The sequence below is a fragment of the Arachis hypogaea genome, chromosome 12 (genome assembly GCF_003086295.3).
Source record: "Arachis hypogaea cultivar Tifrunner chromosome 12, arahy.Tifrunner.gnm2.J5K5, whole genome shotgun sequence".
NCBI classification, from domain to species: Eukaryota; Viridiplantae; Streptophyta; class Magnoliopsida; order Fabales; family Fabaceae; genus Arachis; species Arachis hypogaea.
The window spans coordinates 6,259,318-6,331,406 of NC_092047.1; the positions used below are offsets into that span (position 1 = coordinate 6,259,318).

At 33.5% G+C, this 72,089-nt stretch overlaps 2 protein-coding genes, 1 long non-coding RNA gene and 1 pseudogene across 14 annotated transcripts; 2 read left to right on the top strand and 2 right to left on the bottom strand.

The window, feature by feature from the left end:
- Window positions 1-2,616: 2,616 nt before the first annotated feature.
- LOC112726586 (uncharacterized) lies at window positions 2,617-10,228 on the bottom strand (annotated as a pseudogene).
- A 20,159-nt stretch (window positions 10,229-30,387) lies between these two features.
- LOC140176588 (uncharacterized) lies at window positions 30,388-31,163 on the top strand. The gene is made up of 2 exons (XM_072208114.1): window positions 30,388-30,486; window positions 30,612-31,163. The coding sequence occupies exons 1-2, from the start codon at window positions 30,388-30,390 to the stop codon at window positions 31,161-31,163; spliced, it is 651 nt and encodes a 216-aa protein (XP_072064215.1).
- A 20,032-nt stretch (window positions 31,164-51,195) lies between these two features.
- Window positions 51,196-59,901, bottom strand: LOC112726587 (uncharacterized). Of its 7 annotated transcripts, none has more exons than XM_072210124.1 (9): window positions 59,582-59,899; window positions 57,227-57,484; window positions 56,354-57,133; window positions 55,278-55,466; window positions 54,678-54,773; window positions 54,428-54,590; window positions 54,174-54,303; window positions 52,327-54,093; window positions 51,196-52,213 (listed from the first exon to the last, which is right to left on the bottom strand). In XM_072210124.1, the coding sequence occupies exons 2-9, from the start codon at window positions 57,405-57,407 to the stop codon at window positions 51,785-51,787; spliced, it is 3,735 nt and encodes a 1,244-aa protein (XP_072066225.1). In that variant the 5' UTR covers window positions 57,408-57,484; window positions 59,582-59,899; the 3' UTR covers window positions 51,196-51,784. The 7 variants fall into 7 exon arrangements, with proteins under 7 accessions (XP_072066225.1, XP_029146362.1, XP_072066224.1 ...); XM_029290529.2 differs by having other exon boundaries at window positions 57,227-57,857; XM_072210123.1 differs by having other exon boundaries at window positions 57,227-59,378.
- Window positions 59,902-61,606: 1,705 nt separating this feature from the next.
- On the top strand, window positions 61,607-67,176 carry LOC112726588 (uncharacterized). 6 transcript variants are annotated; one of them, XR_011868217.1, is made up of 6 exons: window positions 61,607-61,863; window positions 62,437-62,557; window positions 65,084-65,178; window positions 65,364-65,462; window positions 66,194-67,036; window positions 67,125-67,176. It is a non-coding gene; the product is annotated as an uncharacterized lncRNA (long non-coding RNA). The 6 variants fall into 6 exon arrangements; XR_011868215.1 differs by adding an exon at window positions 62,169-62,212 and having other exon boundaries at window positions 61,614-61,863; window positions 66,194-67,176; XR_011868214.1 differs by adding an exon at window positions 62,174-62,212 and having other exon boundaries at window positions 61,614-61,863; window positions 66,194-67,176.
- Window positions 67,177-72,089: the final 4,913 nt, after the last annotated feature.

Genomic DNA, 72,089 nt, shown 5'->3' on the forward strand with positions numbered 1-72,089 from the left:
AAATAAAATTGATTTTCAGTTCATTATATATATATATATATATATACTTGTTACTGTTGTTAGTTGTGAGTTTACACCGCCCAAAATAAATGAAAGTTTATTTTATTAGACATATAATTATTTGTTATTTTTTGAAAAAGTCTAGGGAACCAGCAGTTTTATTGAAATCTGTCCAGCACTTAACTAGCAAAAGTAAAGTGAGTAATCTCACACCCTTCGATGAAATCTCACACCATTAAAATCACCAATAATAACTAATTGATGGTTACAAATCACAAAACTTGCTAACCTCTAGCACTTCTCTTTTATAATTTACGTTTAAAATGTTCAAAATTTAATTTTGATAAATTTTTAAAAAAAAAATATAAGATAAATAAAAGAATTATACAAATATCAAATAAATTCAAAAAAACTTTTATTCGAAGAGACTTAAATTTTTTTAAAAAAATTCCATCATGATAGATTCTTTAATTTTAAGATTATGCTAAACTATGATATCATTTGCTTTTGAAATAAAACAACATAAAATAATAAATATATTTTTTATTATCTATGTATGTATCTATAGCCATTAATATTATTGATAGAAATTTAATTTGTTCATAAAACAGATCCAACGACCAACATTCCAATTTTCAAGTAGATTCCAAATGTATGTAGCTCATTCTGCTTATGTAAATTGCAAAACTTTTTTTTTATATATCCAGTGGTAGGAACTGAGTAGCACGCAAACTACTTATGATTATGACAATTAAAGTGTTATATTTTAGTTCTGCATGCATGCAGAATCCTTGGATGCATCTAATTAAAGATTGGTTCTTCTATAATTAATTTTTTAAAGTTGACACTGTCTTCTTGCTACCTCTATACTAAACCGAGTCATTTGCAAGAAATTGATTAAAAAATATAAGGGAAAAAAAAAAAAAGCAAAATGAGACACCTATAAGTTGGAATAATTTGTCGCTGATATAGTAAAGAAATCAAGGGTTGAGATATGGAAATAAAGCGACAAACTTTTGTTAATAAAATTAAATATGCATGGTACTGTTAATTAATAATATAACAAATAAGCTTTATTTTCTTTGTTAATCATTATGGATCCTTTCCTCAAAACAACATTCACTTTGTCACGGCAATTATCATCACGAGTCATCACTATATTCTTAAAAAAAGGTTTGTCACTTAAGAAATTTTATTTCTAAGATGGATAAAGTTATGAGAACATTTAATTTTAAAATAAAAAACCTTAATTAAGAGACTTTTTAACCAGAGATTTTATTATCATCATCACAAAAAGACAGATAGCGACGGTTTAAAAAACCGCCGTTAAATGAATAATGGCGGCGATTGATGCGACAAAAAAGAGAAATACTGCTAAATTTAAGGATTTTACGGTGATGAATTAAGTACCTATAAAGACAAATATCCTTTTTCTTCTACCTTCATTTTCATTTAAGAAAATACCTCACGTCTCCACCTCATTTTTGTCATGAGTCTCCGTTTAATTCAATAAAAAATTAAAAAATTCATGAATATTATTTTTAAAAATTAAAAAAATCAATACAAAATCATAATATAATTCAATACAATTCAATAAAATGTAACACAAGAGACGTGATGAGTATAATTTTTTTGATATTTTCAATTCATGAAGGTATATATATATCAAGTGAAAAAAAATGATTCAATCATGCATTAAAAAATGAGGCTGCTGTCCAAAAAAAAAGTTCCTAAAAGGCTGGACATAGAAGAAAAATAAAACCTATAAGATATGGTTTTGAATAAACAGCAATGCACCTTTAAATAATAAAAAAAAAAAAGCCATCGTGATGGTGCTTCTCACTGAACCCTTGTTTTTTTCTTAATTGTTGTCTGTTCGCTATGTCACCATCATTGTGGAGTGAAAATTAAATGCAAAAATCAGAATAAAAAGGAATAAAAGAAGAAAGCAACTATTTGTGGTCGATGATTATTAAGTAAAGTATAAAAATGTCTCAAAAGATTTATGTGCTAAGAAATTATTTTTGAAAATTAAAACAATAAAAGTATACTTAAAATTTTAAAATTAAGATCAAATAAATAAAAAAAAAAATTTTAAGAGCCAATCGATTTGTATATTTGATTCGAAGTTTTGTGAATATATTTAGACCAGGGATGACAAGAAACCTCATAATGCAAGGGCAAAAATTGAAATTCACCAAATTCTTCGGGGAATAGGAATCCATTTTTGTAAATAAATAGAGATAGATGCATGAAAAAAGTGTCATAGAGACTCGCTAAATCTTCATGAGATGAAATTACAATATAATTCTCGATTCTATTTATGTAAAAATTTAAAGTTAGAATTTTATTTAATTATTGGTTTTGTTTATATGAAATCTAAACAATATTTTTATAGAAGATGATAGAGACAATACATGAATAATCCTATATAATAGTATGTAATAAATAAATAATTGAATCTATCTTAAAAACCATTAAAATGGTTGTAGCTTCATTTTATAAAATATTTAGTAATATTCATTAAAATAAATTATACCTTTGAATTAGTATGTGATTTGAACTCCAGCATTCAATTCTCCCGAACATTAAACTAGTATATATCCAAACCTAATATCCCAGCCATTTAAAAAAATTAATTAAATAATGAAAATGTCATACAAGCAAACCTTTTGGGTATTGAGGTAACAAGAAAAGAAGGGTAAACTTTTCTTCCTCCTTTGGAAGTGAAACACTTCCGTTTAACATAAATGAAACACAAAACAATTTGTCAAAAACAATGTTGTGAATCCATGTTATGTACAGAGTCAGTTGACAGCAAACTACTACCTTAGATCCCTAAAATTCCCTGTAGCAGTTTTCCTTTAATATTTGGCACTGACACAAAAATGAGTACTCCGCCTCCAACCAGCTTGGTCTCCGTTCACGTTCATACATTGTTGGCGGACTAAAGTCTGCAGTCTTCGGCACAGCACGTCAATCTGCTGCACAAAATTGCATGAACCAACGCGTGTCTGACGTAACAATGTAGGCCTTATCCGCACTGGATGCTGGTCTGTCCTCCAAGGCTGTGCATATCTTTGTCTCGGGCTCATACAGCTCCGGCCGATCCAGTCTGCGAGCTTTCCATGGTGAGAGATCACAGAATTAGGAAGTCAGATAGCCCCATAAATCCCCCCAAGATGGACAATAATGTGCATATAAGCCATGGTTACACATCTCTCTTTCCCCCATTTCCAGCAGAGTTCTGCTTCTTCTGTGCACCATACTGCCAGGAATCTCTGGATTTATCGCCCATATGGTCAAAATCGTCTAAAGAATTCTCCATTGGATATCTTGATGATCGATGATTCCCATTTCTGAAGCTTGCTGGTGCACCCATCTTTTCATCATCTTCACATGGTGCGCCCATCCTGGGATCCCCATACGCCTCCATTCCTCTAAACCTTTGTCCACCTGATCTCATGCCCCTCATATTTGAGGAAGCCTTACCAGGCAGTGGCGTGTAAGTAGGTCCCTTCGATACCATAAAGTCCTTCGGAAGGGAGTCCATCTCCATATAGCAATTTCGGGATTTTGCATCAGCAATCAACGCAGCCCAATCATCAGATTGTACCAGAGCATTTGCATTTCCCATGACCTGTCAATGATAACAAACACTTTTAATACCAACCAAAAAGTGTGCCAGTCATTAGGTAAACAAACATGAATTCATCATAAAAGATTAAGGACGCATTAGAAAGAGATACATACCCAAAGGGCCCTCCTTGCACGTGTAAGTGCAACATTCATCCGTCTAATATCTGCAACAAAGCCAACACCATGACTAGAAGCACGCACACACGACATTATAATGACATCTCGTTCTTGACCTTGGAAAGCATCTACAGTATTAATATATAGGTCCTTCCCTTCTTCTGAATTTAAGACTTCCTCAAATTCACGCTGGAGGCATTTCAGCTGCAGCTTGTAAGGAGTAATTATGCCAACACTAATCTTTCCCATACCCAAAGATTTCAAAGTTTTCTGAAGATGCTCATACAATCGGAGACAAAATTGTGCTTCATGTATGTTTTGATAAGAGACTGATCCACCCCTGTGAGACTCCCGTCCATGTTTGATATCATAGAATATATAAGGTCTAAGTAAAGGGTCCTTGTGGTATACCTCATCAGGCAATTTAACCACGCTTTCACTATCAGTAAGGCGCCCCTGATAGAAGTATCTAGAAGGGAAATCTCGAATTTGGGGATGCATTCTATACTGCACAGACAACAACATTGTCGGGCAACCGGCTTGTTGGAATCTCTCAAAAAGACTCCTACTGTACATCAATGTTCCAGCAGCCTTGCTAATAACTGTAGCAGGAAGCTGCTGAGGATCTCCGACCAGAACACATCGAGCTGCACCAAGAGAGAGGGGAGGCAGAACTCCCACCTCACTGGCTTGAGCTGCCTCGTCAATGACCACCATATCAAAGCCATGGGAAAGACGAGAGAACAACTTGCGACCACTGCTGGAAACTGTAGTGAAAACTATCTCTGCTTCATTGGCAAAACTGGCCTCCAAACTGGCACGGGCCTCATCCAAATTGAAAGCACTACCATGTCGGTACCTACTTTCCAAAAGCGCAAGGCGAGACATCTCAACTAAAACCTTGTCCCTTCCTTCAACTACAGCTGCAAGATTTTGCAGTAGAGCATCCCGACTCTGATCCCTGGCCATGAGAACATCAGGGTCTACACCAACAGATCCTTGGGAACGAACTGCAGCGGCAGTAGCATTAAGTTCTCTATGAAGACAATGTAACTGCTGAGTCAACTGAGCCTCGCGATTCTTTAACTGATGCATCCATCCAAGAACTTCATCCTCACTCTTGAGCAAAAGCTGTTCAGTTCTACGCTCAACAGAAACTGCTTGGGCAGCACGTGTCTGAGAATCAACCCCAACTCGAGCCACATCGGGTCGATATACTTTCATCTCACCATCAATAAATCCACGATCAAGGACACGAGCAAGAAGCTCATCAGTGGCAGCATTAGATGGAGCACAAACCAACATTCTAGGTTTGGGGACCAACTTGGGCAAAGTTCGCAAGAGATTCTGGTTCATGTTTTGAAGAACTTCATCAATAGATCCCATGGGTGCATTATCTGAACTGATCTCATTAGCTTGCTTGTAGCTTTCCGGGGCTACATGCTTAAGCAAGGAGGTGTAGTAATGCTGATACTGCACAAGGTGAATGACATTCAACATTCCCCATACAGTATGCGTCTTCCCTGTTCCTGGAGGTCCCTGAACAAGGGTAAAGGGCCACGGTTCTTGCCTTTTTGTTGTTCCACTACTTGTACCAGCAGCTGTATGCGTGGCAGCCCATTGGATTGCTGCCAACTGGGGTTCATTAAAGGTCCTACGAAGATGATCAACAAAGTTTGGTGTAAAGCATTCAGGCATGGCTGGGGTCTGCTGCTCATATTTAGGGAAGTGTTCAGGACTAGGCTGAAGGATAGCAGTTTGCATCTGTATAGTGAGAGAGAGAAATCATCAGTTAGAACTGTAATACCACAACACAATTAGAAACTGTGTGTTTCATCATATACCTGTGAATTTAAGCGACGAAATGCATGTAGGGCAACATACTCCCTCTGTGTGGTAGCAAGAGAGCCAAGTATTGTGAGGTACCAAATGCTTCCAATTTGAAGTTTTCTTATGATATGATCATCATCAACCCTACAAGAATGAACCATCTTTTATAAGTAATATTATGGAAATATTGAAGTACATAAATAAAATAAAATAAAATAAAATAAATGAAAACTCAATATTAGAATCTTTAATGGCAAGTTTAGAGTAACCAATTGCCTGATAGGATCATAAGAGTCCCCAACATAATAATGGAGAATCGCAACACGAGGATCACGGGTATCAATAGGTATGTGTCGCCTAACTGTTCCAACCACTCGTCCAGTGATTTCCGCTTCCCCATCATCCTGAGCTAAAGATGCACTGCTCTGCTTGGACCTGACTGCTTGACATGAAACTGTCAATTGAAGAACATTAAAGAATTATCGGAACAAAACAATCTTATATTAGATATTCCACAACAAACCTGATCCAGGCCTAGGAGATGATAGGACTGCAACATCTCCCTCCTTAAATGACCATTTGAAATCAGGTAATGGAAGTAGTTTCACATCATACCATCCTAAATAGAAGACAAAAAATAACAAAAGCGAAGTTAAGTAGTTAACCCATAGAGAACCAACCTATAGGATTCAATGCTTTAAGTTTCAGCAACAAAGCAAAAATCACACTCGTTATAAGGCTAAATATAAAAAATTACAAGCAATCAAGCACAAGAGGATATTAAATTTATTGAACATGAGACCATAGTCACACAGAACGCAACATGTTCCAGTCTAGGAACATGTATATGGTCCGCCACATATAAAATACGTTATGTGGGAAGTATACCCATGACGTTCTGGTACGGAGATGAATTGGGAATTAGTATGGGCAAACTAGTATGCGGTATGTCACCTAATTGGTGAATTCATTTAACTACGGCTGAGACAACGAAACTCTCAGCACACAGTAGGAAAATTTAAGTTTATATAAAGAAAGAGCTGTCTATACAGCATAACCAAATTGTTCACTAAAAGAAATAAAACATCAACATGAAACAAAACAAGCAAAGAATGGTATGAGTACCTCTTTCTCTTGATTCATTTGCTTTTACTCTCACCATAAAATGAGTATCCCTTGATACTGTCTCCATTGATTCTTCCCATGTACTGTATAATTGAGCCCGACATTCCTCAAAGAGTAAAGGTTCAAATACTCTGACATACTCTTCAACCGACTCAAACCGTCCAGGAACACATTGTAGCTCAGTTTCCTCTGGACCACAGGAACTTGAATCAGTTACCAATAAATGAATAATAAGAAAAATTTCTAAAGGAAATAAAGGATATCATACCAACTAATTATTTAGAGAGACAGAAAGACAGAAAGAGGAGGAGAGGGGGGGGGGGGGATTAACCAAAGAAGAAATCACAGAGCAATTTACCAGCAACAAGTCCATTCAAGTTTTACATTTGTCAGTAATAGTATATACTACACCATAAAAGCCTTAGCAAAAAATTATTAGGAGCCGGCTACATGAAATCAGGATTTTAACACAAATGGATATGTTTAACCAAGCAATCCAATCAACAGCTGCATTATACTCTATTCTATCCATTTCTATCATCATTATTCTATCCATCTTATTTGCTCATGCTCTGATACCCACACCTTCAACATGATGATTCTCAACCTATCTTGCACGTCCATTTATAAGACACAAATAACACTCTGGAATCTTCACTAAGCTACTAAATGATTATTATAATAATAAATAATCATAAATAACAGACAGAATTAACGTTAAATTCCAAGTCGCCCTTCCACCTGTTATCTTCTCTTCTTTATAAAAGAAACAAGCCAACTTGAGAATCATAACGCAAAAGAGGCATATGATGGTGACTGGATTACACAAATAATTCATGTAAACCAGTGGAAGCTATCAAATCAATATCAAATTTCATTCCAAAAACAACTGTCATCACCTTTGCATATGTCTCCAGTGTTATGACTCTCACAGTGTGACAACTGGAGGAAGGGAGCAACAATACGAGAAAATCAGAAACAACATAAGGGCAAAACACAAAAGAAAATTTCTAATAGAAAGCAAAAAAGCTAATCAATCACTGTAAAGATTTGCAGTAGTAGTGACAATAAAACTATTTGATACCTGGGTGGTGCCAAAATTTTTCACTGGTAACCTCCCGTATAAGGCGTTCAACAGATGTGTCTTGGGGCTGGATGCTGACAGGAGTCTGCTTCTTCATAGGAGCATGTTTTTTGTTTCCCACCTTGACATCATTGGAGTTGGAGCTTTGACCAGTCTGTCCCAACTTCCTACTTGAACCAAGTACATTCTTCTGCTGTCTTGAATCTGTTGGTTGTTTCCATGAACCCTTTCTTGGAATGGGTGGTAAATTAACCTCTGCCGGAGGTTCCGTCTCACTGTTTAGCCTCCTAGACCTACCAAGTGGTCCAGAATTATCACCATTAGAATCAGATTTAGGTTCATGTAAGTCAGCATGGATGCCACCTTCAGCAAAAGATGTCTCAACCTGTTTCTGATCCTTAGCTGCTCCAACACGCTCAACCTGTGCAGGAACATTACCACCTCCTTTATGGTACGAGTTATAATAGGCGATGAAAAATTCTGCCTTCTTGGTGTTGAAGATTTCATAGGACCTGCCTGCTTGACATCTTCCAAGTTAAGAAACATAGTCTGTCTATTTCGTTTCTTTCCCAACATTTCCTCTTTGCGCTGGTCAATCTTTCTCTTCCCAGGATTATTTGCACACCTAAGAGCATGACTAGCTTCAATACCTTTCACTTCTTTTTGCTTAGGAATCAAACTGGGCTCCTCTGGAGCATCATTAGAAGCTTCACTTTTTATACTGCCTTCTGAATTTGGGACAATGTTGCTCTTCTGTTCAGTAGAATTTGACTCTAGACCTACAGAGGCACGGCTACTCTTTTCATCAATTGTACTATCAGGACCTTTAGTATTACCAGACTTGCTTTCAGAAGTAATATTGCTAGACTTCCATTCAGAAGCCACTCCACCCCCATCCACCATTCCAGATGTTGTTTGCTCTTGTGACACTTGAATTTGTTGGAACAAATTATGAGATCCATTTACATCGGCAGAGACCTCGTCATCAGACCATTCCCCTTCTTCCCTCTCTGTGGATTGAGCAGCTGCTGAACTTAGTATCCGTGAATCCATAACTTTCAAATCGTCCTCTTTGCCAGACTTAGAACTAGCATTTGTATCTTGTTCTTCTGCTCCCTTCGATACAGCATCTACATCAGGGATACAAGAGGAGGATTTAGGCCGAACAAAAGGTTGAAATCCAGAGACAGATGATGCGTGTGAAAAAGCATGATTATTTATTATTCCTTGGGCAGCAGATGATGCTGCAAATAAATCAGAAGAGTTAGGATTTGTTGATGGCTGAGTCTTTTGGGGCTGGAGACAAATAATACCATCCCTCTCATCATTATCTTCTGCAGGTGGCTCATTGAGATCAAATAATGGCCTTCCTCTAGAACCCATCTCCTATGCATATGGATACAAACTAAATTCGGATTATATTCAAGTTGAACGGGCACTATACTTCTATTCTTTTTAACAGACAATGTCCATGACATACCCACAATGAGGAAATAAATGGATCTGCAAATCAAGCACAAAAAAAAATACTAGTCTATAAATGCCTTAATCAGACCAAACACATGATCATCAATTATAATCATCTCACAGTTAAGTACCATGTAGCAACATATACAAATGCATAGAACATTTAGAACACTTTAAGCACATATTATTTGGATGAAATACATAGAGGTCTCGCACCCTGCCTAAATGCAACTACACCATTATAACAACAAACACAATAACACCATAATTTACCAACCCAAACCGCTATAAGATACAATCAAATGTCAACCATTATCCAGTTATCCACCACACGCAAATTCCTGATTAAGATTTAAACAAATCAGAATATCAAGACACAAAACAAGCAAGAGGATAGAAATCCTAAACAGCACATCAAAAAACTATTAAGAAAAACAACTTTCAGCACTACTAAATCCTAACTGCATCGTAAAGCTAAACTTAACTCAATTTTCCAATCCCACTCTTCTCCAACAACAAATAACTCCCTTCAACTGCCAGAGAACATGAGACATAGCCCCAATCGAACGTAGCTGAATCAAATACAGATACTCCAAGAGCTCAATAGCAATCCTCAACTCCTATAATCCCGGATCAAAAAATCCTCTAAATTTATCTGGAAGCCATCAAAACACTGAGAGTGGCCTAACTTATACATCTAGGGTTTCAATACCAACCAACTCATCGAAAACCCTTCTATCAGAACCATTCCCTTACAAGTAGGATCTTATCCTCAAACTCACCCTCCATAACAAAGATCAAACCAGTTTGTTCATTCCCCCAATCAAAAACCACATCAGAAATAATGGCACAAATAAAAGTGGTCAACCCTCTCTATTCATTCACTTCTTACCAAGGTTGCGAGAGGAAGGGGCAGAGAGAAAGGGGCGAGGGTGGGTAACTCCGTACTGGGCAGATCTGATTCTCTCTTTTTTTTTTTTTTCCTTAAATATATACCACTGAACCAAAAAAATCCGTCCGGTTCTGACGGTTCACCAATTAATCGACGGTTCGGACGGTTTATAAGTTGTTTTTTTGTAGAACGGTTCTCTTTATTAACCGAACTAGACATGTGACCGATTTTTAATTAAGCCGGTTAAACTGATTGGTCCGATTCGATTTTTAGATCATTGTTTTTTTTTTTTTTAGTTTGTCTAAAATTGTATGTACTTTACTTCTTATATCTATATTATGCTAATACAAAAATCCATTTATTCTTGATAAAGATTGAGATTATTGTATCTAAATTATTACAATTTTTCCTCCATCACTCTTAATTTTTTTAGTGAAACCTCATTTCGACCCATAATAATTTCACGAAATTTCTATCCTCCCTTTAACGAAAGCATAATCACATCATGATTCCTGACGATTAACTCTGTGAGACCTTCTGCCTTCTCCATTAATGTCTCTATTTAGAGTTAACGGATCTTGCCTATATGGACCGTTAAGTCAACAATTTAATGGACAAATTGCCCCCTCTTCTTCTTTTCTTTTCTCTTCTCCTCCTCAATGCGAACCAAAACACCACCAGGCCAACTCTCCTCTCTCCTTCTCCTCAACATCATTTTCGGCTACCATCATTACCATCCACTATCATTCTCTGTTCTCGCTATACCAACCCACTATTGTAACACCCCGTTACCCTAAGCCTTATCTCTAGCCGTAAAACGAAGGATACCAAAGTGTCACGACAGTTCTAAAGCTCATACAATAGTAAATATGAAAGGAAATACTAATACTAGAAGCTTGATGAAGAAATATAGCCCAAAGACATAGAACAAAGATACAATGCGTGAAACGTTCCTCACGATGACAAAACGCATAAAGGCACAAGATACATCATAGAACATAATACCATAAAGATCAATAAATATATATATATATATATATATATATATATATATATATATATATATATATATATATATAAGTATGATAGTCAAAAGAACTCTAGTCGTAGACCGTGGAGTTTAGGCCGATTAGTTACAAATTGACAATACAGAGTTTTTAAGTTAAAATAATTTATACAACTTATCTCTTAAGTAAGCCTCTAAGGCAATAAAGTATAAAATATAAAAGATGAGAGAAAACTACAATAAAGGTAAACCAGAATAGAACAAAAGAGAAACCATTCTCCGCTCTGTCACCATGTCTGCAAACTCACCGAGGTGGGTTGCGACCTGTATCTGAAAAACAACAACAATATATGGTATGAGAACCGGAGGTTCTCAATATGGTAACAATGCCCAATATGTAAGATATAAGGTTTCGGGACGCCAAAGGCAATCCTAGAACTTCACATCGATACAGAATATTCAAGCTTAATGAAATAAATAACTTAAACCATAAACCATAAACAAGGTAATCTAAACTTAGGGGATTTTAACTAATACCAAATCACACCGCTGTCCCACAGCCTTCGCCAACTTACCCTCCACGCGATCCCATCGCCACCGCCTACCTAACCTCCTTAGCACCAAACAATCACAGATAATGCAAGCAAGTAGAACACAAGTAATATACATGTATAGCAAGTAGAACAACTAGCAAATAAGCAAAGCAATCAAAACACTTAGAAGATGCACATGATGAATGTCGGTCCTATTGGTTCGTGATATCACTTGTCAGTTCAAAATGCTAACCCGACACATCCCTGGGATGCCGCCTTTCTACCACGACCAGGGTTATAGTGCCATGCTCACTCTTTCTAGTGTCCAGCATTTTATCTTGTGCCTCGTGAGTTATAGTGCCCGGCACACTCTTTCGGGTTATAGTGCCTGAATTCACTCTGGCGGCAGAAAGATTATGTGAGCGGGAGACTGCTTCAGTCCTCACATCTCAACGTAGGCAAGAGACTACCTTGATCCCTACGCTGGCACCACTACCTCGACAAGCGGGAGACTGCCACAGACCTTGTTCGAGGTGCATAGCGACTTACCAAATCAATGCATGTCATGTGAGCGGGAGACTGCCACAGCCCTCACATCCGAATATAGACGGGAGACTGCCACAGTCCCTACGATGGAGAAGAATACATATCATAATCACATACTCAATCTCATCATCCAACCTCAATATCACAAATTCATCATCAACCCGGCTCTCCATCAGTTCACATGATAACTCCATCCAACTGACATACCAGACCTAAGTCATCGTCTACTAAACTCATGCATAATTTACCAATTTAAGTCACCAACCCATCTCTATTAGTCTTAGGGTCTAATTACTAGGTAGTAATCTCAAACAGTAGTTTAAAGAAGTTTAGAAAAATAGTGAACCCTTGAAAAATGAAGAAAAAATATTTTTTAACAAAATAGGGGCTGTGCGTACGCACACCCCTGCCGTGTGTACGCACGCATTGAAAAAGTGAGGGTCGCGTACGTGACTCCTCTCTCGCGTACGCGAGACTCCTAACCTGAGAGGAATCCTCACGTCGCGTGTTAAAACTCGCGTACGCATAGCCAAAATTCACAGGCTCGCATACGCAACACAGTGCCCACGTAGGCAAGATCCCCAGGCAGTGGAGAATGCCCGCGTTGCGTGCACATGTTCGCGTACGCATGCTGCATCAGACTCAGAAAAATTTTAATGCTGCAGAATTTCAGTTTTAAACACCATACTTTAAACGCTCATAACTTTCTCTACAAAACTCCATTTTTCTCAAACTTTATATCATTTTAAAGCTATTTAAACCATCTTCAATTTAAAATAAAATCCAACCAATTTCAAAAATCGAGGCTCAAGTTATGATCCGCCAAATTTCACTAAAAATATGTTTTTACCAAAAGAGACAATTCTCTAGTTTTCCAAAACTTCAACACCAAACCAACTCAAAACTTACTCCTCAATTATTTATCATTTACCTAACTATCAAAACCATTTAATACTCACCTCATCCAACTTCAAGTTCAACCTAAATTCACACCAAAGTTCCTCAATACCACCATTCAATATTTCCAACAATCATCAATGTTACATAGATAAAATCTTTCATCCAATTAGTCCCATTATCATCAATCAATTCATTTAATTCATCAAATCTCTTAAATCATTTGTTTTTAACATGAACCACAATAACCAATAATCAATATCATCATCAACATTCGTCTTCAACATCAACACCCACCACCATAACTCATCAAAGTCATCATACTCATCAATAATAATAATATCATTATTATTCTATTTCTGATTTTATTATTCATCATTTAATGAATCGATTCAATACATTTCTTATGTACCCATAGGTGCTATATTGGATTTGAATCATCCTACTGAGAGGTCTACTAGAGATCAGAAATTGCTGAAGAAAGAACAAGATGTTTCTTTTGTTCTTTCCGGGCGATCGGAAAGTAAAGAAATGGTTAATATATTCAAGATAATTATGTATTTACAAAATACTGTCTCAATTCATCCTATTTCATCATGTAGTGGTTCAGGTAAATCCATTATATGTAACAAAGAGAAGATGTGTACGAACGAGATATAAGTGAAAAGTTAGAAGAAAAAATGGAATAATATCTACAAATACTAATATATAATAAACAAATTACTAAAAATATAATCAAATTCGATTTATATTAATATTTCATTTTTTTTTTCGAATTTGAATTCATTTGTTTTTCGCGATTCTATGTTTTCAACCGCTAGAACTACTACTACCGGCTAAAAAAAAACTTTTTTTTTCTTCTTCTAGAAATTATTACAGGTCTCAGTTTATTCAACAACTCGATCAAATCAGATGGTTCTATTTCTCAATCTTTTCGACCTCGGTTCCGTAGGAGCAAGTCATAAAGATTGAGAAAAATCGGTCATTCACAACCACTGATGAAGGATTCCTCGAAAAGTTAAGGATTAGTATAGTAATCCTTTTGAAAATTCTAAATCGAATGGATTCGGTCTTATACATACGCGAGGAAGGTAATCAAAAAAGAAAGAAGATGAGTATATATATATATATATATCTTCACATGCAAACTCATTCAACCTCCATCCAAACCATCATCAAGCATAAAATGTACATACAAATAATCATACAACCACATCATTCAAACCTATCTTAAAGGCCACTAGCCTAAGTGTCCAGAAATATTACATATTATATAAAGGAAACCGAAATCATATCTTGGCCGATTATCCTACACGCACAAAATCACTTCACCACAAGCTTTCAAGCCTTCACTCAACACCAAACAACACCAAGAACACTCTATATCATGAAAAACAACAAGAATCAAAGCTATGAATTATGACATACAACTAAACACAAGGATTTAGTGATATCTTATCTTGTCCAATGAGTTTTGGGTTAAAACCCACTACTCACCCAAGCTAGATTACACTTAAACAATAAGAACACAAAGAAACTCAACAACCCAAAAGCCATTTTCAAAAATGACATAGGGCGGAGAAATGGAGCTTGAAAAAAGAGTTTTTTACCAACTTTGATCTGTTAGAAAGGAAGAGCTCGGCGAGAGCTTTGCGTGACCGCAAACCGTTCGTCAATCCGAGCACCGTATGTAGCTTAAGATATGGCCAAGAGAAGGAGATGATAAATAGTGTCAATGGTGGACACTTTTCTCTCTCAATCTCACGTTCTTCTCTCCCTCTTATGCTGAAAATGAGCTTTCTTGGCTCATTTATGACTTTATATATGTTGGGCTTGGGCCCGTTTCAATCGCGTAGCGTTTTTGGTCCGTTTGGCCTAACTTTGGACTAAAACTTTTAGAATTAGCGTCTGGTTTGCTATTCCAAATATTTTTCCTAAGATTTCTACTATTTTATTCTCTCTCACGCAGTACCAGATAGACTTAAGCCGGTACTGTCGGCTAATCTACTGGTACACATTTTTTATGCAAAATTTTTCTCAAAAGATACATTTTTCTACTCAAAAAAATCTATTGAATCCAAATCTCACCTTTATATTAAAAAAATATTTTTATATTTTCGAACCTATTCTGGACAATTAAATTATTATTTTATTCTAATTAACCGGTTTATTATTTTATTCTAAAATCCGATTCTTACAACTGTCACCTTCTTCTTCTTCTTCTTCGCTACACCAACCCACTGACACCTCTTTCAATTGAGTAATTTTTTCTATTTAAATATTTGAATTTGGTTTGGGATATGGTCTTATGAGTTGTCCTTTTCTGGATTTTGATGATTGAGTATAGATATTTACTTAAAGTATCGATTTTTATTTGAAAGAGTGATTTGGTGATTATGGGGTGCGTCGGTGTTTTAATTTGTTCAAGGTAAAGTTCTTTACTTGGAATGCAGACTTGGAATTTAGTGTGAAACCAAATAGAGACAAAGTTATCTACTTGGAATGTGGACATGGAATTTAGTATAAAACCAAATAGAGACCGAGACAAGCTAGTGAGAGAGGGATTGTGAGGATAAGGAGAAGAAAAAGGGAAGGGATATGACTTCGTGGTTTTGGTTCGATCAAAAAGAAGAAGAATGATGGCAGTTAAGTGGTACAGCAAAAATAGAAAATAGTGACGATGGTGGCAAAAAATGGTGGAGAGGAGAAAGAAAGAATGCAGAGAATGGTGGTAGATGCTGGTGATGATTAGAGGCTGGGTTGGAGTTATACTCCTCTTATTGACGGAGACTTTGATGGAAGGGTCAGAATGTCTAACGGAAGTAATGGATAAGGTTCGCGATGGAATTATGCTTTTGTTAAGGGGGGAAAGAGATTTTGTGAAATTGTTAGGGGTTGAGGTAAGATTTCACTCTAATTTTTTAGAATATTAAAATCCTAAATAGCTAATGGTTTATCACTCAAATGTATACCCATTTATCTCACCTGTTAGTTCAATGCAACAAAAATGTAAATTAGATCCACACTTCTCTTTTCATTTATTATCTCTCTAAAATCCAGAATTGTAGAGTTGTTGTTATGTTGTTAGTTGGTTGTGCATGGTGAATGATTTGCGTCTCTCGGTTTTTTCTCTGTTCAATCTACTCATCATACCCATTTTTTTTCCTTGCATCTTCCGCGATGCCTATATTTTCTTCGCAACCGCCCCTTATTCACCTTTTTACTCCGTGTCTCTTGGTATGTGCCATGATATGTTTGGTAATTTTGCTGTTTGTTGCAAATTATCATTGATTAATTTTTTCCTTTTCTTTATTTGGAGATTTTTTTGTCTGCATCATTTTCTATTATTAGACTCTTAGTTTTATGTCCTTTGTTTTAGGACTTTTCATGGCAAATTTACTTTGTGCATTCTTTTTCAACGGTTTAAATTTTAACATTTTATTTTTTATTGATAATTTTTTTCAACCTTGCCTCCTTTTCCTCTTTCTCTCACCAACAGTAGCCTTATTTTTTCCTCAAATGATAGCTTTTATTTTTGTCCTCAAGGAGCAATTAATTTAAAATAGAGTCCTATATTTTGCTAAAATTATGGTAATTTATTTTCATTTGTTAAGTCTTTACATTTTTTACCAGTGTTTATGTACATGTATTCTTATTAAACTGTGTATATATGTTCTTATTAATCTTCATATTTTATTGTTCATAGCAGCGAACAAAGCATAGAGCATCGTTGAAAGAAATTGCTTTCATGGACTTCTATATTTGTCATTATTTGATATTTTTTACAAAGCTAAATAATTTTTGTCCTTTTTTAGAGTAAATAAAAAGGAAATATGTTTTAATAGCTATGTTGAGTTCAGCTGTTTCTTAAACTTCATGTCTTCTTGCAGAAAGAAAAAATAGTCGGCCAAGGCAGAAGAATAATGAATCCTTGGTAGGTATATTTTTCCTTGGATCACAATTAGATTGGAGGAGACAGAAAGTGAATTGTAGAATTAGAGTTAAATTGAGACTTGGATACCTTAGAGAGTTTTACCAAATTTATGGTTTAGTTTATTCCTTTAAGTTTATATATGAGTGTTGGAGTTCTAGGATTGCCTCTGACTTTTTCGGGACCTTATATCTTATATATGTAGGCACCGTTACCATGTTGAGAACTTCTGGTTCTCACCCCATATATATGTTATTTTTTTAGATGTAGGTCAAGAGGCACCTCGCTGGGCGTCTGGAGTTCTTGTCACAGCGGAGTTGGGACTTTGTATTTTGGATTATTTTGATGTATATGTATATATATATATGTATTGTGTAGACTTCTCCCTTATTTTGTTTAGCTTTTGTGCCTCATAGAAGTCTTATGGAGAACTAGGTTTTCCTTTTGAGTATTTTGGGACTTGGATTGTATATGTATGTATATATATATATATATATATATATATATATACTCTGACCGGCCTTTACTTCACAGGTCGAGTTCAGAGCTTGATATCTGTATTTTGGAACTCCGATCTGTATATTATGTTTTTAGCCTTCTTTGATCTTACCTATCCATTTTACGATTATCCATGCCAGTGTGATACGATTTTCTGTTTTTTGCTTTTGTTTAACTTATTCTCCAAGGCTTCTAGATATGAGTTCTTTCAATTATATTTATGTACGAATTTTACTTTTAGATGTCGTAATACCTTGCCATCTCTGCTTTACGACTTAAGCGTAAGGCTCTGTGTGGTAGGATGTTACATTATGGTATCAGAATAGTTCGTTCTCGTAGAGCCTGAAGAATGGTCTGACTATACTTTTGAGCATACTCTGGGTGTGTGTACATGCTATTTAGGATGTTTGCTTGACATATATAGCATGAATATTTATGAGCATACTTTTGGAGATTCGAAGCACTAGACTTGAGATATTAAGACTGATCACCTTAATATCAATTATTCAGTGTGGACAAGACCCAAAGGGCGTCTCGTGGATGCGAGCGAGGTGTTATGGAAATAACGAGGAGCTGTTCTTGCTTACTTTTCGTAAAGTGAATCGAAATTTTCGAGGGCGAGAATTTTTATTAGGGGGTAGGATGTAAACCCCGGATAATTAGTAACTAATTAACCAATAAATTAATTATTATTTAAAGAAATTAAAAATTATATTTTATAGTTTAATGAAGTAAAAGTAATTAGAAATGAGTTTTGACACTAATTTTAAATATTTTAGCCCAAAAACAGATCAATGAGCCGAACCGGTTGGACCAGGCCAAGGCCTAACCTATATAAACTCCCAAATGAAGCTTTCTTCCCCATTTTTCACCCTGGATACGCTGAAGAAGAGAAAAATCACGTTAAAAACCCCAACCTCACCTCCGAAAATTCAATTATCCATAACTTTCAATCCGGAGCTCCGATTGACGAGCCGTCAATGGCCACGCGTTCGTCTCGGAATTTTCTAGAAAACTCACCCAATAATTTGGTAAGAAATTTTATATTTCATTGTCAGTTCTTCCCTTTTATTTTTGTTATTTAGTTTTTAGAAATTGAGAGATTTTGTGATTTTGATGGTTTAGGGGTACTCTAGCGGTGGATAATCACTGGGTTCTCTCTAATTGATCCGTGGATAAGGTAAGAAACTATTTGACCCTTGTGAATCATTGAATTAGTGAATCCTATGATGATTATAGTGATATTGTGTGAATTTGATTGTGTTCTTGTTGATTTGGAATTCAATTAGGCGGTTTGGAACGAAATCTGGATGATTAAGCTTGAGAAATTGATGTTTGGAAGCTTGGAGCTTGTGAAAGGAGAGGTTTTTGAGGTGTTTCAAGCTTAAGAAGGAATCGACCAAGGTATGATTTTGGTTTCTCGTAGTTAATGTTTAATGTCACGTGAAAACTTAGGTTAGATGACCTTAAGATAGGAATGAATTGAATGAATTATTGATGGATTGTGAATATGGTTTATGATGTGTGTATAAAGGATCAATGAATTTGTATGTGTTGGATTATGACTTTGATGGGTATAAAATAATGACGATGGTTGATGTGTTGAGGATTGATGGTGAGTATGTAAAATTGAATTGAATAGATTGATTGAGAGATGTGAGTGTCAATTTTATAAGCGATTTGCTGTTGAAGTTGGTTAGGTTTTTTGAAAAAGATTTAATATTGGAATTGGTTTGATTTTGAAATAATTTGATACTATGAATGATTTGAATGACTGAGAGGTATTTGGTTTGGTGGTTAGGACCCTTGAAGGGTGGCAAAAGTCCACGTTTTAGAGAAGATGCAGCCAAAATTTTTATGAAAATAGGAGGTTTTTGTTTGAAGTGGTTGTTTAGAAAAATTTATATTTTTAAGGATTTTATAATTTGATTTTGAGTTATTAAGAAAAGAATTACGTTTTGAGTTTTCTTTATTTAGAAAAAAATGAATTGTGTTTTGAGTATGAATTGTTGATGAATGAAATGGGAGGTGTGATAATAAGGAATGAAGGATGATGAGAATTGATTTTTAAGTCTAATTTTAAATGAATATGAATGAGAATTATAATAATAATGAGATATGTGTGACCGGGTAACAGGCAGTGGCGTTGTCCACTTGCTCCGGGAAAGGGATGAGGAAGAAGAATGATGAGAACTGAGGTTGATCATGAAATTAAATGAATATGAATGAATTATAATGATAATGAGAATGAATTTCTGAATGTGACTTCGGGTAAGATGCAATGGTATTATCCACTTATTTCGGATAAGTCAATAAGTCGGGTAAGATGCAGAGGTGTTATCCACTTGCTCCGGAGAAGAGTTTGAGACTTCGGGTAAGATGCAAGGGTTGAGTTATGTTGCTGCTTGCTGCGGGTTGAGAACTGTAACACCACCTGGGTAAGAGGTAAGGATGAAGTTGTCTGCTGCTCCGGATACGTGGGTAAGATGCAAGGGTTGCAGCGTTGTCCCACTTGCTCCGTGTTGGGTGTTCTGTCCAGGGTTAGCTACCGAACATGTCGGGTTTGGCTTTATAACCGACAGATGAGACTCATCGGCCATAGGATAGGCATACATCATATGCATATGTGTGTTTTGGTTGATTGGCATTAATTGGGCTTGCCAATGTGATTATTATACTTACCTGCTATATTTGCTACCTGCTGTATCTGTATCCTACTTGTATTTGTTTTGTCTGTATTGTTTATTTGTGCACCGAAGATTTGGAGGAATGGAAGAGACGTAAAGTGAAGGATTGGATCACAATTAGATTGGAGGAGACAAAAAGTGAATTGTAAAATTAGAGTTAGATTGAGACTTGGAAACCTTAAAGAGTTTTACCAAATTTATGGTTAGTTTATTCCTTTAAGTTTATATATGAGTGTCGGAGTTCTAGGATTGCCTCTGGTTTTTCCGAGATCTTATATCTTATATATGTAGGCACTGTTACCATGTTGAGAACCTCTGGTTCTCACCCCATACATATGTTGTTGTTTTCAGATGCAGGTCAAGAGGCATCTCGCTAGGCGTCTGGAGTTCCTGTCACAACAGAGTTGAGACTTTGTATTTTTGATTATTTTGATATATATGTACATATATACGTATTGTGTAGACTTCTCCCTTATTTTGTTTAGCTTTTGTGCCTCATAGAGGTCTTATGGAGAACTAGGTTTCCCTTTTGAGTATTTTGGGACTTGGATTGTATATGTATGTTTATATATATATATACTCTGGTCGGCCTTTACTTCGCAGGTCGAGTTCGGAGCTTGATATCTATATTTTGGAACTCCAATCTGTATATTATGTTTTTAGCAATGTTATGAAAACCAGACCGGATCGACCGGTCTAACTGGTTCAACCACGAACCGGAGACATAAACGGTTTGGTCTGATGCCTAAAACCGGAAATTATAAAACCGGATGTAAACTGTTAAATCGGTCGAAAATTGGCCGGTCAAACCGGAATCAGAACCGCCCGATTTGAATAAAACGGCGCAGTTTTGCGCTTAAGGGGAGAAACAAAACGCGCTTCACCATCTCCTTCCTTATTCCTTCGAGCAGAACATGCTCGGCCTCAACCAGGGAAAAACCCTAGCCGCCACCACCGCCGCAGGGAGGAGCCGTGTTTGTGATGCGTGAGCATCTTTCCTATTTTTCCTAGTAAATTTGCATGTAATTTGTTGAGTTTAATTAAGAATTAATTATATTTTAGCCACTATGGATGCTATTTTGAGTTTTGTGCAATACTGTTTATTTTAGGTAGCATTCGGTTGGATTTGATGGAGTTTCTGCAGCACAAGAATCAAAGGAGATGGTAGCGAGGAGCGACGCGTACGTGTGACTGACGCGTACGCGTGATTTGAAGATTTGCAAAGCGACGTGTCCGTGTGACCGACGCGTCCGCGTGACTCGCGAAAAAGACCATCGATGCGTGCGCGTGACCGACGCGTACGCGTGACATGCGCAACGTGCAAAAAACGCAGAAAGACGCTGGGGCGATTTCTGGACTGTTTTGACCCAGTTTTCAGCCCAGAAAACACAGATTAGAAGCTGCAGAATGGACAAATCAAGTGGTCCCCACCCATCAGCTGAAGACTTGTTAATTAATTTGAATTTAAATTCAAATTTGATTTTTAAATAGGAAAAGATATTATTTTAATTTTAATTTTAATAAATTGATTTTTAAATTATTAGGATTAGTTATAAAAGGGGATTCAGATCCATCAGATTAAAAAGGCAGTACATTTTACCTGAAACCTTATTTTTCTCTTTACCATGAGCAACTAAACCTCCATTGTTAAGGTTAGGAGCTCTGTCTATTTGTATGGATTGATTTTATTATTTTTCTATTTTAATTTATGTATGGATTTATATTTAAGAATTGTTTTCGTTCTTTATTTTATGAATTTGGGTGGAACGGAAGTATGACCATCTTTCTAAATGCGTTCTTGTATAACTTGAAAAAGCTCTTTACTTGAACAACAGCTTAAAAACATATTCTCCTAAATTTCTAATTTATCTGGATTTAATAGGATGCGTGACATATAATCCTTTTATGTTTGGATAATTAGGATTTCTGTGGCATATAAACTAGAATTGATCATCACCCTCTAATTGGAGTTAATTGACCAAGGAATTGGCAGTTGATAAATTTTAGAGGAGACTAGGAAGGTCTAAGGAATTAGGGTCTAGTCACAAATAGTTTGCCATGAATTAGATCTTACATGATTAAAAGTAGTTAATAAGAAAAGTTAATCCAAAAAATAGATAACTCTGAAACCTTAACTGTTTTTCCATATATATTTCACAACTCATTTGCTGCTTGCTTTCTGAAATTCTTAATTTACTGTTTAATGCTTTTTGAACTTCCAAACACTATTTTCTGTTTGTCTAACTAATCCTATCAAACACTATTGTTACTTAATCCATCAATCCTCGTGGGATCGACCCTTACTCACGTAAGGTATTACTTAGTACGACCCGGTGTACTTGCCGGTAAGTTTGTGGGTTATAAATTCCGCATCAGTTTGCCGCCGTCCATCGCAGTCAGGGGCTTGTCTCCTCGAGTCTTCGTGCGTCACAGTCAGGGGAGTTCTCCAAGTCTTCGATCTTTTCACCGTTGTTTGTCGCTGTTGTTTGTCGCCATCTGTAGCAGTCAGGGGTTTGTCACCAAGGAGTCTCTCTTCGTACTGTTGGCGTTATAACCCCCTGTTTGCTGTCTTCTTCCTCGCTCGGCACCCATCCTCCATCGGATTCTTCCTGCTCGCTGTCGTCTTGTCGCCGTCACCCTCTCGAAGGTCAGTGGCTTTGGTGTGCCTTTGTTCTTCGTTTTTCGGTTTATTATGTGACTCTCTGTTCTAGAATCAACAAATCATTCAATGATGATAGGTTTTTGTGTTTTTGTTGAAATCATTGATTTTCTCTGGCTTTGGCTTTCTGTTGTGGCTTCTGGCTTCTAGCTTTTGGTGTGCTGTTGTGTGTTTTGTGGCTCCACTGTGCTACTGCTGCTGCGTTGTGTTTTTGTTGAAATCATAAACAATTAATAGCAAAATTTCCAATATACAATAGAAACCATAAACGATTTTCTATTCTGTTTTTGTTGCTGTAACTTGAATTTGTTGCTTTCCAGTCACATAATCATAACAGAATGCTCATTCAGTGCTTGGTTGATTGGCTTTGCTTTCTGATTATATTTGATGATAAATTTTAAATTGATAGGTTTAAATTTTAAATTTGCACTGCCTATATTACTGATTCATTGTCCCTTCAATGCTTTTATTGTTGTTAATGATTGTGATGAGCTTTGTTAAAATTGGGTTGAAAACTGTTGAATCTTTCTCCATTTTTCATTGTTCTTAACTTCTGTTCTTATTAAAAAATTTGTAATTGGTGATCTTTTGATTTATTATATGCTTCATGTTTTTAATTTCACTCTGCTTCTAGGCTTTGAAATCAGTTTATGATAACTGTGATGCAATTATTTAGTTGGATAACTAAAGTAATTATTGAGTTCAAGAGATTGAGTTTTTCTGTTCTCATTATTAGTAAGACATGGATAGTTTTTTCACTACTTTTACACATTTATTTGTGGGTTTGGTGTGGGATTTGGTACTGTGTGGCAATTAGCACTGGTCACTCTTGTTGTAGTTCCTTTGATAGCTGTCATTGGAGCCATTCACACAACCACTTTGGCCAAGCTCTCTGCTAAAAGCCAAGCAGCTTTTTCTCTGCTAGAAAACTATTTTTGTTTAGTATGTAGTTTACTTGCTTGTTAAAAAATCTAAAACTGAAGTTATGCATATTAATTAAAGACCATATGATATGGTATGGTATGTTATGTGACATTAATTAATTGAAGAAATTTTGTGTAGGACAAGTTTTGCTAGATAGGAATGATAAGAGTTTGAGTCTAAAATGGTTAAGGCAGCAAATAGGACTAGTGAGCCAAAAACTGGCTTTGTTTACGACAACAATTAGAGAAAACATACTTTTAGAAAGATCTGATGCTGACCAAGTTGAGATTGAATAAGCTGCAAGAGTAGCCAATGCTCATTCTTTCATTATGAAACTTCTAGAGGGTTATGAGACATAGTTTAGCCAATATAGAGTTTCAATTTCTATTCCGATTCATTGGAATTAGAATTGTTTAATATTTTGTATTATTGAAAATCTAGATGATGACTTGTAATCCTATGCTTAATTTTAGTTTTATTAGTATATTTTGATAAGATCATATTGCTTTGGTTGATGATATTTTTAGATTTGGAAGATATTTTAAAATTTATGTTAAACTATAATTATATTTTAAGATGTTTATTTATAATTTATTTATTATTTTATTTTGAAACGGTTTTTCCGGTTGAACCACGGTTGGACCGATTGGATCAGTAAACCAGTGAACCAGTGACTAGAGTGGTTCAATGACCGGTCCGATTCTCAGAACCTTGGTTTTTAGCATTCTTTTATCTTACCTATCCATTTTACGATTATCCATGCGAGTGTAATACGATTTTCTGTTTTTGCTTTTATTTAGCTTATTCTCCAAGACTCCTAGATATGAGTTCTTTCAATTATATTTATGTACATATTTTATTTATAGAGGTCGTAATACCTCGCCACTTTTAATTTACGACTTAAGCATAAGGTTCTGTATAGTAGGGTATTACAATAAAAATGTGTGTGTGGTGCGAATTATTTGTATATAATCTAATAATTTTGTCTTTGAATGAATAAATGTTAGCTTCTTGGTTTGATGTAATGATTTTATTGAAGAGTTTAAGACACATCCAATTCTAGTTATGTCTCTAACTTGAGTCATTCTCTAATTTCTTCTTATAACCACCTTCATCTCTTTAAATTTAAATTGTAGACAAAAAAAACATATATAACTGCAAAGCAGATAGAAAGATGGACATATGAGGAGTACATTCTGTTTCTAGGAGCCCTAATGCTATATGGGCAAGAATGGCAATACATGGAAGGTAATATTTTACTCTTTATCAACACTTATTTTTTAAAATTTTTATTCTTATGACATTTTATCTATTGCATATTCAGTTTAGATTGTCAATTAATCTAGAAATGTATTCAGATACAATTTTAAAATTGATGTCACTGTTTTTTTATCTATTGATATTTGATATGGTAAAAATATTTTACTTCAATTATTATTTGTCTTTTGAAATTGAGTGGTTCAGACATTTATAAGTTTGGCAATTTGAATATTAACTATTTATGAAAGTGTACAAAGTTATGTTGTAATATCTATTATGTTATATACTCTTCCATATCTTTCATTAGCATCAATTTTCACAAATTTAGCGTACTCTACCTCAGCACTTGCACTATCATCTATCCTAATTCTACTCGCGAGTTGAAAATTTTTTTAAAATTCTATCATATTTTATTCGTAGGTTAAGAATCTCTCAATCCTAACCCTATCCGCATCCTAAAGTTCTAAATCCTACCCTATCTGACCCTACCCGTAGAAAAATAAAAAATTTTCAAGCAAATATAAAATTCAACCATTCCAAATTTCATACATATTAATAAAATAAAAAATAAAAAACTAAGTTCAAATTAAAAATAATAAAATCTTAAAGAAATCCAACATAAAATTACAAATAATTTGACCATCAACTAGCTTAGTGATTATTTCAAATTTTTCTAAGAGAAAGATTGTGAGTTCAACACTCACTTTTTTTTTTATTACATACATAACTTTTACATATATATTATATAATATATTAGGGGTGCAGATAGGATAGAGTAGGGTAAATCTTGAACCCGTACCCTACCCTGCCCGTAGACAAATTCACACCATACTCTACCTTATCCACAGCTAATCGATTAAACAACTCTACTCAAACAGATTGATTCGAGTTGAATATCCGCGGATAGAGTATATATTGCCAGCCCTAACCATTCATACTTTGCTTCTTTTGTTTTTTATTGCTTTTTCCTTTAGAAGGCCTTTTATTTGCTATTATGAGAGCAACAATGAGAAAGAATAACAAAAGTAAATAAATAAATAAATGAATTTAACTATATAAATATTGTTATAGTAGTCATGTAATTTAAGAATACGTGAAGATTTTGTCAAAGGTAGTAATGTTATTTTGGTTGTATATAATCATCTTTCATCTCTGAGGACATACACTTCCGAGGTTAGGTTTGTTTGTTTTTTTTTTTTCAATACATCACATTTGTTTTGTCAAGGTTAATATTTATATAGTCTGAATTAATGAAAACTCATGAAGGAATGATTGTACTTTTTGGATTTTAATTTTTATTCCTACAACTTATAAGAGTAAGCATATGCTTTAGTAATTAGTACTATTGCATATAAGTTTAGAATCACAGTATCCATTTAGTAGTTACTATGCCAATACTTAATAGTGATCTTGATCTCTCATCTTAAAAAAAGGGTCCCACATTTTGCCGAAAACATAGTAATTAGTTTTTTTATTTTTTGAATCTTTATGTTTTTTTTTTTGTTTTAACAATATTTATTACTGTACATGTATAATTGCTTAAATAATTGAACTCTATCAATCGTTATACAGATCTATCAATTCTATATATTACTAAGTTACGGCTCTGTGTTTTGTATTGCAACTTATTAGAAGCAACTGAAGGCTTACAGAATTCGGATTCGATTTCTAATTAAAATATTTTCTCATCTGATATTTTTTCTGTTTTTTGGTTGTTTAGTCTTTTTTTTTTTTTAAGTTAACCTGGTACGTATGATCCACAAAAGTTGTTAATTTTTTTGGATTATAGATATAATTAAATTTTTTTATCATTTTAAAAACTATTTATATCGAATATACATACGTTAGTTTACTAATTAAATTTGACAACACAATTACAAATTTGTTTCATTTAATAATTGTCAAAAAATTTTGCGCATCCATGTGAATACATTATTATAATAATTTAATAATTCAATTTATATCTATAATATCTTAATATTAGTTTTCAGATAGGTAACAGTTAATAGAGTTTGTAATTTTAGCCAATGAGTAATAGCTCAAATGGCATAGACTCTCAATACTCAATTAAGAGGTTGCGGATTCGAGTCTCCTATCTTTCTAAATTTGCCAATGAGTAATAGCTCAAATGGCATAGACTCCTCATACTCAATTAAGAGGTTGCGGGTTCGAGTCTCCTATCTTCCAAATTTTTAGCCAATGAGTAATAGCTCAAATGGCATAGACTCCCCATACTCAATTAAGAGGTTGCGGGTTCGAGTCTCCTATCTTTCTAAATTTTTGCCAATGAGTAATAGCTCAAATGGCATAGACTCCCCATACTCAATTAAGAGGTTGCGGGTTCGAGTCTCCTATCTTTCCAAATTTTTTGCCAATGAGTAATAGCTCAAATGGCATAGTCTCCCCATACTCAATTAAGAGGTTGCGGGTTCGAGTCTCCTATCTTTGGTAAAAAAAAAATAGAGTTTGTAATTTTATTGTCGCTGTTAACTTTATATACATTAGTTAGTGACGTGTACTCCTAAAATCTCGGCGATTACCCTTTTACCGTAATCGACCAAATATTTCGGAACTAAAGGCAGACTCCAAACGTAATTTGGTCATAGTCACACACAAGTCAGGTATTATCTTCAGCCCGTTATTAACAACGGAGCTCGTCAGGAATATCGGAACAAACACAAGAACGTAAGCCCTCCACTCGTCTATAAAAACAAATCAAGCAACTCATATGGGACCAGGTCACAAAATACACTCTCATTTATTTATTCGTATTAGTTTCTTGAATACTCTTCTGACTTGAGCGTCGGAGTGTTTTTTGCAGGTGCTCCCGCCGCCGTGTTTCGCAGCGCCGAGGTTAGTCCCGAAGGCTGTCCCCCGGACGACGTATAGCTCACCCCAAAGCTAAGCGGTCTTGTTGGGAGCCATATACCTCGGCTGAATCAGAACGGAACATCTGGCGTCCACCGTGGGCCCAAGATTCAATCTAACCCCACAATTTCTTCTATATTGCACTTTGTGTATTGTGTTTCTCTTTTGTGTAGGGTTTCTCAACCTTCCGACATGGCCGATAACGAAGTTCACCAACTCACTCAGGCCGAGCTTGTGGCCTAGATAACCGAACTACAAGCAGAAGTTCGAAGACTCGCTGAACTGTCCACCAAAAACAGCGCCAGTAAACATGAGGAAAATAATTCCAAAGGCCCAACCCAAGGCAACACAGACCTGTTAAGTGTCAACCCGCCAAAGGAGAAGCTGACCTTAGACAACCCGTTTTCCGAGGAAATCACCAACTACCAGATGCCAAAGAATTTTACACTGCCTTCCTCGCTCGAGCCATATAAGGGGATTGGGCTTTCCCTACTTACCTCGACGGCGCTGCATTACTTTGGTTTTCAAAATTACCTGCAGGATCAATCTCTTCATTCGAAGAGCTGGCGAAGTCCTTTATCGACTATTTTGCAGCAGCACGGATATACGTGCACGGATCAGATTACCTCGGCACCATCCGCCAAGGCCCACAAGAAAGCTTGAAAGACTACATGACCAGATTTGCAGAAGCAACCATGGAGATACCAGATTTGGACCTTGATGTCCACCTGCATGCCCTGAAGGCCGGCCTCCGACCCGGAAAGTTCAGGGAAACAATCGCGGTCACTAAACCAAAGACGTTAGAGGAATTTTGGGAAAGGGCGGCCGGACAGATGGAAATTGAGGAGCTCTGTGAAGCCGAACGAACAGAAAGAAAACAACCTAGGAGGGAGGAAGACAATAAATGGTCAAACAACACTCCACCAAAAGGGATCATAAACTACATATCCGGAGGATTCGCCAGGGGAGGCGAAACAACCTCGGCGTGAAAACGGAGCTACCGCGCAATGCTGGCAATCGAAGGAGCAGCACCCCAGAACAACAAGAACGCTCCTGACCACGAAATCACTTTCAGTCAGGCAGATATATGCTCGGCCGCTCCAAATTTAGACGATCCAGTGGTAATCTCCATCCAAACAGGCGAACTATTGGTAAGAAAAGTCCTTTTAGACCCAGGTAGTAGTGCAAATGTCCTTTTTTACTCTACTTTTCTAAAAATGAAATTATCTGAAAAACTCATGCAACCCTCATCTGGAGAACTAGTAGGATTCTCTGGAGAAAGGGTCCCGATCAAAGGCTACGTATGGCTAAAGACGATGATAGGAAATGACTCATTATCACGAACCGTTGATATACAATATCTGATAGTTGATTGCCCAGGTCCTTACAATATTATTCTCGGAAGGCCTGCTCTGAACATGTTTAGGGCAGTAGTATCTACTTTTTATCTATGTGTTAAATTTCAGGCACAGGACGGCAAGATAACCACACTCCACTCAGACCGCCAACAAGCTCGGCAATGCTACATTGCAAATCTAAAGAAATCAGCCGCTGGACAGGAATTCCAACAAGAAGTCAAAGAAATTCACAACACGAACGAGGTACTATCCCTAGCAGAGCTTGACCTTAGAAGGGACACCCAAGAAAGGCCTCAACCAGCGGACGAGCTCCAGAAAGTTCTACTGACGTCAAAACCGGAGCAGGTCACATACATCGGCCAAGCACTCCAAGGACAAGAAAGATCAGAACTCATAAAAGTATTACAAGCCAACGCCGACCTATTTGCCTGGACCTCAGCAGACATGCCAAGCATAAACCCAAACGTCATTTGCCACAAACTCGCCCTCAACCTCCAAGTGTATAACCTAACAGTACACTGTGATTTCCTCATGGTGGTTCAACAAATCCGAGGAGAATTTCAGATAAAAGATCCCTTGCTAGAGCGGTATTGGCTCATAGCAAAGGATCTCATTTCAAAATTTAGTTCATTCACCATATTACATGTGCATAGAGAAAAGAACGTTAGAGCAGACATATTATCTAAACTTGCTGCCACTAGGGTGGATACACAAACATCAACATTATCACAACTTACACTTAAAAAGCCCAGCATTGAACTATTATCTATAACGAACATTAACCACCTCAACGATTGGAGAACACCTTTCCTTGAGTACATTAATGCAGGTATCATACCTAAAGACGAACTTAACCCGCAACACTTCAGACAAAAAGCAAGTCTCTACACAACACATAGCAGGGGAACTATACAAGCGTGGTATCTCACAACCATTGTTAAAATGCCTAAACAAAGATGAAGCAAAAGAAGTAATAGACGAAATTCATAAGGGCGTGTGTGGAAAACACATCGGGGGACGAGCTCTGGCCACGAAAATCATCCGAACAGGACACTATTGGCCGACCATGAAGAGGGATTTCATAACAAAAGTCAAGATATGCGACAACTGTCAAAAGCACGCCACCATCTCTATAAAGTTGGCCGAAGTATTACACAGTATGGAGGTAAGCTGGCCTTTCCACAGATGGGGATCGATATCCTCGGCCCATTTCCAGTAGCATCATTTCTAAAAAATTTTAGCATACAATATCATTTTAGCTCAGTCGAACACCCACAAACCAATGGGTAGGCCGAAGCTGCTAACCGAGTTATATTGCAGGCAATAAAGAAAAAGATCAATAACGCAAAAGGAGAATGGACGGAGCTAATCTCAGAAATATTATGGAGCTACAACACAACAGTACAATCCACCACGGGTGAAACACCCTTCAAAGTAGTTTATGGGTCGGAAGCATTAATCCCTGTCGAGGTCGGCATTTCCATATTGCGAACCGAGCTATACGACGAACAATACAATATAAACACGAGAAACGCCGAGCTTGATCTGGTTGAAGAAGACAGAGAAATCGCTGCCATCAGACAAAGAGCTAAGAAACAATTAGCAGAAAGAAAGCACAATAAGAGAGTCATGCCGAGGACATTCATCGAGGGTGATTTAGTCCTCGGACGAACAGAGGAAGCTAGACGACCTCCTTCACACGGAAAGCTCGCTGCAAACTGGGAGGGACCATTCCGAGTAGTCAAAGTACTCGAAATGGGGGATTACCAGCTCCAAACACTACAAGGCAGTCCAGTATCAGGAAACTGGAATATCTCATCCTTAAAGTTGTATAGATCGTAAATTGTAAATTTTGCGAATGAAGGTACTCTTTTTCCCCCTTAGAGGTTTTTTTCCCTAAACAAGGGTTTTACCTAAGGAGGGTTTTAACGAGGCCGGACGCCCAAAATATCTATCAAAGTCAATTGACCACGGTCGGTTCTTTACTTCCTATTTCTATCCTATTCTAACCTCGGTTAAACATAAACAAAAGTCACTTGAGTTCAAAACGAACACCAAACATTCACAACTACAGTCAAACTGACCACAACTCGGTCAGCACAAAAACAAAAGGAGTTTTCATTACAAGGACAAACATGTCCAAAACAAACAAGAAAGCAAATCAAGAAGGAGGCACATTCTCATCATGCTCCTCCACAGTACCATCCACCATCAGTTTTCCATCGATCACGATCTTAGTCATGTCAAGTCGGTCACAGTCAAAATCAGGAGCTAACAATGCAATCTGACTAACAGTCCGATCAAAGCCGGAAGAGAACATCTCCATCCCATCTTCCTCCAACTCATGAATCCTTGAAGTCAGTTTCCCTTTAGAAACATCACTTTCCTTAATTTCAGCCTGCAGCAACCGAATCTGATCCCTTAAATGAACCACCTCTTCTTCAGATTCCTTCATTTTAGCTGTGGCATTGACAATAACATCATCTTTTTCTTTGGATGACTTCCCTAGTTTAGCAACCCTCACCTTATATGACTTTTCTAGATCGGCAATCTTATCCACAGCCGCCTGTTGCTCGGCACCAATAAGCTCGGTAGTACGGCCAGCACACATCAAATGAGATGCGACAATCTACAGAATAAACACCAAAGTAAGAAACCAAGTGGCAAAAGGAAAACAAAAGAGGAACCAAAAGAGACATAAAGCAACCTGAATAAACTTCCCAAGTCCTTCCATACCAACCCGACGTGTCATGAGCATGTCACCAGGATACTGAGACACTTTGTCAGACAGCTCGGCAAAAGGAAATTGGTTGCTCCACAAGGAATGAGAACTAGTACCAGGAATGAAACCATGAAACTTCTTCTGACGATCAAATACAGGCTTATTGTCACCCATAGCCTCCTGATCGGCTTCCGATATAACCTCCAAAGAATTATCAGTCTCATCCCTTTTCCTCTTGTACGAAGATGCTGGTTAAGCAGTAGACTGAGCAGCCTGCCCACCATCCTCCTTCGGAGCCCATGAACCACCAACATTCTTCTCTTTTTCTTTTTTCAAAAATGACTGGAACTGAGAAGGATCAAGATGAGGGACTCGTCCACCTACAGATACACAACAAATATTAGAAAACTCAACAACATTAACACAAACAATAATGGGCAAAACATTACCTATATAAGCTTTCAAGCCCTCATTATCACCAGAATCATACAAATGCAAAAGCTTAGGGATAGACAAGCACACCCCGTCAGCAAAACACTCAATCAAGTAATCTAAAAAAGAATCTTCTTTCTCACTCCGCTCAGTAGCCTCAAGGACTTGAGTCGGTTCGGAACACCAATAAAGAGGAAATTTTTCGATAAGTTCATCATCCAAATAAAATGGATACTCAGCTTCCACAGAACAAATCTTAACAAAAAGGGATTTGAAGTTTTTAATAGAAGACCTGTAAAGCAGAAAAAGGGAGCGACCAGGGAAACTGCTAAGACAAACCCACAAACCCTTACGAACCCCCTTCGACTGAAATAAAGAAAAAAATAGCGATAAAGAACACTGAAAAGAAAGGAAGTCCATCAGACACTGAAAGGCACGAAGAAATGCCCAGGAATTTGGATGTAACTGCAAGGACGCACAGTTAAGCTGGGTCAACACATCACACTCGAAAGCGGAGAAAGAAAAATGAACATGCAACTCGATTAGACAGGGCGTGTACATATAAAAGTACTGCCAGTCACCCCTCCTCTCACAAACCCTATCTTCACCGGAACAGGGAAGGAGCTCAATCGACACACCAGAACCACCTTTCACAAACTTCAACCCATCCAGTTCTCGCATTGAGTCAACACTAGTATAGGACGAAGAACGGGTCCTAACATCATCATGCACCTAATGATAGGGGTCATCCTCCTTAACCTCAACAGCTTTCAGTTTTTCTTTCTCTTTTTCTCTCGCCATTACAGGGAAAAGAAACAAGGATAATCAAGAAAAGAAAACTAACCTTTAGAAGTCATGGTAGGTCAAACAAGAAGGAAGAATTCGAAAGAATAGGACGTCGAAAATGCAGCAGAAATTATTACAACCCACTGACTTAGTGGAAAAATAAGTACGATAACCGCCCCAAACCTTGAAAACCCAAACTCCAAAAAAGGGGTAATTAATGAAAGCACGATTCACAAAACACTTTCAAACTTCCCACCAATACTGCCCATATCTCTTCCACAACCCTTTTTATTTTTTAGAAATAAAATAAAAAGCCCAAGTCACAAATACCCAGGCCGAGAACAACCAAACAGTATCCACAATAAGCTTGCCCGTCACCCAAAACATGGAGACAAACAAGCTTGGGGCTATGACGTGTACCCCTAAAATCTCGGCGATTATCCTTTCACCGTAACCGACCAAATACTTCGGAACTAAGGGCAGACTCTAAACGTAACTTGGTCATAGTCACACACAAGTCAGGTATTATCTTCAACCCGTTACTAACAACGGAGCTCGCCAGGAATATCGAAACAAACACAAGAACATAAGCCCTCCACTCGTCTATAAAAACAAATCAAGCAACTCATATGGGACCAGGTCACAAAATACACTCTCATTTATTTATTAGTATTAGTTTCTTGAATACTCTTTTGACTTGAGCGTCGGAGTGCTTTTTGCAGGTGCTCCCGCCGTCGTGTTTCGCAACGTCGAGGTTAGTCCTGAAGGCTGTCCCCCGGACGATGTATAGCTCACCCCAAAGCTAAGCGGTCTCGTTGGGAGCCATATACCTCAGCTGAATCAGAACGGAACAGTTAGTGAAAAAATACAACTTTTAAATATTATTTTATATAACCAATCTTTATTTGCATTTGTATTTCAAAATATATGATATCTTCTTTGTTTATATAATTTGTTAAAGGGTGTTCATGCTTAGTCATGATTATTTTTATTTGAAATTTCAATTTATATATTTCTATTGTTTATTAATTATGTCTGTCAATTCTTTATTATAATATTAAGGGTATTATATACTATTTTGATAGAAACTTAAGTATTCGTGGGATGAGATTAGAATGTTATAATTTTTTTTTTCGTTCTTATAATGACTATTGATATATATATTTTTTAACAATATTATTGTTATATTTTTTTTATGGTCTTGTGCTTCTTATATATACAATACAATTTGTTTTACATTTACAAATTTAGAAAAGTATAAGTAGACAATGAAAATATTAAATAATGTGAACAATTGATATGTTGGACGATGTTCAATTCAATAGGTACATATAATTATGTTCATTATTTTTAATTGGATAGGTATTCTTTTTTATTCGGTTTACTCATATATAGTTAATAATGGATGGATGTTCGTTTAGAGAATAATTTGAGAATGGAGTATTTTTTACTTTATTAGATCAATTCTAGAACCCATTATTTATATTATTCACAAAAATTATTGTTTACCTAACAAAATCCTACGAATTTATAGTGGTTAATATTTCCCTCTCCATTTCTTCGTTTCGTTACATCGTCTTAGACTCTTAGGTAACCGTCTACGAGTAGTGAAATAAAGTATCATGTCCTCTATATTGATTCAACTTCTCGGTAAGTATAAAAATCTACAAGTTAAGATTTCTAAATTTCTGTTGCTTTTTTCCTCTTCTTTTTACGTACTTGGTTTAGTTTGTTCTTTCTCATTTCTTTTCAGTTAGTTCAGTACTTCAGTGTGATTTAATCAATTTTACACGATGACGCATAATGAATGGTTTAAAAATGTGAGTCCTTCGTTCTCAACTCTTACTACAATAAATTCAGATTGAGATCATCTTTAAAAAAACGTTGTCTATAATAAAAAAAATAATACCTTTAATCAAAAGCAATATTTTTTGACAAAACATAACGTTTTTTGGGAGATTGACTATTCGGCCGTTACTTTTGGTCTAAGACAATACTTTTTTGCATCAAAGAAAATCTTTTTTGTAGTAACATTTAAAAAATATTGTCTTTTTGACTAAAAAAACAACTTCATACAAGGATTGTTTTAGAGGACCCAAACATAACACATAAAAAATTACTTTATTGCAACACTTTTCATGAGTTATATTTTCTAATATATAAAGTAGCACTTTTATAAATTTTTTTAAGTTACTTTTTCATATACCTAAAGCAACACTTATATAAATTTTTTTGATTATTTTTCTGTGTTGCCTTTTTAGATATCTATAGCAACACTTATCTAAAATTATTTAGAATTGTCTTTTGAAAAGATATATAGAACACTTTAATAAAATTTAACTATTTAAACTAAATTTAATAGATAGAAAAAAAATAAACTAATAAACTAATATATTGCATATATATTAAATTAAAAAGTTATTTCAAATTCAACTAAATAAATTTTAAATACATATACAGTTGCCAATTCAAATCAAAATACACATAACTAAACAAAAAGATCTTTTATTATTAGTGTGTGCTATATATCCTTTAAATGTCATAAAAATTTAACAAAGATAAAAAATATATTGCTTTAGATATAAAAAAGAGAGAACCTAAGAAAAACTCAATAAGGTGTTGCTTTAGGTATTAGAAAAAGACAACTGCAAATAAACTTAGATAAGTGTTGCTTTAGGTCTATGAAAAAGGCAATTTAAAAAATTTTGGACAAGTGTTGTTTTAAGTATACGAAAAAACAACCAGAAAAAATTTATACAAGTGTTGCCTTAAATATATGAAAGGCAACTTAAAAAAAATTTGGACAAGTGTTGCTTTATGTATTAGAAAATACAACTCGTAAAAAGGGTTGCCATAAAGTCTTATCTAAAGCGTTGTCTTTGGGTGCTCTAAGGCAACCCTTTCGTAGAGTTTTTTTTTTTTTTTTTTTTGTAGAAAAGGTAACATTTTTTGAAGGTTGCCATAAAAAGGGTTCCCTTTGATACACAAAAGCGTTGCCTTAGACCAAAGATAACGGCTGTATAGTCAACCCCCAAAAAGCGTTAGATTTTGTCGGAAACTGTTGCCTTTCATCAAAAGCAACACTTTTTCTTATTATAGGCAACGTTTTTAAAAGATTGTCTCAGCCTGAATTTGTTGTAGTGTCAACTTCTTGGAGATCATCAAGTTTATCCTATACACACAAATATATGATATGCTTATTTTTAGTGATAAAAATTCAACGAAAAATTCCAACAACCTATTATAACTAATAGGAGTAGCAATCTAACACCATTAAAATAACCAAAATATTATAGCCATAAACACAAAATAGCAACCAAATTAGACATAAGAACAAAATAACCATACTTGTGTTTCTAAAATAATTAGAGTTACAACCATAAGCATAAAATAGCCTCAAAGAGGAAAAAATATAGACTAATTTACAATGATAGTCTTGCATTATTGTCACTTTTTTATGCATCTTAACCTTCCTTTCATTTTTAATTATTTCTATTATTATTCTTATAAAGGAGGAAGAAGAAAAGTCATTGATATATCAAGTGTGATCCTTCTCCCAACTAAAACAGCCATAAATATCAACTATGACAGCCATAAAACAACAATCAAAACAGCATATTATGCATGAAACAGCAACCAAAACAGCCATAAAATAGCAATAGAAATATTACAGCCATAAAACAACAACAAAGACAAGAAAATTATAAACTAACTTAAAATGACAGCTTGTATTTCTACATCAAGTATTTTTTCTTTTAGTCCATTCCGAGTTACAACAAACATTTCAGCTTGATTTGGTTTCTCTTTGTTCTCTTTTTTTCTCACATTACAGACTAAAATGGCAATTATAAAGTTATAACATACTAAAATTAGGTAAAAATCACGAGTAGAGAATTTTAACATAAATGTGACCATACCAAATCAACACGCACTCTTGCAAAATTGATTGGCCCCATTTTTGCTTCCATTGTTGCTTCTTGCGATTTTTAGAATTTATAACACATGTTTAACATAAACAATAATGAAATAAAATATAAAAATTGAAAGAGTTATACTTAGTCATATCAAATAATAATAATTAAAATCCTCTAACTCACTTTGACAGTCGGAATACTCCAATATACGATTAGTTTTTGAAATTGTACTTCTGAAATTTTTAAAGGACAATTCACCAACATATATATCCTCAATATTTCCAGAATATGGTTTAAAGTGTTTCTTCTTGATTCTTGTCTTGTAACACTTCCATACTCTTTGAACACCAGTCATTACCCATAGCTGTGAGAATTTTAGAAGAATGAACTTTGACTACAAACACATTGATTTCATCATATCATATGAATAAAAAAATTATAAATATAAGGCATAAACATAAAGATAAATGAAGCTTACATTAATATACTTCCATATGCGCTTTTTGATTTGCTTAGGCACATCTTTCTAATTAGTGTACATCAAGATAATAAAATCATTATTCCTTCTCATTGTTCCAATAAAATTGGTTAAATCTTTCACTCTTTGAGGAGTTGGCCCCACTGATGCTCCACGATCAAAAGTTACTTTCTTCCTTTCTTCCCAAATTCTTGCATAAATCTTTAGGCATCTTGTTTTTTCATGAGTCTTTCTAACCTTTGAAGTATCTAAATTAAAAAATTAACAAGTTATACGAATCTATCTATCTATTCTTAATATATAAAAGTAGATGGATAAGTTTACCCACATTACTTGTAAGACATTTCTTTCCTTCTACTAATACCATGTTAGCAATATCGCTTACTTAGCAAAATTTTAGAATCAACCACTTAATTCTTGCCAAATCAACTATTATTTCCAAATCAACAAAAAAATAAAATATACAAATAAAAAATTAAAAAATACAATACAATAAATTTGTAACTTACAAATATATTGAATTCATATTCCTATATTTATTATATCTTACCGTTATAAACAATACAATAAATTTATAACTCCAACAATTAATTTGTTAATTTTAATAAATAACTCACTAAAGATAATAAACATCCATATTACAAATGTCATAATAATATTATTAATTATAATAAATTTTACGTTACAATTATTCAAATTTCATACTATTTAAACTATTTATATAAGTCTCTTATCATTATTCCTTTAAATAACATCAAATTTAGCACAAGAAATTTATTTTCGAACTACACATCTCAAACTTACTCAATAGAGCATCATTCTTTTAGAACAGAATGATTAGAAATCGAATATCTATCCAAGATCTAATGGCCATTCAATGAGAATCTGATGATCAGGTATGACAAAAAAAACTCACAACATGCATCATACATTCATACTTACTCAAATACCATATACCTAATGATAACATAAATTGAATATTGGAATAGGAAAAGATCTTCCCAATTTTAACAACTATAAACGAAATTGATGACAAATTTGGATGGAACTATGTTGAATGTGAAAAGTGTCAGAAGAAAGCATATAAAAAAAAGAAACAACGACATTTATGGCACATGTAATCAAATACCATAATATCCAACAATAAAGTAACTCTATATACTTTTCATAATCTCATCTATCAAATTATTAGTTACTAACCCAATATTTATTTTAGGTTTAGAATTCAATTAAAGGTTTCAGGTCAAAGTGTTACAACAACTTTTGTACTATTTGATGACGAAGCAAAAAATTGTTGGGCATAACTGCTTCAAACTAGGGGTGGCAACGGGGCGGGTAGGGGTGGGTTTTTGTTCTACCCGATCCCGTCCCACTCTACAATAACCCACATAAAACCCGCCCCACTCCTACTCGCGGGTAGTAAAAGGTTGAACCCTAACCCGCCCCTGCGGGTACCTGCTCCGCCTCTACCCGCCCCTATAATTATTAAAATCTAATAAATTAAATTAAATTTTAAAATTTATATAACAATCATCACATACATAACATAAATTAAAGTAAAATTTTAAATATATACAATATTATCAATTATTTTACTAATTATTTTACATATATTACACATATTATATATTAAAATTATATATTATATATATACCAGGGCGAGTAGGGGCGGGTAACACCTAAACCCAAACCCGGCCCCGCCCCACCCCGCCTAAGAACCTGCCCCGCTAAAAACCCACCCCGCACCGTGGCGGGTAATTATCCGCCCTGAGCGGGTAGGGGCGGGGTGGGTACCCGTGGGTTTGAGTGTTATTGCTATCCCTACTTCAAACCACCAACTAAAACAAATGTAAAAATCAAACCATCAAATAAAAATGTCACTCTTTACAACTCCAATATCCAAATTTTTTGTACTACAAATTATTTTAAATAAAACACCTTTTAAATTTATCCTTAATTTACATATATTTAATTTATTTCTACAAAATATAATAATTTTTAATATTTATTATATATCATCATTAATTTACTACCCCGCGCATTGCGCGGGTCTCATTCTAGTTAAAACAAAAAACAGCAACTATAACTTGGTCAAAAAACAAATAGCAACAAACAAAATTATATCACTTTTTACATGAGCATTTTTTATAATTTGGTCTCCTTTCACATCAAAATTGTCATTTTCATGTTCATCAACATAATCTTTCTCATGGGGATATGAGCATTTCCTCCATCATTCGGAGATGGCCTAGATCTAACATCCTCAGTAATTGGAACTTCAATATGTTCTTCTTCTCTTTCCATATGAATTTTTTGTTCACCCAAAAAAGCCTCAAGAGTCATTACTGGACGCTTTAAGTTATTTTTTGAGTTTGTCAAGTTAGCTGGTTTCTTTTCAGTAGCTCTAGCATCCTTACTAATTGACTCAAAGTCATCTTCCTCTTCTCTTTCCACTTCTACTCCTTCTGTATGCAAAAAAGTATCAAAAGCCATTGCTAGATACTTTGCCTTGCTCTTCATCTTGTTAGGGATTTGTTATTCTTCTAGTTGAACATTACTCCTAACTTGGTTATAGGAAGACCTTAAATGCCGGTTCATAACATTGTCCACAAGTATCTTATTTCTCTTTTCCATTGAATTTTCTCTACTTTGTTTCTCTCTAATTTCTGAAATTTTTCTCTTAGGATGTTGTGCTATCTTCACTTGATTACTTCCTTTATCACCTTTGGATATAAAATTTTGGACTAATTTTGCAGCAGAAGATACTTTCTTCATTTCAGTTTTTTTAACTTTTACATGAGCTTGATACTTTTTTACTAACTTTTTTCTCTTTGAAGTTGCTCCGTTTTTCATTAAGTTGCTGAAAAAAAAAAACATTAAATACTATCAAACACAATTGCATACGCATCTAATAAGAAAAAAAAGTTACAAGAGAATAACAAATATGCAAAACAAAATATTCAGGAAATCAGATTTAAAACTGTAAAAATAAAGCATGAAATGTGACTTATATATCATAAATGTGGGAACAAGTCACTCAAAAGTCTTCGAAATCATATTCTTCATCTGATCCTGTGTAATACTCTTAAAAAAATATACTTCTTTTGCGACATCAACAAGAATTTTATTCAAATCATTCCTTACCAAGTCTACTTCACCATCATCATTAGGTATAAAATGAACCGTTAAATTATCAAATGACTCATTTTCATAAGTAATTTCAGCATCAATATCAACTTGATCACTTATGTTAAATAAATTTCTTGAAACAATCATCATAACATAATATTTATTTTTTATCAAATACATTTTACACATAGAAACATTAGTATACTTGACATGCCAATACAAAAACTCTTCTTCATAGTATTTTTTGTTAAAATGTACGATATGTCAAACCATAAACATCCTACCTAGTTTCATATCAATCATATTTAAACAATGTAACCTTAAAATTTTTATAATTGTCCTTAAAATTTTACATAATGACACGTAATGAATGGTTCAAAAATGTGAGTCCTTCGTTCTCAACTCTTTTATTATTCCCAGGTCATTGTCTTTTTACTGGTTCCTTTTTATGTTTACCTTTGTTTTTTGGTTTCTTTTTTTTACTCTCTTTCATTTACGTTTGGATGATTCTTTTTGTAACTGAACTCTTATTTATTTTCTGCTTATCTTTTGTGAGCCTTCTTTACGGGATCTGGCTATTTGTTTATTTTTTACTAGAGTGATAGGCCTTAATTATTGTTAGTGAGTAGTAGGACAAAAGAGTAAATAGATTGACCAAAATAATGTGGGCCTTTGTTTTGAAGGAAAAAAATTTGTTAGTATTTTTTAAATAGATAATTTCAAAACTTTAAGGTAGCGTTTGTTTTGAGGTACTGAGACAGAGACTGAAAGACTGAAACTCAGTATCGTGTTTGTTAGTTCAGAGACTGGTATTAAAATTTCTGTCTCTGTCTCTAAAATTTCAGTATTTCAGTACTTTTAAAAAGTAGGGACATAGAGGACTGAAATTTTTAGAGATATAGACTGAAACTTTAATAATATTTTATACCTAAAATACTTTCATTTCAATTAATTAATTCCAATTTTATCCTTTGTGCAAATTAAATTAGAGTTTCATTCTTGTTTCAATTTCTGTCTCCTATTTTACACCAAACAGAATACTGAGATTTATTTCAATCCCTGTCTCTTAGTCTCTGTCTCTCAGTCTCTGTCTTTCTGTCTCTGTCTCTCCACCAAACGCTACCTAATGGTTGGACTTTAGTATGAAAATCTATTATAATGTTAGATCAATAAAAAGTCATGAATTATTAATAATGAGAGTAATAAAAAAAATAAGAACTAAATCATGTAATATTTATGTGAATTCTTACTATTAATGTATTTATGGCATAAATTATATGAGAGTATAAATTTATAAAGTATTAAAATTTTATAAAAAAAATATTTTTTTTGAATAAAAATAACTATTAAACAGTATTATTGATATTATCATGGTTATTATTATTATTATTATTATTATTATTATTATTATTATTATTATTATTAAAAGAGAAATTTTTGAAAATTAGTAATTTTTAGTAGTTTTGTTCATATTTTGGTGAATATAAATACTAAATTATTTTTAACAGATAAATTTTATTAATTTATATGTTCAAATTCTAAAAATTTTGAGTGCAAATGGTAATGATTCATGTGTATATGCAAAACTGTAATAAACATATGTGTAAAGTGTATGTTTATTGTGTTCAAAAATTCTATAAATATGAGTACAAATTATTATCGACTAAATGCTGACAAAAAATGATAATACTTGTTAATCATATAACACTGCTCTTATTAAAAATTTCATAATAGTTTTATTAATAAGATTTGCTTTTTTACTTTGTGAATCCACTAAAACTGGCATCCGTAAATCTTGAATTCATAATGTCATACCTTCTATAATTTACTTAAATAAACTAGTGAAAAATCAATTATACTAGATTGTCTTAAAACTGAATTCACTATTAATTTTGTTTTTTCTCTTAATATTTATATAAAACGTGGTCTTTGTTTAAAATTTTAAAGAAACAAATATAAAATTTGCAAAATCATCACGATTTGTGAAGTAAATTTGTTAGTTTTTATCAACGTTTATATTTTTTTAAGATATTAATTTGTTAATTTTTATTTAACTAAAAATTATTTGTTTTTTAATTTGTATATTCACGATTATACATATTATTTGTTAATTCTATGATATAAGTTTTAAAACTAAGGAAGAAATGACATTGAAAAGCAGAAAATGTAAAAATATAAAACAAAAAGAGTCACTCGTGTTTTTTTTTATATTCATGTAAAATTACGGTAAAAGATATTTTAATCATAATAATGTATAAAATATTTTTGTATTAGATTACCAATGACGGATCTAGGATTTTTAATATGGAGGGGTCGAAATATAGACAAATTTTTTAACTTTTTTTTTATATTTTTTCATTACATAAAAGTAATTTAGGAATAATATATAGTTATTGAATTAATTTTATCCAAATATAAAGTAAAAATCTTATAAATTATTTTTTATAATATCATTTTTGATATGACAATTACATAAAAGAGACAACAATATCGATAATATATTATAAAATTATAATGGACCAAAAATTTATAATGTATTTAGTTACAAAAACTATTAATTAAAATTACTTGAAAAAATCATAAATTATTAATTACTTAAAAGGTATAATACTGTTATTAAATATAAGATACGAATATCAAAATAAAATGATAGTTAGAATTAAATAAGTTAAGATAAAAAAAGTTAGGTAATTTTTTTTTTTAAAATGTAAAATTAAACGAAAAACTGAGTATTTTTTTTACAAAAAATAACATCTAAGATACACAATATAATTATCAGAACATAATTCTGTAAGTCATTACTAATATTTTATATAATAATATAAATGTTAAATATGTTATTATTAAAAGAACAAACAATTTTTCTTAAAAATAGATATAGAGATAAATATATAAAAATTAATTTGATAAGTATAAAAACTTGAGTGTATAATCTTAAATTGGTTAAGTAAAAAATATTAGAGAGCTAAATAATTAAGATATATATAAATCTATTATATAATAAAAAATTAATATATAAAGTTATTAAATTACATAATATTTTTTATTTTCTTAGACATATATCTCATATGTAGACATAGTTTTTTAAAATTTTTGGATGGCCAAGGCCACAACTATCTCTTACATATTACAATAAAAGATAAAAATAGAATAAAAATAAATAAAAACTGAAATTCACATTTTGTATTTGACTGGAACTCAAATAAAATTACATATCTACAAACATATAAATTTAAATCATAAATTTTGTTTTCGAAAAAAGTAACTTATATATAACCTTCTAATGTGGTATTTCAGTATAATTTTTTTATATTTTAAATTTTAAAATAACAAATAATTATAATAAAAAAATTTATAAAAGTCTAACCAGATTTATACAGTGTGATTCTAAAAATATTAGGGCATAGCATTAGTAAAATTATTATTTCTCTTTTAATAATAATAATAATAATAATAATATAAATAATAACAAGAACAAAAATAATAATAACTATGATAAAATCAACAATACTATTTAATAGTTATTTTTATTTAAAATAAAAATATTTTATTATAAAATTTTAATATTTTATAAATTTATATTTTCGTATAATTCATGTCACAAATATATTAATAATAAGAGCTCACATAAATATTACATGATTTAGTTTTTATTTTTTTAGATTATTCTTATCATTAATAGTTCATGATCTTTTATTAATCCAACATTATAATAGATTTTCACACTAAGGTCCAACCATTAAAGTTTTGGAATTATTTACTCAAAAAACACTAATAGATTTTTTTCTTCAAAAAAAAGTCCACATGATATGTACATTATTTTTGTCAGTTTGTTTACTTTTTTGTCCTGTAATAATCACTAACAATAGACTCATCACTCTAACTAACAACTTTCACCAAACTCTCCACATGTCATGTGTTCATTAGTCAGTCAAAACTTAGTCACTCTTAGCCACTATAACTTTGGCCACCAAAGACCTACCCTTATATATATATGTTCTTGTATAAAAGCGATCTCCGAGATATAACTCGTTCTATTGGTGCTTGAACTTGCTATTCCTTAAAGGGGAAGGAAGAAACGTTGTCTTCTTCTTGGGAAGGCGGCGTTGGATACCTGCAAAGAAATTCCAACGCTCAAGTAAGTAAGTGTGTGGGAGTATTCAAAGTAGAATGGGATGAATTGCGTACCTGTGACTTAGTTGATCACTAGTATATATGGAGTGATTCTTAAGCGGTTATTCGTATCTTGTTTGTTTGGTTTGACGAAGTCTCTTAGCTATTATTCCGATCGTCGGAGTAATAGTGGTTTGGTGGGAGAAATATTTGGGGAGTTTTATCTCCATGTGTAGAATCCAGTTCTGAGATTGTTGTGGTGGGCCAGGTTTTGAGTAACGGATCAATATATATATATATATTTTCTATCTTTGTAAGAAGATACACCGCTTCTAGGGACGGATTCAGAAATATTATTATGGGGAGCCAATAATATATATAATATTAAAAAATTATGTAAAAAATTATATAATGTAAGATGTATTACAAAAATATACTGATAGAGAATATATTTTAAAGTACAAAAAATATGTGTGTACTTTTACTAATGAAATAGTCGATTCTTCGTATAATAAAATTCATCGATAATAAAATTTGTGTCAAATTTTTTAGTAATTTTCTTTTCAATATAATTAAAAGACAAATTAGTAAGAAATTCATCTTTCATTTTGTTTCTGAATCATTCTTCACAATATTTATATGTAAAAAAAATTTTTCAATTATAACAATTGAAACAGATAGAATTAATACCAAATAAATAAAAAAAGATAGTCACAAGCACTTTATGAGATTTGAAATATTTTATTTAATTAAAAAATATTAGTAATAATATTTTTTTAGATTTTTTAATATTATTACTTATTTTTAGATATTAAAAATTATTAATATTTAAATTGGAATAGACTTTTATTTATATTAAACTAAATACTAAATAAATTTTTTAAAAAATTAAATTATATTTAATAATTTATTACTATTAATTTTTTTTTAAAAAAAATTAGAGAATTGAGGCCTCCACTCGTCTCTCATATATCCGTCCCTAAGACCCTGACCGCTTCCACCTCATATTGTGAGGAAATTTGAATATTTCACTACCAATGATATATATCTTATTGACAACATAAAAAATACAATTATTACTCTAAAACTAACCAAGACAACGGACAAGTATTTTTTTATAATTAAATTATCCATTTTTTTTTTCTTCTTAATTAATTAGCTACTTCTTGGTTGAATATCTTTATTTTACTTTTATATATAAAACTGCATGAAAATATATTTAAAAAAAATGAAAATATGAAGTTTGAATCTTTTAAAGTGAATTTTTTATGGATATTCAATATATATGAAATTTTAATTTATATGTGAATCAATTTAAAAGATACTTAAAATTAGAGATTTCTCAATAGATAATGTTACTTCAATACCCAATTAAAATTATGTGAAAAATCGTATTTGATGAAAGTCGTATGTACAGTTTGGGAAGAGATCTTTCATATTTTTCGAGATCCATTCTATAATATGAGACCAAAAAGCTAAAATAAATCATTTTAATCCTTAAAAATTATAAAAACAAAAGAAAAAAACAGATTATCCCTTCCACGCTCATGTCACCGCGAAGTACCATACAAAAATCACAAAATTCGATCCAATTTATCATAATCGATTAATATTGCATTATCAATTGCGACATCAGTGGCAAAGAAACAATAATAGGCTAATAGCAGCAACAAGCAACAGTAGGTAGTCTAGCAAAAAGACTTGCAAGGACTAATATAAAGAGAATATATCGGAGTCGCAAGTGAAAAAGTTCGTTATTCCAATTATTAATATATTAAAAAATACTCATTAAAAATATTTATTATTGTACAATTTCATTGTTAATTCTCACTTAAAAAGATATACATATTTTTCATCAGGTATTTCTTATAACTAAACTATCCATTTTCCATTCTCCGTAATTAATTTGCTACTTTTTTGTTGAATATCTTTGTTTTACTTTTATATATAACACTGCATCGAAATATATAATAGTCTTGAATTATCAATTTCGACACCAACGACAAAGAAACAGCAATAGCAGCAACAAGCAATAATAAGTAGTCTAGCAAGAAAAGTTGCAGGAACTTATGTAAAGAGAATATTTCGGAGTAACAAGTGAGAAAGTTCATTGTTCTAACTATTAATATATTAAAAAACACTCATAAAAATATTTATTATTGTACAATTCCACTATTAATTCTTCACTTAAAAGGATATAGATATTTTTTATTAATTTATAATATATTTTATGATTTTGTAAATTTTTTGAGTTATATAATTTAAAAAAGCACTCAATATTTTTTAGATAAATCATTTGCTTCATCAATATTATTTAACTAATTTTTTAACTAAGTCACCAAATTCAATTTTCATCGTACACTTAATATTTATATTTTTTTTTACAAGCATTTTACAGATTAATGTTTACGGTATATTAACTTAATATATAAATATATAATGTTAATTTTTTACCATTAGAACAATTAATAATTAAATATACTAAAATAGGTGGGGTCGGCTACATGGATCAAACGACGCTATTGAATTTTATCATGTATCATGTTTACAGAGAGACTATTTACATGTACATCTCGTTTGACCACCTCATGGATGATATTCTTAGATCTTTCTCTGCCTTTCACCCTTTATCCATCTTTCATCTCATCCACCCTCCTGACTGGGTATTCTGTCGGTCTTCTTTTCATATCCTCTTTTTCACAATAGGTGTTACTTCAACTCTCCCTCTTATATCTTCATTCCTTATTCTATCGAATCGCGTATGACCACTCATCCATCTTAACATCTTCATCTCTGTCACACTCAGCTTATGTTCGTGTTCTCCTTTGACCGCCCAATACTCTGTACCATAAAACATAGTCGGTTTGATAACAGTGCGATAGAATTTACCTTTAAGTTTTAAAGACACTTTTTTGTCACATATAAAACCAAATGCACTTCGCCATTTTGACCAATCTGCTTGGATCCTGCTATGATTTACATCATGTTCAATCTCTCCATTATCCTATATGATGCACTAAAAATACTTAAAACTTTTAATTTTTCGTAGGATGTTTTCTCCAATCTTCACCTTTGTATTGGGGTTTTTCCTTCGGCAGCCAAACTTACATTCCATATATTCCGTCTTGCTACGGCTCCATAAATCAAATTTCTTATTTAGGTCTTCTCTTGACTCTCTCATAAGAACGATATCATCGACAAAAAGCATGCACCATGGCACAGGCTCTTGGATATGCTCTGTGAGTACTTCCAACACTAATGTGAAAATATATGGACTTAAGGACGATCCCTGGTGTAATCCTATACTACTAGAAAATTCCTCTGTCACACCATCTTGAGTCTTTACACTAGTTGTAATCCTATCATACATGTCTTTAATGGCACGAATATAGGCGATCCTTACTCTTTTCCTTTCCAAAACCTTCCATAAGACCTCTCTTGACACCCTATCGTACGCTTTTTCTAAATCAATAAACACCACATGTAGATCCCTTTTATTACTATGATACTTCTCCATCATTCTTCTTTATAAGTATATCGCTTTAATGGTGAATTTGACTGACATAAAATCAAATTGGTTCTCTATTACGTGTCTCTTGTCTCAACCTCCGTTCTATCACCATTTTTCATAACTTCATGGTATGGCTCATAAGTTTGATCTCTCTATAGTTTCCGCAACTTTATATATCCCTTTTATTCTTGTAAATAGGTACCAAGGTGCTCTTTCTCCACTCATTCGATCTTTGACTTTAAAATCTCATTAAAAAGTTTGGTTAACCAACTAATATCTTTTTCTCTCCAAGGTCTTTCCAAACTTCAATCAGAATATTATCAGGTCCTACTGCCCTGTCATTTTTCATCTGCTTTAAAGCCTCTTTTACCTCGAAGTCTCGAATCCTTTGATAGTAGTCAAAGTTTTCATCTTCTTTCCTCATGCATAACCGACCAAGACTCAGAAGAGTCTTCTTTCCTTCATTAAATAACTTGTAGAAGTAGCTCTTCCACCTTTCATTAATCTTCTCCTCTTGAATCAAAACTTCTCCATCTTTATCCTTTATGCACTTAACCTTATTCAAGTCTCTCATTCTTCTTTCACGGCTCTTTGTGATTCTATATATACATTTTTCTCTTTCTTTCGTGGCTAAAGACTAGTAAAGACCTTCATATGTTCTTGTTCTTACTTCACTTACAGCCACTTTTGTCTCTTTCTTAGTCACCTTATATTTTTCCCAATTATCTGCATTGCGACACAAAGACCACTCCTTAAAGCACTTCTTTAATTTTTTGCCTTTATCTTTTCTTGTACACTCGCATTCCACCACCAGGACTACTCCTTATCTCTTGGTCCTATCCCTCTAAATTCACCAAAACTTTCTTTTGTTGTTCTTCTAATAACTTCTGCCATCTCCCTCAACATCTCCTCCGCGCTTCCATCCCCATCCCACTTTGCCTCTTCTCCTACCCGTCTTAGGAAACTTCTTTGTTCCTCACCGTTCATCCACCACCACTTCGTCCTTGGGTTCTTCGTATGATGTCTTTTCCTCAACGTTTGCTCAACGCGAAAATCTATACCAAGCATCCTATATTGTGTTGTTAAACTTTTTTCCGAAATAATTTTAATTTACAATTAATGCAGAATTTTCGATCGACTTTTCTCAATAAGAAGAAGTTGACTTGAGAGCTTGTCATGCCACTCCTATAGGTTATAAGATATTTGTCTCTCTTTTTAAAATATATATTTGCGATGAGAAGGTCAAATGTTGAGAAAAAGTCTAAAATATTTAGGATTTAGGATTTGGTATTTATAGTTTAAGATTTATTGTCTATGATTTATATAGTAAAATATATAACTATCTTTCAATAATTTTCAAAGCAAATTAGCTGAAATTAAATATTGCTAATCTAAAGTTTTTTGTTATTTTTATCTCAAATTAGGTAGTTATTTTTAAATTCCCATCTATATTTAAATTTAAATTATGTTCCATATATTTTTAATATCAGTTTCATAAAAAAAATTTCATTATCCATATAAATCAATTTTCTATTACGTTAATCGGTTAATTATATTGATTTTTTATGTTAATCCATTTTAAATTTTTATGTCATATATATTTGAAGGCAGAATTAAAATTGTAATCAAATAACAAATTTTTATAACTTAAACAAATAAAATTCAATAGACAAAATTGAAATAAAGTAAAATAGTTGAATGTTTTCTATGTTGATTCATTTAATAAATATGACAAGTTAAATATGTATAATTTATAAGTCGTGAATTATTTCGTTAAATTTTTTGTTTTTTCTTTTTTATTATATTATTAGGATTTAAGTTCATTTTTTTATTTTACATAAAAATATTACTTTAGTATTTAAGTTTTTAAGGTTTAGTGTTTATGTTTATGGTTTAGGTTTTAGGTTTAGGTTCTCGGTTTATATTTTTATAATTTTAGGTTTTATGGTTTAGTGTTTAGGTTTTTGGATTTTATACTTTAGTATTTTAGGGTTTTAGTCATATGATTTTTAATTTAGGGGTTTGGATTTATGTTTATCGTTTATTATTTATGAGTTTATTGTTTTTTTTTTGTTTTTTTAATTTAGAGTTTAGGATTTCATGGTTTAGAATTGTGATATTTGTATTTTGGAATTAGAGTTTTCGCTTTAATTTTTAAAAAATTTTTTTGTTAGGTTTTAGGGTATGCGAATATGGGTTTAGATTTTATGTTCAGAATTTGGCGATTAAAATTTAGGATTTAGTATTTAGGGTTTAGAGTTTGAGTTTATGATTAGGATTTAGCGTTTAGGGTTTAGAGTTTTAGTTTATGTTTAGTTTTTACTAGTGAGGGTTTTTGTATTTCGTTTTTCAGTTAATCTGGTTTGTGATTAATGTGTTATATTTTTATTTCTGATACAAACTTTATGGTTTATTAGTTTTATTAAATAGTTTGAATTATTTTTATTGCCGCAGAGAGTCATTATCGTTCAATTTTTTTAGGTATTAAGAGTATTAATCATTTGATATAAAAAATTATTGGTTTAAATGTAACTTTTTGTAAAGTGAATATGAATTTAAAAACAAGTTATGTAGGTAAACAGCATGTAATAAATTAATAATTGAATCTATCTTAGAAATCATTAAAATTGTTGTAGTTTTATTTTATAAAATATTAAGTAATATTCATTAAAATCAATTATACCTTTGAATTACAGAATTAGTATGTGATCTGAACTCCGGAATTCAATTCTTCCGTGCGTTGCACGGGACATTAAACTAGTATATATCCAAACCTAATATCCCAGCCATTTAAAAAAAATTAATTAAATAATGAAAATGTTCATACAAGCACACCTTTTGGGTATTGAAGTAACAAGAAAAGAAGGGTAACCTTTTCTTCCTCCTTTGGAAGTGAAACGCTTCCGTTTAACATAAATGAAACACAAAACAATTTGTCAAAAACAATGTTGTGAATCCATGTTATGTACAGAGTCAGTTGACAGCAAACTACTACCTTAGATCCCTAAAATTCCCTGTAGCAGTTTTCCTTTAATATTTGGCAGTGACACAAAAATGAGTACTCCGCCTCCAACCAGCTTGGTCCCCGTTCACTTCCATACATTGTTGGCGGACTAAAGTCTGCAGTCTTCGGCGCAGCACATCAATCTGCTGCACAAAATTGCATGAACCAATGCGTGTCTGACGTAACAATGTAGGCCTTATCCGCACTGGATGCTGGTCTGTCCTCCAAGGCTGTGCATATCTTTGTCTCGGGCTCATACAGCTCCGGCCGATCCAGTCTGCGAGCTTTCCATGGTGAGAGATCACAGAATTAGGAAGTCAGATAGCCCCATAAATCCCCCCCAAGATGGACAATAATGTGCAGATAAGCCATGGTTACACATCTCTCTTTCCCCCATTTCCAGCAGAGTTCTGCTTCTTCTGTGCACCATACTGCCAGGAATCTCTGGATTTATCGCCCATATGGTCAAAATCGTCTAAAGAATTCTCCATTGGATATCTTGATGATCGATGATTTCCATTTCTGAAGCTTGCTGGTGCACCCATCTTTTCATCATCTTCACATGGTGGGCCCATCCTGGGATCCCCATGCGCCTCCATTCCTCTAAACCTTTGTCCACCTGATCTCATGCCCCTCATATTTGAGGAAGCCTTACCAGGCAGTGGCGTGTAAGTAGGTCCCTTCGATACCATAAAGTCCTTCGGAAGGGAGTCCATCTCCATATAGCAATTTCGGGATTTTGCATCAGTAATCAACGCAGCCCAATCATCAGATTGTACCAGAGCATTTGCATTTCCCATGACCTGTCAATGATAACAAACACTTTTAATACCAACCAAAAAGTGTGCCAGTCATTAGGTAAACAAACATGAATCCATCATTAAAGATTAAGGATGCATTAGAAAGAGATACATACCCAAAGTGCCCTCCTTGCACGTGTAAGTGCAACATTCATCCGTCTAATATCTGCAACAAAGCCAACACCATGACTAGAAGCACGCACACACGACATTATAATGACATCTCGTTCTTGACCTTGGAAAGCATCTACAGTATTAATATATAGGTCCTTCCCTTCTTCTGAATTTAAGACTTCCTCAAATTCACGCTGGAGGCATTTCAGCTGCAGCTTGTAAGGAGTAATTATGCCAACACTAATCTTTCCCATACCCAAAGATTTCAAAGTTTTCTGAAGATGCTCATACAATCGGAGACAAAATTGTGCTTCATGTATGTTTTGATAAGAGACTGATCCACCCCTGTGAGACTCCCGTCCATGTCTGATATCATAGAATATATAAGGTCTAAGTAAAGGGTCCTTGTGGTATACCTCATCAGGCAATTTAACCACGCTTTCACTGTCAGTAAGGCGCCCCTGATAGAAGTACCTAGAAGGGAAATCTCGAATTTGGGGATGCATTCTATACTGCACAGACAACAACATTGTCGGGCAACCTGCTTGTTGGAATCTCTCAAAAAGACTCCTACTGTACATCAATGTTCCAGCAGCCTTGCTAATAACTGTAGCAGGAAGCTGCTGAGGATCCCCGACCAGAACACATCGAGCTGCACCAAGAGAGAGGGGAGGCAGAACTCCCACCTCACTGGCTTGAGCTGCCTCGTCAATGACCACCATATCAAAGCCATGGGAAAGACGAGAGAACAACTTGCGACCACTGCTGGAAACTGTAGTGAAAACTATCTCTGCTTCATTGGCAAAACTGGCCTCCAAACTGGCACGGGCCTCTTCCAAATTGAAACCACTACCAGGTCGGAACCTACTTTCCAAAAGGGCAAGGCGAGACATCTCAACTAAAACCTTGTCCCTTCCTTCAACTACAGCAGCAAGATTTTGCAGTAGAGCATCCCGACTCTGATCCCTGGCCATGAGAACATCAGGGTCTACACCAACAGATCCTTGGGAACGAACTGCAGCGGCAGTAGCATTAAGTTCTCTATGAAGACAATGTAACTGCTGAGTCAACTGAGCCTCGCGATTCTTTAACTGATGCATCCATCCAAGAACTTCCTCCCGACTCTTGACCAAAAGCTGTTCAGTTCTACGTTCAACAGAAACTGCTTGGGCAGCACGTGTCTGAGAATCAACCCCAACTCGAGCCACATCAGGTCGATATACTTTCATCTCACCATCAATAAATCCACGATCAAGGACACGAGCAAGAAGCTCATCAGTGGCAGCATTAGATGGAGCACAAACCAACATTCTAGGTTTGGGGACCAACTTAGGCAAAGTACGCAAGAGATTCTGGTTCATGTTTTGAAGAACTTCATCAATAGATCCCATGGGTGCATTATCTGAACTGATCTCATTAGCTTGCTTGTAGCTTTCCGGGGCTACATGCTTAAGCAAGGAAGTGTAGTAATGCTGATACTGCACAAGGTGAATCACATTCAACATTCCCCATACAGTATGCGTCTTTCCTGTTCCTGGAGGTCCCTGAACAAGGGTAAAGGGCCACGGTTCTTGCCTTTTTGTTGTTCCACTACTTGTACCAGCAGCTGTATGCGTAGCAGCCCATTGGATTGCTGCCAACTGGGGTTCATTAAAGGTCCTACGAAGATAATCAACAAAGTTTGGTGTAAAGCATTCAGGCATGGCTGGGGTCTGCTGCTCATATTTAGGGAAGTGTTCAGGACTAGGCCGAAGGATAGCAGTTTGCATCTGCATAGTGAGAGGGAGAAATCATCAGTTAGAACTGTAAGACCACAACACAATTAGAAATTGTGTGTTTCATCATATACCTGTGAATTTAAGCGACGAAATGCATGTAGAGCAACATACTCCCTCTGTGTGGTAGCAAGGGAGCCAAGTATCGTGAGATACCAAATGCTTCCGATTTGAAGTTTTCGTATGATATGATCATCATCAACCCTACAAGAATGAACCATCTTTTATAAGTAATATTATGGAAATATTGAAGTACATAAATAAAATAAAATAAATGAAAACTCAATAAAAAAGAATCTTTAATGGCAAGCTTAGAGTAATCAATTGCCTGATAGGATCATAAGAGTCCCCAACATAATAATGGAGAATTGCACCAGGAGGATCACGGGTATCAATTGGTATGTGTCGCCTAACTGTTCCAACCACTCGTCCAGTGATTTCCACTTCCCCATCATCCTGAGCTAAAGATGCACTGCTCTGCTTGGACCTGACTGCTTAACATAATGAAACTGTCAATTGAAGAACATTAAAGAATTATCAGAACAAAACAATCCTATATTAGATATTCCACAACAAACCTGATCCAGGCCTAGGAGATGATAGGACTGCAACATCTCCCTCCTTAAATGACCATTTGAAATCATGTAATGGAAGTAGTTTCACATCATACCATCCTAAATAGAAGACAAAAAATAACAAAAGCGAAGTTTAGTAGTTAACCAATAGAGAACCAAACTATAGGATTCAATGCTTTAAGTCTCAGCAACAAAGCAAAAATCACACTCATTATAAGGCTAAATATAAAAAATTACAATCAATCAAGCACAAGAGGATATTAAATCTATTGAACATGAGACCATAGTCACACAGACCGCAACATGTTCCAGTCTACGAACATGTACATGGTCCGCCACATATAAAATATGTTATGTGGGAAGTAAACCCATGACGTTCTGGTACGGAGATGAATTGGGAATTAGTATGCGCAAACTGGTATGCGGTATGTCACCTAATTGGTGAATTCATTTAACTATGGCCGAGACAACGAAACTCTCAGCACAGTAGGAAAATTTAAGTTTATATAAAGAAAGAGCTGTCTATACAGCATAACCAAATTGTTCACTAAAAGAAATAAAACATCAACATGAAACAAAACAAGCAAAGAATGGTATGAGTACCTCTTTCTCTTGATTCATTTGCTTTTACTCTCATCATAATATGAGTATCCCTTGATACTGTCTCCATTGATTCTTCCCATGTACTGTATAATTGAGCCCGACATTCCTCAAAGAGTAAAGGTTCAAATACTCTGACATACTCTTCGACTGACTCAAACCGTCCAGGGACACATTGTAGCTCAGTTTCCTCTGGACCACAGGAACTTGAATCAGTTACCAATAAATGAATAATAAGAAAACTTTCTAAAGGAAATAAAGGATATCATACCAACTAATTATTTAGAGAGACAGAGAGAGAGAGAGAGGGGGGGGGGGGGGATTAAGCAAAGAAGAAATCACAGAGCAATTTACCAGCAACAAGTCCATTCAAGTTTTACATTTGCCAGTAATAGTATATACTACACCATAAGGCCTTAGCAAAAAATTATTAGGAGCCAGCTACATTAAATCAGGATTTTAACACAAATGGATATGTTTAACCATGCAATCCAATCAACAGCTGCATTATACTCTATTCTATCCATTTCTATCATCATTATTCTATCCATCTTATTTGCTCATGCTCTGATACCCACACCATGGACACGATGATTCTCAACCTATCTTGCACGTCCATTTATAAGACACAAATAACCCTCTGGAATCTTCACTAAGCTACTAAATGATTATTATAATAATAAATAATCATAAATAACAGACAGAATTAACATAAAATTCCAGATTGCCCTTCCACCTGTTATCTTTTCTTCTTTATAAAAGAAACAAGCCAACTTGAGAATCATAACGCAAAAGAGGCATATGATGGTGACTGGATTACACAAATAATTCATGTAAACCAGTGGAAGCTATCAAACCAATATCAAATTTCATTCCAAAAACAACTGTCATCACCTTTGCATATGTCTCCAGTGTTATGACTCTCACAGTGTGACAACTGGAGGAAGGGAGCAACAATACGAGAAAATCAGAAACAACATAAGGGCAAAACACAAGAGAAAAATTCTAATAGAAAGCAAAAAAGCTTATCAATCACTGTAAAGATTTGCAGTAGTAGTGATAATAAAACTATTTGATACCTGGGTGGTGCCAAAATTTTTCACTGGTAACCTCCCGTATAAGGCGTTCAACAGATGTGTCTTGGGGCTGGATGCTGACAGGAGTCTGCTTCTTCATAGGAGCATGTTTTTTGTTTCCCACCTTGACATCATTGGAGTTGGAGCTTTGACCAGTCTGTCCCAACTTCCTACTTGAACCAAGTACATTCTTCTGCTGTCTTGAATCTGTTGGTTGTTTCCATGAACCCTGTCTTGGAATGGGTGGTAAATTAACCTCTGCCGGAGGTTCCGTCTCACTGTTTAGCCTCCTAGACCTACCAAGTGGTCCAGAATTATCACCATTAGAATCAGCTTTAGGTTCATGTAAGTCAGCATGGATGCCACCTTCAGCAAAAGATGTCTCAACCTGTTTCTGATCCTTAGCTGCTCCAACACGCTCAACTTGTGCAGGAACATTACGGACCTCCTTTACGGTACGAGTTATAATAGGGGATGAAAAATTCTGCCTTCTTGGTGTTGAAGATTTCATAGGACCTGCCTGCTTGACATCTTCCAAGTTAAGAAACATAGTCTGTCTATTTCGTTTCTTTCCCAACATTTCCTCTTTGCGCTGGTCAATCTTTCTTTTCCCAGGATTATTTGCACACCTAAGAGCATGACTAGCTTCAATACCTTTCACTTCTTTTTGCTTAGGAATTAAACTGGGCTCCTCTTGAGCATCATTAGAAGCTTCACTTTTTATACTGCCATCTGAATTTGGGACAATGTTGCTCTTCTGTTCAGTAGAATTTGACTCTAGACCTACAGAGGCACGGCTACTCTTTTCATCAATTGTACTATCAGGACCTTTAGTATTACCAGACTTGCTTTCAGAAGTAATATTGCTAGACTTACTTTCAGAAGCCACTCCACCCCCATCCACCATTCCAGATGTTGTTTGCTCTTGGGACACTTGACTTTGTTGGAGCAAATTATGAGATCCATTTACATCAGCAGAGACCTCGTCATCAGACCATTCCCCTTCTTCCCTCTCTGTGGATTGAGCAGCTGCTGAACTTAGTATCCGTGAATCCATAACTTTCAAATCGTCCTCTTTGCCAGACTTAGAACTAGCATTTGTATCTTGTTCTTCTGCTCCCTTCGATACAGCATCTACATCAGGGATACAAGAGGAGGATTTAGGCCGAACAAAAGGTTGAAATCCAGAGACAGATGATGCGTGTGAAAAAGCATGATTATTTATTATTCCTTGGGCAGCAGATGATGCTGCAAATAAATCAGAAGAGTTAGGATTTGTTGATGGCTGAGTCTTTTGGGGCTGGAGACAAATAATACCATCCCTCTCATCATTATCTTCTGCAGGTGGCTCATTGAGATCAAATAATGGCCTTCCTCGAGAACCCATCTCCTATGCATATGGATACAAACTAAATTCGGATTATATTCAAGTTGAACGGGCACTATACTTCTATTCTTTTTAACAGACAATGTCCATGACATGCCCACAATGAGGAAATAAATGGATCTGCAAATCAAGCACAAAAAAATACTAGTCTATAAATGCCTTAATCAGACCAAACACATGATCATCAATTATAATCATCTCACAGTTGACTAGTTGAGTACCATGTAGCAACATGTATAAATGCATATAACATTTAGAACACTTTAAGCACATACTATTTGGATGAAATACATAGCACTCTCGCACCCTGCCTAAATGCAACTACACCATTATAACAACAAACACACTAACACCATAATTTACCAACCCAAACCACTATAAGATACAATCAAATGTCAACCATTATCCAGTTATCCACCACATGCAAATTCCTGATTAAGATTCAAACAAATCAGAATATCAAGACACAAAACAAGCAAGAGGAGAGAAATCCCAAACAGCACATCAAAAAACTAGAAAAACAACTTGCAGCACTACTAAATCCTAACTGCATCGTAAAGCTAAACTTAACTCAATTTTCCAATCCCACTCTTCTCCAACAAAAAATAACTCCCTTCAAATGCTAGAGAACACGAGACATAGCCCCAATCAAACGTAGCTGAATCAAATACAGATACTCCAAGAGCTCAATAGCAATCCTCAACTCTTATAATCACGGATAAAAAAATCCTCTAAATTTATATGGAAGCCATCAAAACACTGAGTGGGGCCTAACTTATACATCTAGGGTTTCAATACCAACCAACTCATCAAAAACCCTTCTATCAGAACCATTATTCCCTTACAAGTAGGATCTTATCCTCAAACTCACCCTCCATAACAAAGATCAAACCAGTTTGTTCATTCCCCCAATCAAAAACCACACCAGAAATAATGGCACAAATAAAAGTGGTCAACCCTCTCTATTCATTCACTTCTTACCGTTGTGAGAACCGAACCGGTCAGTAAACCGGTCAAGGGACAGATATTTGTCTATAATTTATTATTAAAATTCACAAACAAATTCAAACATCAAAGTTTATAATTAAAAAAAAAAACACACATGAATGATAAGCACATAATATCCACCACAAAAAAAAAAAAAAAAACAATAACAAACAAGTTTTCAAGTTTAATTGATATGAAACTAGTCTAATTTGGCTGTATAGTTCATAAAAGATTTCAAGACATTATTTTTTTTCCAGAACACAAGATTTGAACCAATTCAACCAACCAAAACATTAGCACACCTTTAATTTGTATTGTATCAAAATTCAGATAATTATTTACTACAACTATCCAAAAAAGTCAAAGAAATAAAAAAGAACAAAATCCCAAGTTGAGAATGAGGGAGTCAGAGACAGAAAGATAAGCCACACATAAGAATCATAAGCATAGGCCAAACAAGAACAATTGGCCTAACAATTCGTCTGTACTTGTTATCAAATCTCTCAGCAAAATCCAACACTTTCATATTGTTAAACATCTTAAACCCATATTGTTAACCATTAGTCAGGTGCATCAACGCCCAACAGAAACATAGAAAAAAGCTTTCACCAATAGTCTGGCGGTAGAGATTTTGAAATCAATTCCAAAATGTACCTGGCATGTTTTGAACCAACAATAAACATCACAAATCTGATTATTAATTTTATTTTATCAGCAATCAAATGAACAGTATCATAAAATCAGATTACAAATTTATTTGAGTTTAGTTTAACCTATAATTTTAGAAATAAAATAAATGAAATCATAAAAAAAGGGGGAAAAAACAGTGGCAAAGAACAGAGTGAAGCAAGCAGAACCTTAGCAGAGAGGCGAGCAGAACGGCGACGTCACTCGAAGAAGCAAGCAAACGTCACTCGCGGTGGAGAACGGCGAGGCAAGCAGAGGCGACGACGGAGCAGCCCTTCGGGGCGGCGACACAACAGCTCCGAGCAGGCCTTCGTGCGACGTCGAGAAGAGGATCGAGGAGAAGCGAGCAGACCTTCCACGGCGTCGATGGCACCCGCGGTCTGTCTCCGCCGGAGGAAAAGAGTTCCGCGATGGGATGGTGGCTGGGTTCGTTAGGGATGGATTCGTCGCAGTGAGAGAGAAAGGGGCGTGGGTGGGTACCCCGTACTGGGTAGATCTGATACTCTTGTTTATTTTTATAGATACCATTGAACCGGAAAAACTCGGCCGGATAAGTGGTTCACCGGTTAACTGCCGGTTCGAACGATTCTTAAGTCGGTTTTTTATAAGACGGTTCTCCTATCAATCGAACCGGACAGGTAACCGATTTTCAGTTAATCTGGTTGGATTGGGCGATCCGGTTTGATTTTGTAACATTAATCTTTTTTTAAGAGTAATTATCCAAATTAGCCCAAAGATTTTAAAAGCTGACATTTTAGTTCCCAAGAAAAATTAATACACAAAAACATCCTCAAAGTTTTATTCCGGCAGATAAATCAGTTCCAGTTCATTTTTCGGCAGAATAATTACCCAGATCAGTCCCAAAGAATTTTAAAAGCAGACATTTTAGTTCTCAAGAAAAATTAATACACAGATCAATCTCAACGTTTTTCTCCGTCAGACAAAACAGTCCTTCGTCTAAAAAAAAGTAAAATAAGATTATTATTATTATTTGTACAATAATATTGTACCATAATTTTTTGTATTTTTCGAACAAAAATAATGATAAATTTATTCATTAGATTCTTATATATGTATTTATAATATAAAAAGTATATATATATGGTCACTCAATAATAATAATAATAATAATAATAATGTTCAATAAAATTTTAGAGATTATCTACAACAAATTTAAGATTGAAATCATTTGATATTTTTGTATTTAATATAATTAGAAAGATGTCCTATTTTAAAAAACATATTTGTATTAAAAGAAAATACTTTAATTTGAATTTCAAAACATCATTATTCACCTTACTTGTTTCTAACGAAAAGAGTATATTAATATGTTTGTGTCATCATCGACATACACAACGCTAAGTTAATAATAATAAAGGTTGACGTATAGTAAAAGTAAAATGAACGAAAAACTATGATGTCTGACCAAAAAATCCGTTGGAAATTAATCTATATATTACTTTTTTTTTAAGACTAAAATGTTTGCTTTTAAAATTCTTAGAGACTAATTTAGATAATTATTTTATCAAAAAATAAACTGAAGACTAATTTATCTAAATTAATTTGTATATTAATTTTTTTAGAACTAAAATATCTACTTCTAAACTCGTTGAAAATTAATTTGGGTAATTACCTTTTTTTTAGTTTGTCTAAAATTGTGTGTACTTTACTTCATATATCTATAGTTATGCTAATACAGAATGTAATAGAAGGATTGATCAAGATGAGTGAAAACATTTATGTCTACCCATTTATTTTTGATAAAGATTGAGACTATTGTATCTAAATTATTATAATCTTTCCTCCATCATTCTTAACTTTTTAAAATATACAAAAATCCCAACGGCTAATGGTTCATCACTTAAATGTCTACCTATTTATCTCATTTATTAGTACTTCTTTGGGTATCATTATTAAAAAAATATTTTTTTATTTTTTAGTGTGTTTAATAAATTTCTAATAGTAAAAATAACAACATTAAAAAATAAAAAAAATATTTTTTTTGAGAAGCTATAATTTATATTTTTTTAAAAAATATATTTTTTATGTAATAAATAAACAAAAAATTACTTTTATATTATTATACCCAAACATAATTAATAGATAAAAAAATCTTTTTACATGAGATATCCAAACATAAAATTACTTCAACACAAAAATGTAAATTAAATGCTCCCCAAACAAGCCCTTACTTCAGGGCAACAAAAATGTAAATTAGATTCACGCTTCTCTCTTCATTTTTTAGTCTCAGTTATTATCTCTCTGAAATCCAGAATTGTAGAGTTGTTGTTCTAGTGTTGGCTGGTTGTCCAGATGAATGATTTGCGTCTCTCGGTTTTTTCTCTGTTCAACCTACTCATCATATCCGTTTCTTTCCCTCGCATCTTTCGCGATGCATATCTTCTCTTCTTCGCAACCACCTCTTATTCGCCCTTTTACTCCGCGCCTCTTGGTATGTACCGTGATATGTTTGCTAATTTTGTTGTTTGTTGCAAATTTTCTTTGATTAATTTTTTTTTTTATTATTCGGGGATTTTCTTCCCTGCATCATTCTCTGTTATTAAGCTCTTAGTTTCGTGTCCTTTGTTTTGAGACTTTTCATAGCAAATCTACTTTGTGCATTTTTTTTAAGCGGTTTGAATTTTAACATTTTTTTTTTTGGTAAATTTTTTCAACTTTGCCTCTTTTTCCTCTTTCTCTCACCAATAGTAACCTTATTTTTTCCTCAACTGATAACTTTCATTTTTTTCCTCAAAGAACAGTTAATCGAAAACAGAATCCTACATCTTGCTAAAATCATGGTAATTTTTTTTAATTTTTTAAGTCTTTACATTTTTTACCAGTATTTATGTACATGTATTCTTATTAAACTGTGTATTTATGTTTTTATTAAGCTTCATATTTTGTTGTTCATAGCAGGGAACAAAGCACAAAGCATCATTGAAAGAAATTGTTTTCATAGACTTCTATATTTGTCCATATTTGATCTTTTTTGCAAAGCTAAATCATTTTTGTCCTTTTTCAGCGTAAAGAAAAAGGAAACATGTTTTAATAGCTATGCTGAGTTCAACTGCTTCTTAAACTTCATGTCTTCTTGCGGAAGGGAAAAATAGTCGGCCAAGGTAGAAGAATAATGGAGACCCTCGGTAAGTATACTTTTCCTTTAACAAATCATTTTTCACAAAAGAATGTATTATTTCTTTTACAAATGGTATAAATACCAACGTTTTAAAAACCGGTCATCGAATTGCTCTAGTTACTGATTTATTGGTTTATTAATTCAACCGATTCAACTGTAGTTCAACCAAAATAACCGTTTTATAATAAAATAATAAATAAAATATAAATAAATACACTAAAACATAATTATAGTCTAATATACATTTTAAAATATCATCTAAATTAAAAATACTAAGTTATCCACGATATTATAATCTTATCCAACATATAAACTCAAAATTTAAATAACAAAAAAAAAACAAACAAAATATCAACATCAAAATCTGTTATCAATCATTAAAATCAACGAAAACTTACTATTGATTTGCTTCGCTTTATTTCCATCACTTTGGACCAGAAGAAATGAAGAATCACGAATCAAGTGATTCAGCAAAAACTTACTAGCAGTGCCACCATCACCACTTTGATAAAAAAAAAAAAAAAACACACCAATCACAAACTATTTACTCACATACAAAGTTTAGTTATCAGCAACCAATGAACAATTTATTAAATCAACAACAACAAAACACAATATAACAATCAAAAGGTCAAGAACAACACAACAGTATAACAATCCAAAGGTCAAGAACAACACCAAAACAACAATTTATCAAATTAATAAGGAGTGAAGTACCAACCCGACCCCTGTCCATTTTCAAGAATGACAACGCGACCCCTCAAAATAAAATCGATCTACTTCGGTCCTTGTCCCCTGATTCCGTCACACAACGCGGTCCCTGTGGTTATTTTTCCGTCAACTCTCACCGGAAAATGCTGACGTGTCAGGTTCAGAAATGGACAGGGGTTTAATTGTCTCTAAATTTAAATTGGTTAGGAGTTTATTTGTCCTTATAATTTTTTAAACAATATTTTTTTAGATTATTTTTTTTATTTATTATATTAATATTCTTTTTCCAATAAATTATTAAATATATGGTATAATAAGTACAAAATAATTAATAAATTATTCAAATTTAAAAATATCATTTATTATCAAACTAAATAAATCATTCTCAAATATAATTTTTAAATACATAAATAATAAACATTAAAATTCAGTTAATACATTAATAATAATAACCCTATGATATACTATTAGTATTATGATCTAGATAATTTTTCACAATAAAGTAAAAACTAATGAACACATTACTTGATATATAGTAAAATATTTGAGTAATAAAAAATTTAATTTTTTATCTCTGTAAACTAAATTAATAATTTTATTTGATAACTTTATACTAAAATACGTACGTGTGTGTGTGATGAAGACCATTTATAAACTCAACAAATTTAAAGTATCAATAATATTATTAATCTATTAATAATATATATATGATCATAAGGTTATAGATTGATAAAGATTTATCAATATAAGAATAATATAGATTAATTAAAATTTTAAGTATATTGAAATTCAATTAAAGAGATAAAAAATAGAATTATTTCAATTAGTATTTAATTATTTCATTAAAGATTATATATTTTAATTACTTCATTTAGTATTAGTAGCTTGCTCATAGTGTATTTTAATACAAAGATATTAAATAGAATTATTAATTTAGTTTAAAGAGATAAAAAATTAAATTTTTTATTACTCAAAAATATTATTTTACTATATATCAAGTAATGTGTTCATTAGTTTTTACTTTATTGTGAAAAATTATCTAGATCATAATACTAATAGTATATCATAGGGTTATTATTATTAATGTATTAACTGAATTTTAATATTTATTATTTATGTATTTAAAAATTATATTTGAGAATGATTTATTTAATTTGATAATAAATGATATTTTTAAATTTGAATAATTTATTAATTAGTTTGTACTTATTATACCATATATTTAATAATTTATTGGAAAAAGAATATTAATATAATAAATAAAAAAATAATCTAAAAAAATATTGTTTAAAAAATTATAAGGACAAATAAACCCCTAACCAATTTAAATTTAGAGACAATTAGACCCCTGTCCATTTCTAAACCTGACACGTCAGCATTTTCCGGTCAGAGTTGACGGAAAAATACCCACAGGGACCGTGTTGTGTGACGGAATCAGGGGACAAGGACCAAAGTGGATCGATTTTATTTTGAGGGGTCGCGTTGTCATTCTTGGAAATGGACAGGGACCGGGTTAGTACTTCACTCAATTAATAAGTTAATAAGATCAATTAAAACTGAAAATCAAAATAACAAGAACAATTAAAATTTTAAACTACAGCAAACCAACAACAAAATAAGAACTTGAACAACATACTAATCATGAAAACAACAATCAAATAAAACAAAACACAATTACTATAATATTCTTTTTCTAGAATGGTATGTATGCTCATACCCATTTTATTCTTTTTGTTTTGGAATTTAGTGAGAAAATTGAAGCTTTTTTTTAAATATTTAGATATGTATTCTTTTTTGTGCATTTTAAATCTTGGAACGTCAGGTAGACAGATGGGACTTTAGACAAATGGACTACTTGGTGAAGGAGAATGCTTTGCTTTCCAACACTGTCAGAAGCTCAGTAAAGATGTCTCTGTGGTGCGAATTATTAGTATATAATCTAATAATTTTGTCTTTGAATAAATAATTGTTAGCTTCTTGGTTTGATTTAACGATTTTATTGAAGAGTTTAAGACACATTCAATTCTAATTATGTCTCTCACTTGAGTCTCTCTCTATTTTCTTCTTATAACCACCTTCTTCTCTTTGAATTCAAATTGCAGATCATATATAATTGCAAAGCAGATAGAACAATAGACATAAGAGGAGCATACTTTGTTTCTAGAGCCCTAATGCTATATGGGCAAGAATGGCAGTGCATGGTAGGTAATATTTTACTCCCATTAACACTTATTTTTTAAAATTTTTATTCTTATGGCATTTTATCTGATGCATATTCGGTTTGGATTGTCAATTAATCTGGAAATGTATCCAGGCTCAAAATTTTGAAATTGATGTCACTGTTTGTTTTCTTTTATCTATTGATATTTGATATGGTAAAAAAAATTTCGTTTCAGTTACTATTTGTCCTTTGAAATTAAGTGGCTTAGGCATTTACAAGTTTGGCAATTTGAATATAACTATTTATGAAAGTGTACGAGGCTATGTTGTAATATCTATTGTGTTATATACTCTTCCATATCTTTCACTAGGATCAACTTCTACAAATTCAGCGTACTCTGCCTCTGCCTCAGCACTTGCACCACTATTCATGCTTTGCTTCTTGTTAAAAATATCACCTATTTTCTTTTGTTTTTTTTTTATTGATTTTCCCTCCACAAGGTCTTTTATTTGCTATTATGAGAGCAACAATGAAGAAGAACAACAAAAAAAGATTTTAAAATGAATTTAACTATATAAATATTGTTATAGTAGGCATGTGATTTAAGAATACGTGAAGAATTGTCAAAGGTAGTGTTAAAAAAGGTGATGAAAAAAGTGATATTATTAGTTCTAATAGTGGTTGATAGTGTCTTATTTGAATTAATTTGACTGCATTTTAGTTTATTAATGCTTAGTTGTGTTGTTAACTTGGTTGAGGGACTCATTCCAGCCTTACAAGAAGTTATGTTTGGTGTTCCTCATAAGTTCTGCACAATGCACATATGGAGGAATTTGACTAAGCAATGAAAGGATAAAGAATTGAAAGGCACAATGTGTCAATGTGCAAGGGCATTGATGAATCAAGAATTCAATAGTGCAACGGCTAATATGAGAAGGATCAATCCAGCAGCATAGGAGTGTTTGAATAAGTTTGAGCAACCATCATGGTCAAGGTCCGGACTCTCTGATTGGTGCAAGGTAGTTACCAACAAATGTGGGCCTTTCAATGCAACAATAATTGGTATGAGAGGTGAAGGTATCCTGACTATGCTAGAAGATATGAGATATTATATCACGAGAGTGATGACATTGCACAAGGATGATCTTATAGCATACATAGGAAATTTGACACCTATCCAATTGAGTTGGTTAGAGAAAGAGAAAAAAGAAGGTAATTATCAGGAGGCACAATGGGATGAAGATGATTATCATAACATGTTTGAGATTAAGAGAGCTAGATACAAGGTTGTAAAAAATGGCAACTAACTGGACTTTCTTGCGTGCTGCCACAGAGTTGCTGCAATCTAGAGGAAGAATGGAAGACAAGAGAATTATATGCATCACTGACTACTTATAGAATCCTATAATTGGGAATACCAATTTCACATCAACTCCGTTCCAAGTGAGAAATATTAGAAACAACATGAGGGACATCTAGTGCTACCTCCACCATAAAAAGACCGTTAGGCAGGGAACTAAGAAATAAAAACGTGACGAGTCCGAGCGTGATAGTGGCAGCCAGTACAATACAAGGAGAAAGTATGGCCAAACCACTTGCAAGTGGTGCAAGAAGGTAATTGTAGTGATGTTTATTTCTTAGCATATGTATGTTGTTTACTAAACCCATGGATGTTATTCTCTGTTGTAAATGATACTTGTAGGAAGGTTATCATTCAAGTACATGTATGGAGAAAAAGAAAGCCCAAGCTGGAATTTCCATTTGCCACATCATTCTTTTTTATTAACCTTCAACATTGTAGTTTATGTTTGTGCATTTTTGTTAAAAATTTAAATTATTTGAGGATAATTTTTTCAATAACAAAATTCGGGTACAGTTTATCAGCGACAAAATTATTCAATTGTATTTTTTTGTGGTAACATCCATCTAACAAAATGGAAGGTAGAATAGCAACTTTTGAAGCTACAAATGTAACACTCTACCACACAGAGCCTTACGCTTAAGTCGTAAAGCAGAGGTGGTGAGGTATTACGACCTCTAAAAGTAAAATACGTACAAAAATTTAGTTGAAAAAAATCATATCTAGAAGTCTTGAAGAATAAGCCAAACAAAAACAAAAATAGAAAAAATAGTGTCACACTCGCATGGATAAGCATAAAACGGATAGGCAAGATCAAAAGAATGTTAAAAACATAATATACAGATCAGAGTTCCAAAACACATATATCAAGCTCCAGACTCGACCTGCGAAGCTAAGGCCGACCAGAGTATATATATAACCCAAAATATAACTCAAACTACAGAATAAATACCTGTTTCTCCAAATCAACCTCTAGGAGGGACAAACATAAAATTTATACAGAGGAGAATCTATATACATATATACATAACATAAATACAAAATATAGCATCCAAAAAAAAAAAAAACAAACTTCGCTTGCACAGGAAACTCCAGACACTCAGCGAGATGCCTCTTAACCTACATCTGAAAAATAATAAAAATATATATGAAATGAGAACCAGAAGTTTCCAACATGGTAAAGGTGCCCCCATAGTTAATCTAAAAGGTACTGGGAAAGCCAGAGGCATTCCTAAACCTTCGACACTCATATTAATTTTAAAATTTATTCTAAACCAATAATATTGGTAATCTAACTAAAGGATCCTAGCCCTATTCTAACTCTGTACCTTCTGTCAACTCTAAACCTTCAAATCACCGGTAGAACAACCCTCATTCACTCCTCTGCCAAGAGAGGGTCTCAGAAGCATACACATACAAATCAAACAAAGAAAACAGAGATAGACGTACAAGTACAGCAAGTAGAACAAGTAGTAGATAAGCAGAATTAAGCAATTAAGCAAACCGAAACAATGCTTACTCAAGCAAAACATACAAATGCATATGATGTATGCATGTCCTATGGCTTATAAGTCTCATCTGTCGGTTATATAGCCAACCCAACATGTCCTGGTAGTTAACCATTGGACAGTCCCTCTGTGCGCGCATCTCCAAGTTCAAAATTAATATCCATGGAGTCAAACTCCAAACTCAAATTATATATATATATACCCATGGGAGAACCCAAGGAGTTAAAGTGTCCAATCACATCTTGCAGCAGAAGGTCAACAGTTAGTCTCAATGTCATCATCATTCATCAAAAATTCATACTCAAAACTTAATTCATTCTTTTCTAAATAAATCAAACTTAAAATGTAATCGTTTCTTAATAACTCAAAATCAAATCATAAAATCCTTAAACCCAAATCTTTCTAAATAACCACTTCAAACAAAACCTCCAATTTCCATAAAAAAAATTTCGACAGTATCTTCTCTAAAACTCATACTTTTGCCACCCCTTAAGGGTCTCAACCACCAAACCAAACACCTCTCAGTCATTTAAATCATTTCTAGTATCAAATTATTTCAAAATCGAACTAATTCCAATATTAAATCTTTTTCCAAAATCAACCAACTCCAATAACAAATTATTTACAAAAACCGAATCACACATCGTATACCATATAAACAATCCATCAGTAATTCATTCAGTCAATTCCTATCTTAAGGTCTTATAGTCTAAGTTTTCACGTGACATTAAATATTAACTACGAGAAAGCAAAATCATACCTTGACCGATTCCTTTCGAAGCTCGAAACACCTCAAAAACCCCTCCTTTCACAAGCTCCAACCTTTCAAACGTCAATCCTCAAGCCTAATTACCTGGATTTTGTTCCAAATCGCCCAATTAAACTCCAAATTAACCAGAACACAGTCTATTTCACACAATATCACTATAATCATCATAGGGTTCACTCACTCAATGATTCACAACGGTTCAACAGTTTCTTATCTTACCCACAGATTCAATTGGGCAAAACTCAATGATTATCCGCTACTAGAGTTCACCTAAACCATCAAAATTATTTAATTTCTCAGTATCGAAACTCAAAAATCTCGAAATTGAGGAGGAAAAGAATTGGGTGAGATATAAAATTTTTTTACCACTTTATTCGAATAGAATTAAAGAGAATTCTGAGACGAACACATGGCCGCTGACAGCTCGTCAATTGAAACTCCATATTGAAAGTTTCGACGATTGAATTTTTGGAAAGGGGTTAGATTTTCTCAACGTGATTTCTCTCTTCTTTGCGTGCCCAAGAGTGAAACGAGGGAAAAATAAAGCTTGCTGCTTAGTTTATAAGGTAGGTCAGTTTGGGATCGGTCCAACTGATTCGGTTTGATTTTAGATCAAAATCTTTAAAATTAGTGTCAAAATTCATTTTTTTAATATTTCTACTTCTCTAAATTATAAAAATTGATTATTTTAATTTTTTTAAATAATAATTTATTTATTTAATAAAATATTTTATTAAATTTGTAGAGTTTACAACAAACAGGAGAGTAGAAATTTGAAAATAGGTATTTAAATTTTAAATTATAAGACTCGACACATGTTAAACTAGTAAATAACATGAGTAGAACATTTGCTTTTTAACAAATTTCTCTTACATATAATAAATATAACTATGTTATCTCTAACTGAAATTTAATATATATATATATATATATATATATATATATATATATATATATAATTTTAATGTATATTTTTAAAGACATAATAAATTAGTATTACTGTATTAGGCTGCCTCCAAAACTAGAGGCTGTCTCCAACTATGTTGTAACTTTCTACGTTCCAAATTTGGGTCAAAGTGAAAATCCATTGGGCCCATAGTCCTATGAACTAACAGAAAAGGTTTTCACGTTTGTAGAAGAAATAGCCTAAACTAATTGTATCCAATAAAAGATAGCCCAAAAGAATAAAATTAGTTTATGCTGATAAATATGTAAAGAAAAAACATTTTGATTCTTTAAACTCTGAATTCAAAACCCAACAGCCAGTCCGAAAAGAACCCCAACAGAAACATTCGATAACCGGTGGCCTCAAAATCAACGTCAGATGCATGTACACCAAAAAAAAAAAAAAAATCAAGGTCAGATGCAATTGAAGCTTTGATTGAGTAGCAAAATATGATACATCTTAATATATTGCACTTAGGTTTGAACTTTGACAATAGTCAAATAGTTGATAAAATCCATAAGAATTCTGCCAGGGAACTAAGAGGAGTATAACTAATAATAAATCAATAAGTATATTTGTCGGATTGGGGGATACAGTGGAAACCAAAAAAAAATCAACAAGTATATTTAAACTATATTTTATATTAATTAATTGTCATTAATTATTAATTATTTAAATTTTATTTTTTTTAAATACAAAATTAATGATTATTAATTATCTTTTTTTACTTTAATTCATCTTTTATTATTTATTACGTAAATCCTAATTTTTCTTTAAAAAAAACGTTCAAACTCCAAAAAAAAAAACACCAAAATATAAGATAAAGAATTATCCAAATCCTAAAAAAAAAAGACATACAAAACATAGGAAAAAGAATTATCCAAATCCTAAGAAAAAAATACAGAACATAGGAAAAAGAATCATCCGAAATTTAAGAAAAAAAACATAAAAAACTAGTTAAAAGAATCATTCAAAACCAAATAGGAGAGGAGAAGAAGAAGAGCTGTAGAGTGACCGGCGACGACATTTTGGACGGGGTTGCGTGTGCGGTGGGAGACTCGTGGTAGCGCGTTGCGAAGAGGAAGCCAAGGAGGCCGCGCATCGCGAGTGGAGGAGTCGCCATGGATCAGAGTAGTTGATCGCGCGTCGTGAATGGGAGACTGGCCGTGGCTACGTCGCAACAGATGGGGGCCGTGGCGGTGCAGATGCGTCGGGACGGTGGACGACGGCGTCGACGAAAGAAGGATGGTGACGGGACGCGTGAAAGAGGCCGCGCAGCGCGACGAAAGACACGACGGTAGTCGGTGGGCGACGTCGTCAAAATTGCGTGGACACGGTAGGTTTAAGGAGGGAGAGATTCGACTGTTTTCAAATGAATAGAAAAGGATTAGATTTTTTATGGATTGTTTTTATTGTGTATTATAAATGTGATTAAAATAAATATAGAAAGAATCTTTTTTGAATTTTGAATTTTAATTTTTAAATTTTTATTTATTTATAAAATTTAAATTATAATAGAGTTGACTTATGTTAGTTTATACGAGGATTGTTTCTTATAATTTTTCAATCCTTAAATGTATCTATCAATTTGTGATGTTTAAAATTAGAAACTGTCTATTCCATAATAATAATAATAATAAAATCAAATTCAGACATTCTCGACCAAAAAAATAGTCAAGATCAAATTCAGATATTAAGATTGAATCTGAAATGTTCCAATTAAAATTTTGTACATCGTGTTTTACTCATGTGGACCACTAAGATTAGATCTAAAGACTTATATTGAAATAGATATACAAAAATAAACTTATAGATAATGTTAAAAGGTGTTTGCTATATTATTATGGTAAATTTATACGTATCGATACGTTTAAAATATAGATAAGTAGTAATAAGTTACATGAAATTTATTTTTTATATCAGTATTTAATTTTTTTTAAATATATATTATATCACCATTTTTACTAATACACCACTTTAATTAAATAAAAATAAAAATATATTTTTTATTTAATTTTATAAAAAGTCTTAAACATTCTTACTTTATTTAATTAGACAAAAATACTCTTTTAAATTAATCAAAT

Coding starts and splice junctions, on each gene's coding strand:
- LOC140176588 (XM_072208114.1), top strand. CDS start 30,388: ATGAAGAGGGATTTCATAACAAAAGTCAAGATATGCGACAACTGTCAA. Junction 30,487..30,611: donor AAGTATTACACAGTATGGAG/GTAAGCTGGCCT, acceptor ACCAATGGGTAG/GCCGAAGCTGCTAACCGAGT.
- LOC112726587 (XM_025776022.3), bottom strand. CDS start 57,737: ATGGGTTCTCGAGGAAGGCCATTATTTGATCTCAATGAGCCACCTGCA. Junction 54,774..55,277: donor AAATGAATCAAGAGAAAGAG/GTACTCATACCA, acceptor TCTTCTATTTAG/GATGGTATGATGTGAAACTA. Junction 54,591..54,677: donor ATCTCCTAGGCCTGGATCAG/GTTTGTTGTGGA, acceptor TATGTTAAGCAG/TCAGGTCCAAGCAGAGCAGT.